Raw genomic sequence first — 72,089 nt, forward strand, 5'->3', positions numbered from 1 at the left:
ACACACACACACATACCCACATACACCCATACACTTTTACATAATTATGGCTATATGTATGATTATGAATACAGCAGAATTGGAGAGAATTTCCATGAGATATAAACACACAAAATCCAAGTGTTTACAGGAGAAAACAACTTGGGCTCACATTGTTGTATAACAAAGAACATGCAATACCATTCTGATATGGAGAGAATTTCCATATATATTTCTCATAAGCCTATTGCATGTACATAATGTATATCCTTGTTTTTAAAAGTATAAATGAAAAGTATATTATTGTATCCTTTCACAAAAGATCATTCTGTGTATATTGTCAGCTGATTGTAAAGGTTTGTAAAAATGATAAGAGGAGGGAATGAAGTTTTGTTTTTTGTTTGCTGTTGTTGTTTTATGGTAATTTGCAGGCATATGAGGTTGTTTGAGAGAAAGAGATGTGGGACGATCTTATCTTCATTTTGAACAAGAAATGCGATTATCGTGATTATGTCAGTATTACTGTTTGTGAAAACAATGCAAACCCTTAATCCGATAATTGTGTTCGTCTTGGAAGCAAAGTCGGCTGAGATAGTTGTCATCAACTTTCCAATTGGTTGGTAGGCTTCAAATATCTATCAATATTTGATAATCTATATTGATAGTTCTATCAATAGTTAGTAAGTGTGTCATTACAGTGATTTATACACAGTTAATTCATACGTTCATTTTTTTCTTGAATAATTCACTTCGTCTATGCCGATTTAAGTATATGTTAGTCTAGTATCTTTTTAAGCGTGTATAGTTTTGTGTATGGTTTGTGTGTGTGTGTGCGTGTGCTTTTTTTTTTTTTTTGGTATGTGATTTTCATGAAGTCTGTTGAACTCCAGTGTTTTATCATGTATTTGTACACATGGCTCCTCTGGAAAGCAGTTGAGAAACTGAGGGGACTACCCTGTTTAAATATGATGGAATAGATAGATAGACAAATAAGTAAATAAATAAATAAATAAATAAATAAATAAATAAATAAATAAATCAATAAATAAATAAACAGAGAAATAAAGAAATAATCATCGTAAAATCCTGTTGTGCCTTAAAACTTTGGGCAGCCCATGCTTCAGTATAACATATTTCTTATATTCAAGATTGCTGTGATTCACTGAAACATAAACAAAACTTTAATGGGGAGTTTATTTCTTTTTTAATTGACATTGATCTAAGATTTGACCGGAGCTCAATGAAAGACATGTGGATGTGATCATCATTTCATATATTATCAATTCATCTATGAAGCAATGTGGTTGCTCGCAAAATAATTATTTCTCAAACTCTAGTCACTTGTGAAGCTAAAAAAAAATGACCAATGTCGATGAAACTTTTATCATTAATCTTACTTAGCCTATTACTTCACAGAAAAAAAAGAGAAATTGTTGGTGACGTGTAATTTCTTTACTTTGATATAATGAATCGTATAATTTCCTTCATTTTGCATCTGCTATCATTATCATCACAATTATTCATGTTATTCAAACATTACTGTTTTTATCTCGCACAGTTGTTGCAATCTCTCTTCAGACCAAGGAGTGTTTGACTTCAAGGAGGCTGTGTAAATCCATTAATTTCCCTGGTATCAATAAACTGACTCGAAGAAATGACACTGATGTTGTCACTTTCACACCGAAGTTCGTCTCGGATAGAAAAGATCGCATCATGCGAACGTTATTTTCAACAGCAGGTTCTTCCCCTGTGAACATCGAGTGCACCTGGCCAGGTATGTCCAATGTTCGTGCAATTAAACTATTAAAAGTTACACTGAGAGTAACACGAATGGTTATACTAATAAACAACCACACAGAGCTACACGAATGGTTACACTAATAGTTACACTAATATTTTCACTAATAGTTGCAGTCATAAACATAAAAGCATTATATTATAGCCATATAGTAGTAGTGGTAGTAGTGGTGGTGGTGGTAGACTGTAGTATGAATAGTAGTTGTACTACTACTACTACTACTACTACTACTATAGTAGTAGTAGTAGTAGTATAGTAGTAGTAGTATAAACTAGCAGTAGTAATATCATTCTTATAGTCATATCAATGCTGTCACCGACATCATCACAGAAGTGATAAAAGCAAATCAGGATTTTATCATTATGCCTGGAATCTTCATCACCATTAGTTATGCGTGAACTCACTATTATGTACACTTTACAGTATCATGAAAAGTTTTGTCACAAAACGAGCTAACTCCATTCTTGTTACGTTGAGATCCTGACGATTGAAGCTGCTAAAACTCCAAAGAAAACGATGAGAAAATTTATAATGCATGCATGGTGCCTAACCGATTTTGCGAGAAAGCCCTTTGTATACCTGTAGTGCCTATAGCATGTACATGAGTACATGAGTACATTCTTTTTGTACAAAATACGCAACGCTGATATAAATGTGGAGGAACACAATAATCAATATGTATCATATTATATGCGAATAATTATGAACTCTTTTGTGTTTAGCTTGTTTATCCGAGCCGTGCATGAACGGAGGGAAATGCGTTGAAGATTTGTCGGGTTACAGATGCGAATGCACTGAACCATACACTGGCACTCACTGCCACTACAAAGGTGAGATTACACCCTCGATATTCCTACCCAACCCCCTTTATACTGTTCCCTTATTTGTCAATAATGTTCCAAGTAAGAGCTTAACATTTTCTGAATAATAATGAAGATATTTCAGAGCTCACATGTTTTGTCCGAATTCATTCTCTTACAGGACACGTTCACCTTCATGGACATGTGGGTTGAGTGAATGCTGCAATATAAGTAGAACACATCAGTGAGAGTTTGAGGAAAATCGGACAATCCGTTCAAAAGTTATGTATTTTTGAAGTTTCTGCTCAGCCACGGCTGGATGACAAGACTACCATAGCTTATGATGTCACATGTGTACAACGATATAAAGAAAGAATAAAGAAAATTCAACATATTTTCATTTTTCTCGCATAACAAAAGAACATTCCACTTCTCTCTTTCAGAAGGGGGAATAATATCACCCTTAACATAATTATGTCAGTAACAAGTCGAAGAAAATGTGCACTTTATTCAAAAAGTAAAGTTTTGTGAAATTCTCTTTTTATTTTCCTTATGTCGTTGTACGCAAGTGACATCATAATGGTGTAGTAGTCTTCTCATCCAGCAGTGACTGCGCAGATACTTTAAAAATTCATAACTTTTGAACGAATTGTCTGATTTTCCTCAAACTTTCACTGATGTGTTCTACGAATATTACTGCATTCTCTCAATCCTTATGTATATGAAGGTGGACTTGTCCTTTAATATGAGCAAGCGCTCTGATAATGTTATTTATATATAGTAAAGTCATTTGCCCTGTTCCACACAGCGCGGGGCTGTTCAAATTCTACGCATGTCAGTAATTAGCAGCAATGTTCACCTGAAAAATATGAAAATACTCCAACCCAAGTACCGGAATTATAAACGATAGAATTCTCCCGCCTTGACGCCTTATAGCTAAGACTCCGATTCTGTGGGTTTAACTTTCATTTCAGTCTTCATTTATCTATTTTCGGATGTACTAATTACCATTACTGCTGGTACAATATCAAAGAATCAATATCTAAAATTGTCAACACAATCATCATCATAATTCATCATTATAATCACCACCTTTATCATTATTTGGCTTGTTGTACTTTCGAAAAACTGAAAGTGCCACCAACATGTGCCTCTGTGATGTGTCAAAACGGAGGCACCTGCTTCAACCACTCTACCATCGGATTCTACTGCCGCTGCGTCGGCTGCCACGTAGGGGAATACTGCCAGGCAGGTAAGAACGTTTGTGAGGATTCCAAAAGATACTTTTCTAACTACGTTTACCCCACGGTTTTACGTCCTAGAGTAACTAAAAACAAACAAACAAACAAACAAAACAAATAAATAAATAAACAAACAAACATACATACATACAAACAAACAAACAAACAAACAAACAAACAAACAAAGAATAACATTAACAAAGTGTAGTACAGTAACGTACAACGTATATACACCAGTAATATTCGTGGGCTCACTTTGAAGTAAGTATATGGAAAAAAGAGCTGAGAACAATACACGTATATGTGCTCATAATATAAAGTGTTCTCTTTCTTTATGATGTTAAAATATTTTGGGAAAACTTTGTTTAAAAAAAAATTATATTCGAATTGTACATTTTAGCAGTTTTAACCCATATACTGAACAGGTGTTGGCGAGAAGCTCGCCCTCATTTACAAAACACTATACACGATGCATAATTATGAGATACACACCGATCTTGTCGACTTGTGAACATTATATCAAGTACTTCATACTGTTGACAAACCTGAGAAAAATTGTGCGGTGGTGACATCTCTACTTCATCTAAATTGCATAATCAGTGGCGGATCCAGAGGGAGGAACGCACCGGGCGCGCGCCCCTTAACTTTTTGGAAAATAAAAGATATATTAAAAAAAAAATAATAAGGGGGCGCCCCCTTTAATCTTTATTGCGGTGAAGCTTCTTGTTGTTGTTGTTTTTGCTTGTCAGCCGATGAAACCCGGAAGTGGCACCAGAAATAATTTTTGCGCCCCCACCTTTACGGAATTCCTGAATCCACCACTGATAATGTGATTGTCATGGATATTATTCATGTATTCCGAGCACACTTCCAGCCAATGTAGCTAAAGGTACTGTTTACCATTAGGAGCGGTGAATTAAAAGATGTTCTGAGTTATCACAAAAGTGATGCATATGCGTAGGTCAGTTGTATCATAAAACATCCTACCATGTGACATTTTGCAATTATAGTCTAAAATATAAGGAGATGATCACTATTTTTCTCAATAAACCATAACTGCAGACGAGTTATTCTATAAACAGTTTCATTATGGACTATTTTTCACATTTTGTATATTTTAACAATACTTATAACATTGATCATACTGATTATCATTTTGACATTTCTTGTTTCTATCACTAACTATTTTGAAGCACTAAAGCTGAATGGGGTTGTTTCATCTGCACATGGTTAATAATGCCTTTACACTGTCCTGTAAGACGAATCGAAAGGGGCAGGAAAAAATCCATCGACTTAAGTGAATTTCGACTTACACACTGAAAAAAAAATTATCCCAACCCTGGAAGAAATTCATTGTCTCCATTACAATTTAGACAATTTATGCGAGGTCGACTTAGGCGAGATTGACTTTTGCTTTTCGTATAACGTTCTTGTTATTGTTCGATTTCACTAAAACTTCTACAAGCCTTTGTTTCATTTTACTCTAGTAATTTATTATCATCACTGATGAGTAGAGCTGCTTTTCATCCCCCCCCCCCAAAAAAAAAAAAAAAAAACAGTTATCGGGAACTTCAACTTAGAAGATGCCCTTGGGACCGAGACATCGTTTTCTGAAAACGAGGGGTTTTACGAATTGCTGGACATCGAGGTGAACTTGAATCAGCATTACGTCATTTACCCCATCCTGACCCACGAGACTACGTGTAGCCGCCGTGCGACTCTGAACACGAAGTGGAAGATCACGGCACCTGACGACACCATCCTCGCCATCACCATCTACGAGTTCGACATCGCTGAACCTGGTGAGAAAATCCCGCACATATTCCTCATCATCAGGGGACACGAGTTTCCGAAGGAAGAGCTAATGGACGCCCTTGTGCCCTGGTTGTCTCGACCCGAACACGCCCATCTGCTGGGACTGAAGATAGCACCCACTGACGGCGATCCACCCGGTGAGGCATGGCCAGCCGATGTCTTGTTCGTCGGCACCGGGGATCTCGAGGGTGACATGCCACTCACCGTCGTGGTACCTTCCAATTTAGCCACGTGCATGGCTTTGGGCGGGACAGATTGGCATTTCATTAAACTGTCGGCGAAGGTCCATGCCCTCAAAAATTAAGAGAGTGGATTGTATCACAGGACGCTCTGAATTCCGTACTCAAAGGATGAAATTTCGACCAAAAATTACACCAGTTATCCACAAAGTCATGAAAATTACGAATTCTGCAAAATTATGAAAATTATTCGCTCCGATTTTTGGAAAATAGAATTCAAGTTAACCCCTCTTCAAAAGGTCTTTTTTACCCTGTGCACTATAATTATGGAAACGATTTTCGTAACGGAACAATCGACGTCTTTCACATAATGTCCCTGCACGAGAATCACAATTCATACCCACGATTCACCGTACACACTCGTACCGAGCGGACTACGAAAAGAAAGTCGGCAAATGAGGCTCAAATTTCGTATTATACGGTAAAAGGTCTAACATAAACATTTCGAAGAATTCACGCGATGAAATCGACATAAATATATGAAATGATAAAATAAAATAAAATAATAAATTGACATTTCTCAGGTGAAATTTGAGTTTCTATAGGGTTTCTACATTTTGTGTCGCTGTTTTTGGCGATTTCGGCCCATAAAACGCTCTGTGAGGATAGCCTATGAGGTCCCGCACGTATTGAATGAATTTATACTCAGAAATTTGCGCGTCCAGAATCATCATGCTGTACAGTCCGGTAATACCATACCTATTATATAAAGTACTTTTTCAGAGCACAACACTCCATAAAAAATATTTCTGCATTCCATATATGTAAATAAAAAAAAAAGAAAATATCACAATGTTCATATCTCCCGCGCACAATTCATTTATTTTATTGGCACTATGAAAAAAAAGAAACTTGATTGGTCACTTCATTTACGTGTCTATTCATCAGTTTATATCGTGATGGATCTAGGCTAAAGCTTCCGTTGCTGTAAGTACTTTCTCCGAGGTAGTACCACACAATGAATATCATTACACTCTTATACCGGTTTTTCCTATTTTGAAAATTGGATTGTATCAAGTCGTCTTAAATAGATTTCAATTTCAATATAAACTGTTTTTCACGAGGGATGAGGAAGTCAATGAATGCGATATGATACCAAGTGACCGACCGTGGTTAAAAGACCCTTCTGAAGGACCAAGCAATGAGGATAATAATCTGATAACAGAGAACCAAATTGTACCGTCACAGGTCTTCAACGACATGGAAACAGGTTCTAAGCACCACTTGCATACATAGTGTGATAATAGTACGTAATACATTAGTATTATAATATAATATATGAGTATCTGAATATAAGAACGACCCAAGTCCATGGAAGACCATTTCGAGTAAACTTAGAAAAACTTCATTCTTTTTTTTAATTTGTCCAATAATATTCTATTTAACTGTGATGGGAAGGCAACATTGTATATACAAATTAGATCATACATTATTATGGCATTTTGTGTGATAGACTTGGGTCGTTCTTTGTATCATATACATGATATTCTGCTATAGGAGATTGAGAGAGAGAGAGAGAGAGAGAGAGAGAGAGAGAGAATGGATGAGAGAGGGCGCTATAATATGAATGTAAGAATGACCCGAGTCCTTCATTCTTCCATTCATATAAGATTTCACTCATTCATTTCAGGCACTTCCGGGGGTAATTAGGATTTATCATTTATACACAAGATAAGTCCATGCATAAGCTACAATTTCCCATGTCAAACTGAATTTGGCTAAAAATTGGACTTGGGTCATTCTTATATTCAGGTCTTCATATAATTAGGATACAGCTGTTGCAAACCATACCCATGCCATTTCCAACCAGAAAGAAGCTGTGTGTAAGGATATCTTTGTTTTGAACTAGCATTAAAGGGATCTGTGCATCTTACTGACATACATGTTGACTTGTGTTGATTTATAATACAGCACCCTAGTTATTGTGTGACCTTATGCATGGCTCGACACTAACTTTTTTGTGGGCCACCAAAATCCTAAATTTCAAATTTTTGGTGGCCTGAGAGAAAAATTTTGGTGTCCCGAAAAAAACAATAAAAAACATTAAAAGTCCTTTTTTTTTCAATGAGTCAAATATGTAAGTTTTATGATGGTAAGAATTGGAAGTTGGACATATCTACTCATAAATAAACTTCAACAAACTTGCAACACTCACTCTCAGGCACTCATTCAGTCCTTTTCATCCATCCTTTGAACAAATTTAACCGCTAATTTCCGGCGCAAAAAGTTACGAATTTATTGACATACTTTTCAAAAAATTTTGGTGGCCCGAGGCGGGCCACCAAATTTGCCCTTTTTTGAAATTTGGTGGCCCGACTTTCATTTTTGGTGGCCCCGGGCCACCGTTAGTGTCGAGCCCTGCTTTATGTGAGTCATAATGCTGCACTGTTTCATGTCTGACACTTTTTGATTATACTGTGGAATAATGATAATCATCATCATCATCATAAAGAGATTGAAGAGCTATGTACTTCAAAGGATTAGATAGAGAAAATAATGTGATAGAACAATATGGATTGGGTATTAAAGTCGTATATGATCGATCTCTTGTGTACAGACGCTTAACCTAGAAACAGGTACTTGATATAAAAGTGCTTTCCAATTTCTAAAATATTCATGAAATAGGCGTGTGAGTCAGTCGGTCAGTAGATTCTAGAACGTGATCTGTTTCAAGTTATGGAAAGATCAAGCAAAATGAAGACGAGAACTTCACGTGCGAATAGTGCAGAAAATAAAGAGAATGCTGTCTTCGGTGGAGGTATAGCAGAGGCATGAATTATAAATAGATGATTGAAGACCCCCCCCCCCCCACGTCCTATTTCAATAACGTCATTGTCAAATTCCAAATTCCTATAGATTACCACTGACCATTGGTATCTCCAATTGCCATAGGCTACCATTGACCCCTGACCCCCACCCCCCCCCCCCCCCACACACACACACACAAACAAAAAAGGTTCTGCAGCCCCTGAACTGTATCCTCAGAGGAATACCCAAAAGTAAATACAATATATTTATTACTAGTCAACTCCATGCAGGTCGACAGCGCATAGATGTCGAATAATCAATAATCTGCAAAGTGAATGACATAAATTTGGAAATTCCATGGCTGTACGTGCATTTTTCCTCTTTTTCAAAATTAGTACCATGCATGTATTAGTTGACTCAGTGATCTTTTTTTTTTTTTTTGGTCAAATTTTGTCAAAACAATCAAGATAAATATGTTTGTGTGTATAGTACATGTAATTACAACATATGTATGCATGTACAATATGTACTAAATCTGTACACATCTTTATGATATTCATGGATATGTTTTGTTGCTACTCAAACTCGATAAAATGAAATACTGCCTTAAAAGCTGATGCCTTTTCTTCAGTGCCATTGAGATTTCACTTACACGGAGCTAGCTGTGAAGTATATACACGTGTATGTAGATTACAAGGGCACATGTGTTGTATCAATAGCAAAAAGAGGAAATAAAACTTTCACTAGAGGACTGCAAATCCATTTTCTTGTATTTATTTCTTTCAGTGTATGAAGTGTAATGGTTGGTTCTCCATTTAGTGTACCACGAGGCAAAACAAATGTGGACACAAAACCTTTGGCCACAAAGAAACTGGTGAAACCAAAAGTCTATGTTCAAATTACAAATACACTGTATCATGTGGGGAGTCAAAAATACTGTATATGTGACCCTGCATCACCAAACCAACAAAAAGTCGCCAGACATTGATTTTTAGTTAAGGACAGATTCTGAAAGAGCAGACCCTAAGCTTTAAAATGATGTATAACTGAATTCAAATGGACTCCCCTAACCTACCTAAATACTGGAAAGAAAGCACACACTCTGGAGAAGTGTGAACTGAGAAAAGAGGCTCTGAAGTACAGAGTCTATTCAAGCGCTTAATCTTTACAAGGCTGTGCTAGCTGTGGGATGAAAAGGACAAAACAGAGGATGTAAACCACCGGAGCAACAATGAAGGGATTTCCAGATTAAGCTGAAATTGAGCATGATCTATTGGTACATTCTGTCCATGATTACTGCCAAATTTCAAAGCAGTAGCGTTATCCTTTGAAAAGTTGTTAGACTTGAAAGTGAGGAGTGTACAAAGGATTTCAAGAAATGAAAAGGGGCCTCTATTACATGTACCTGATCATTCTACAGGTGTACTCTCCCCCAAACAGGGGTTGTAGAAAAACTGCGGAAACCACACTTTCCCATTCGTGTTATGATCCCAAACTAAAGAATAATGTAGAAGAAAGATAGCTCTTTCAGAAAATATGAAAAACTCAAGATTGACTTAGTTGACCCATTTCACCTGTTTTGAGTCCTCACGTAAAATCAAGGGGTGCGACTTTTTGTTTGTTTTGTGATGCACGGTCACATATGCTCAAAAAGGTAAACCGCTCAAATATGTTGCCCAATAAATCAATATTTTGTTAACATCTTTAATGGGATGGTTCAGTATTGGTGGAGATGAGAATTGGGCTTTTAACTTTTTGCGAGAAACCAAGAAAACACTTATGAAATAGTACAGAACATACCATTTTACGAGGAATTCAAAGTTTATTTGATGAAAATGGGGTGTGGAATGACTGAAACATCCACACACACAAAAAAAGTAGAACAAAGCAATCGTTATAAAGGGTGTGTCCCACACTTTATTAAAATCGCTCTTTTTTGGATATCTCAGCCATTTCAAAACCATTTTTCATCAAATAAACATTGAATTCCTCATGGAATTACATGCTCTTTCATATTTCATAAGAGGTTTCTCATTATCTCACCAAAATTTTAGAAACCTGAAATTAGGTCTCAACCAAAACTATGCAATCTCTTTAATGTTCATGAAGGTAAACCGCTCAAATATGTTGCCCAACAAATCAATATTTTGTGAACATCTTAAAGCAGTACACTGCCTGCAGCAAAAATTAATACAGTTTTTGATTTCATAATCAACGCAAAACCACTCAACACAACCCAACAATATGTTCGCCATTTGACTAAATTGACCCTGATGTACTTGATACACAGCTTACAACACCACTGAATACAAACAAACACAAGCACACACACAAGTCAAAAACATGCTGTACTACTGTGTATCATTACATGATTTTCATTATTCAAGAGAACAGTCTGCATACCATCACCACACACAATGACATCATTTTTATCTCATCATTCATTAACTCCCACTAATATTACTGCATATATACGCCACATATTTCGCGTGGTTTTCATTTTTCATGAATTTCTCAAGTCTGGTGGTATTCGCAAATTTAGCAGCAGGCCTACATGTACGCAAAAATTCTAACTCTGATCTCGACATGAATGCGACATGCACACGTACAGTGGACTCCTGTTACAACAAAGTCCTCGGGACCGGCAAAGTTTCTTTCGTTGTACAATGTATCAAACGTTCGTTATCACCGAACAAATAAACTATAAAGAACAAAGAGTGGATAATTTTGCAGGCCCGAATTTTTACTTCGTTGTAGCCGCAATTTCGTTACAGCCGTGTTCATTACAATGGAAGTGCACTGTACATTTTTTCGTTCATTACTGTACTCCCCTATCGCGAAATTGTCGGGAATTCCTGATTTGCAAAAAATTAGACTCACTTAATATATGGCGTATACAGTAGTTTGAATCAACTCGCAACACACTGGCACAGAAAATGCCTTCCTCGCATCATATAATCACTTGAAGCAAAAGACTGGAAAGAAGACTAAGTACAAAGTGAACTTGCTTTACCAGTGGAGCTTCTGGTTTATTTGTACATTGCCATAACCTAAAGAGGCGACATCATCCCACTTCATGCCAGCAGGGCAGCTGCGTTCGATGATTCGCTGTGAATGTGAGAGAAAAGATCAGGGGAAAATAGAAATCCCAATGAGTGTCCACTTAAATGTATTGTCAATGACATCTCCTACTGAGTTCACAATTTACATAACAGAGCTAAAATTACTACAACCATGAACATTACAACAGTGATTGAAAAACAGCTGGAAGCAAGCATTAAAGGCATAATTTACCATTTGAAGTTAAGTATTGTTAAATACACAAATGTGAACAATAGTTCTAATAAAAATGCTTCTAGACTAAACCATCTATAGTTATGGTTTGAGAAAAATACTGATATCTCCTTACATTTTAGGCTTTATTGCAAAAATTTTACATGGCAGGATGTTTTGTGATACCACGTACCACAGACCTACACATATGCATCAAATGTGATATCTTGAAATTTTTTAAAATCACTGCTCCCAAAAGGTAAACATGACCTTTAACCCATGGAAGCCTCATCCCCAGTACCCTCTGGCAGGTGTCTATGGGAAATGTGTGTTAAATAGCAAAGTCAGCTGGTTCTCAATGGCTTAAGATGGATGAACATGCAGCAGTGCTTCCACTTTCAATGCTATGTTTATTTTTTCTTTAAACGTTATGAATACATTACAGCATAAGGACACCTCATGGTTCTTGTAATTGCACAAATAATTGGCAGAAGATTACACCAATTATACTGGACCAGGTAATTATTTTCCTTCTCGAAATTGAATAGCAATTTTAGTTGAACAAAATGGTTTACAAGTCTATAAGTGATAAAACTGCTGGGTAAATGACACTTTGTATAGTAATCATACCAAAAAGCATAGCAAATTGCTATGCGATACCAGGAAAATCATTTCCTGCTTGACTTATCAAATGCAGAGATAATCATAGACACATGTAGTGTAAGCAGTGAAGGCGTATTTCTCATGTACAAGTTTGTCAAGTTGTCTATGCCTTCAGGAGAGGAGAGAGCAAACTAACATGACTTCAAGGGATCCTTTTATTTCTCTCTTCCTTGCGAGGTGGGGTATACTTTTTCTTTCTTATGTGTCTTGTTTCTATTTTCAAAGGTGTAAAATTGGAGAAAAAAAAAACAGAAAAAAAAAATTGAACAGAGAAAGCAATGCCAGAGCAGATACACCTTGCAAGTTCACAAGATTGAGGACAATCTTCCATATATATTCTATGCGTTATAGTAAATCTTGCGTAAGTAAACATTGCACAAGTTAACAAATCACTTACTGTAGGTTGAGAAAGAAAGCCCAAAATTTCCCTGTTCTAGTTCTATTCTTTTGTTATATTGTCGAGTTCTGTGTAACTCTGCATTCGCCATAGTCAACAGATTTTCTCTGGTCCTGTTCACATTGATTTCACAAGGTGTACAGTATCTCTTTATTAAAGGCAGTGGAACCACATAATGTGGTGTTTGCTTACTATTTCCAGTTGGGTGGTAGGATCCTCTTGGTCTTGTAGTAGCGGGCCAAGCGGTGTATCCTGCTCTCGATCAGGATGAGGCGGAACTTGGAGTCCTTGTCCTGGGGGGCCAGAGAAGGGAGAAGAGTGTGAGAGACAGAAAAAGGCAGGAGTGGCTTTTTCTTCTTCTTTTGTTCATTCTGGTAATATTTTTTTACCATGCATCCCCATTGTAACAAACATGATTATAATAATATTCTTATCACAAAGAAGTAAAAATTGAATTCACAAAATTATTCATATCTCTTTTCAGACTCCAATGCTTGGTTAAAAAGAGATTTAGACATAACAGAAGAAAACTGCTGGTCCCAAGAAGTTCTTTCTAACAGGAGTCATCTACATTTCACTTCATTCCTTAGGGAAAATCTTTAAAACCACACTTATCATGCAGGGAAGAAAACATAATAGAGGTCATATTCACAAGCCACAATCTGTTCTTGTAGTTACTGCCCTCATTCAAAGGGAGGAAAAACATGAACTTCAACATCTACATAGAAAACATAAGAATGAAGCAATAAGGTTGGCATACTTGTTTTTGATATCTTTACTGCATAAATGGGGGTGACTAGTGGGGAGAATTGCATTACAAGAGTTCTAAATTTTGCAAGTGATTAAAAAAGACCTTTCAATCTTTCCAAATGGAGCCAAAAATTCCATTTTTCTGTCTTTCTCTTTCCTACCCATCAAATTCTATTCTAATCTATGCAGTGCGTATATAAAAAAAGGGTAATCCAACTTGGAAGGGCTACAATTTTATAATTGTCAGCTATGGAGAGCGCAATGTTGGTTGTGAGGAAAGGGGAACTCTTCCTCTTTCCATTGATATCTAATTATGTTGACAAATGCCATGTATGACTGAACTCTAAAGACAACAATGACAAATAGCAATTTCCAAATTTTGCATGCACAATTTCCAAATTTGCATGTCATTAATTTGCATGTTATTGTAAAGGATCAGTGCATGTCTCATTGCGTGGATGAGATCTGTCAATGAAAGTGGCAATTTCGGCAGATGATAGACGATACATTAGACTACAAAATTATGCCAAGAACAGGAAATAATCCTTCTGACCGATTTTTATGATCTGACTTCAAACTCGATTTCCTCGACTCAGCCGTCAGCGACTTTAGGATCCTTTTGTTGTGGTGGGTCACATATGTACTGTATATGAAACTTCCTCATTTGCCTATGAAGCAAATATCAAAATCCAACCAAATAAAAAGCTATCAGAATATGCAATTTGTGAGCAGGTGGGGCTCGCTTTAACACTAAATTTTGTGCAAAATACTTGGAGAAATTATGCTGTCCAACAGATATCTTTTTGGTGATCCGAATGGGCTACCAAAAGATATTATTTCTCATGAAGTGGTAGACTTAAATCAATTTCTAGTAGCCCTGGGTCATAGGGCCAGACTGCCGATGTCGAGCCTTGGCTAAACCAAGACCAACATCTCACCTTGCGGTTCCTCTCCAGATGCTTGCGGACAGCGACGGCCTTCTTGATGAGGGAGTAGAGGTCCTCTGGAAGGGTGGGGGCCAGACCTTTGGCCTTGAGGATGCGCAGGATCTTGTTCCCTGTGACGAAGCGAACCTGGGCAACACCGTAGGAGTCACGCAGCATCACGCCTAGTTCATGCAAGAGGAGAGTTCAAAGTCAGTGATCGATCAAGCATTGTTTCTTTTGACTACTCTTATGCTGTTATTTTCGCAAATTTCGCAAATGACTAGTGGACTGCGAATTTAACACAACACGAAAATGTCGCCATGCGCTATGCTAATAGTGCATTTACAATAGCCTCAGTGTCACTTCGCGAAAACAACATCTCGTGAAAGTGTCTGTGACCTGCTCATCCGCGAAAATATCTGTACGCAAAAATAACAGTTTATACAGTAATCAGTCTCCAATGCCTGTATGTAAATCATCTGAGGTATTTGTAAACTATCTATTCACATTTGAAGAAAAACGTGAGAGATTCTGAGCTCTTGGCCCAAATGTGCAAAACAGTTTGTTGGTATTGACAGGGGAAAGGGGTTTGGGAATATTGACACTCAACATTACCAGTAAACTTGGGTCAAACTTGACTCAGTGTCTAATTTTTTCAAAAAACCAACCAACTTTTTATCTTACTTTTTTTTTTTTTTTGCTGCCTTTGAAATACCCCTACATAACAATTGACCTAACAATTCACAGCCTGTGTGTACAGTCGTCACATGACATTGTGTTCTACTGAAGAAGTATCCAAAATAAATCACAATGGCCCTGGTACATTAAGGTGGGACAGAGCAGCATGTTCTATAAAACTGCTGAACTATAATTGCTCTTGTGTAGGGAAATAATAATTGCATCAGAAACACCACTGTGGCTCAGTGGTTCAGACCAAGGACTCTCAATCATGAGGTCCCAGGTTCGAGTCCTCTGGCAGCAGCAGTTTGCCCTTCTAGAGGCAAAGAACTCTTTTGTCATTGCCAGGGTAGGGAGTGTACACATGTTGTTGGTCCCCTGGTAGCTTTGTTACTGCAAGCACTTCAGTGCTTCCCTTGTGACCATGTAAGATAGCTGTTCCAATAACACCATGTAATCGTATTAGGCATTTCGGTCACATCGCTATTACATGTTATTCGAGCAATGAGCTGAAGCACTCACCAATCTGTGATGGAGTCAGGCCCTTCTTGGCCATTTTGTAGATGTGCTCTTTCACGTCATCGGAGGACAGTTTCAGCCACTAGAATGAACAGACAGAGCAGGGAGATGTTATACATATTATGCTATACAAATCTGTAATGTGTTCCACAAATCACATTTTATACCTTGCATTACCCCGAGGTTGGTCAAAACAACATTTCTCTAATTGTTGCATCATTAAGGATGCCAAAACTCAACAAGACCCCCCATGTGCCTTCAGTAAGCAGAAATAGAACTTATGGACAAGCCAAGGACAGCCAAACAAAAGCAACAAATGAGTAAAAATTATCAGAACATGCCCATTCAGAAGATCAGAAATATGAAACTTCATGATGGTGTGGGTGTTGGTATATTTGTATACCACTGTAATACAGCATTTAATTACCACATTGTACATGATCACAACATTCCCTATACAGGTACTCATGCATCTCATTTGGCTCAATTGCTATTTGCAATTCTATTCATTTCATCAATTTTGTTTACTTAAAGGACAAGTTCACCTTCATAAACATAAGGATTGAGAGAATATGGCAATATTAGTAGAACACATCATTGACAGTTTGAGGAAAATCGGACAATCCGTTCAAAAGTTATGAATTTTTGAAGTTTTTGTGCAGTAACCACTGGATGAGAAGACTACTGCAGTGTATGAATAACTTAGATGTCACATGCGTACAACAATATAAGGAAATATAGAGAGAATTTCACAAAATGTCATCTTTTGAAAAAAGTACACATTCCCTCGACTCGTTACCGACATATGTTATGTTATTTAGAAAGAGGCAAGTCAAGTGTTCTTTTATTATGCGAAAAAAGTGAAAATGTGTTGAATTTTCTTTACATTTTCTTTATACTGTTGTACGCATATAAAACCACAAGCTGTAGTAGTCTCCTCATCCAGCGGTTCCAACACACAAATTTTAAAAATTCATAACTTTTGCATTGATTGTCCAATTTTCCTCAAACTTTCACTGATGTGTTCTACTAATATTGCTGCATTCTCTCAATCCCTATGTTTATAAAGGTGAACTTGTCCTTTAAAAGTTAACTGCGCATGTGGCATGCCTGTCACAAATCCTAGGGCTCAACATAAACCATAGCCCAGGGCCACCAAAAGTTGTTGTTGGGCCACCAGATTTCTAAAATGGTTATCATTTGGTGACCTCGGGCAAATAGGGTTCAAAAGCTACATGTCTACAATGTTTCCCCAATCTATTGAGCACTCTATCTTGGATGCATCTTGTTACAAGCAGAATACCAACCACAAAGGTACAGTGTATTTATGACATGTAATAATTCCTAGGACCATAAACCAAAGCCTGCTTTAAATCCTAATGCAGATAAATAGTGTTTCATATTATCTGTGGATACTCTTTTGAAAGTGCATGTATACCTCTGTCATTGCATGTAACAATATCACAAAATACTGAAAGTACTTACTGTTGGCACACTTCGCCTGTATGGCAGAGCTGACTGGGAAATACCCTTTCTGTGTGGCAAAAGCGAAAGATAAACAAACTTGTTGAAAATCAAGGAATGTAAAAGGGAATATAGGGGAAAACCTTCCTAAATATCAATCTTCACTCGACATATGGTCACCTAAATCTGCAACACAATGAAATCTTATGGCTACAACCATCAACAGGAAGGTTCTTGAGGGAAAAAGGTTTGCAGTAACACCATGCGTATGTAGTCCTTATTCGGATCGTAGTTTGGCAGAAGAGCCTAGAAGGAGGCGAATTGTGGAGGGAAGCAACATATGGAGGTTGTACGCAGGGGTAAAAAGTGAAGAGCGGGGGACAGGAAGGTCCTTCAAATTCATGATTTTCTTCCGTCGAGATGTTTTCATTGCAACTGATTGACAAATTGCCCTACATCGACGTAAATAAGCACTGAATTGATCAGTGTCTTAGTAGTAGCCATGATAAAAAAAAAAAATCATGGTCGTACATACTCGAGCAGGATTCGAACAGGTTCAAATCCTGCTCGAGTATGTACGCCCATGATTTTTTTATCATGGCTACTACTAAGACACTGATCAATTCAGTGCTTATTTACGTCGATGTAGGGCAATTTGTCAATCAGTTGCAAGGAAGGTTCTTTTTTTCCTCTCAAGGAAAGAAAAACAGACCAGCACTAAATGTGCGGCAAGATAAGTGACAATTCTGACATTTCATGATCAGTCATATCTCAAATGAATGTTTTCTGATTTTCCAAATGTGTTTACAAAGAAATCATAATTTTCATGGTTCTACTAGTCAACAAGAAGCTGTCATGTGTATGCACAGTAGTAGGTCTGTATTTCCTTGGTCTTCACAACATGCATTTCAAGATATGGAGTTATCAAGGAGAAAGATGCAAACATTCCATGACTCTTAAATACTATGATCTGCCATGTTTTATCCTTCCATAAAGTTCCCCATATTTCCCGTGCTTCAATTATTTCAACCTCTATCTATAAAGGTAAATGAAATACATGTAGTTTGGCCATTTTGTTTCTTGAACTTTACATACTAATCTACCATTGCGCATTAAAATGTGTGGGTGTCCAACACATCGACACCCTAAATGTTTTTCTATGTTTTTTTTTTTAATGTTGACTTGCACTTTGTATAACTCTTCCCTCCTTTTTATTGAAATACTCAGATCTGGTTGAAACTCAGTGAGAATTAATAGCAGTGGCAGTGCGCATGTCATATCCAGTGGCGGATCGGGGGGGGGGGGGGGGGGGGGGAGGAGCACACCAGGTGCATGTTTTGCTAAAACAAAGGAAATAACAAGAAAAAAAATGGGGTCTAATTTGAAAAAAAAAAAAAAAGGAAAAAATGTTCTTCAGCACGTCAACATAAATAACAATAGATTCTTGAGCAGTCTACGTCACAAATGAGATCGTGTCTAAATTCATCTTTGCAGGTATTGCTAGGGCTGCCAACACTGGAAACTAGTTCGTAGTTGAGAGTGAGACTCCCATAGGCCAATCGCAATAGTATAATTTAGGAGTCAAAATGAGAGCGAGATCAATAGAAATGCATGCAAATGAAATAAAGTTTTAGAGGTGAGAAAGGACCAAAATGCTAGGAGAGTTGGCAGCCCTGGTATTGCCTACATTGGTATTTTTGGATGGCAGATGAGTGCTAACGTTGAGCTTGCCCCCTCTCCCCTTCACACACACACACACACACACTTTTTCTAGCAACAGGGGAGGGGAAAAAAGTGATTTGCTGTTGGACTTTTGGTTTTGGAGCACACCACTGCACTCGCTACTCTCAGTGTACGCTGCTGCGATCTTTGATTTAAATTTACACTAGGATTGTAGTAGGAACATTTCTGTTCTACACTAATTCATTCATTTTTCAGTCACTGAGTCGGATCTTCATGAAACACACACTCAACGTAAGATCTACACAATCACAACCGTAACCTAACTGGCATCGACACCCGTGTAGCACTTTAGAACGTGTGCGGTACGCATCACAGTACACACACACAGGAAGCGTGTAGTTGTCTACCGAGTACTGCACTGCGATCCAATGGAGAGTAGCACATGCATAATTATCCACATCATAGTCTGTTACAATGATAATGTACCGGTACTGTCTGCCCATTTTCTCTCGGATTCATGATTTTACATTCGTTAAACGCCCAAAACATGATTTCTTGTTACGAATATTTTTTAATCATGGACATGAAAGTGATGATTCGTGAAGAGAAGATCAAATGTTACAGCATTTTTGCTCACTAACCCGGGAGCGTGCATGCGACCCTATGATGGCGAACTTGGTGAAAAGGTCGAGACGGCATTGGCAAACTTCGAACGCAGATGGCGGGTATATCCTCAAAGTTGGATGGAACCACCGAAATGATGGAACCAAAGAGATTTTCCCAGTGGTGGGGAGGAGAAAAATCTCTTTGGATGGAGGACATTGTAGCTAAGCGCATCGGGCGGATATGATCGTCCAGGGGCCTGTCTTATAAAGACTTGTGATAGAAATCAATCACAAGTTTCATGTGAGCTTCAATGCAAGTTGCGATTGATTTGGGGACTTGTGATTGATTTGAAGGCTTTATAAGACGGGGCCCAGTACTGTGATTGCAGTGCTGTATCTAGTAGTAAACCAGGCCTATGATTGAAGTTTAGTATTTATCGTACCTTTTCTTTGTGTTTGTTTATGTGTTTTGTTTTTCCTTTTTGCTACATCATTGACCAATCCGCGGACCGCCCACGCATGTGATTTTGCCTATTTCAGATAATAGAAATAGAGCTTGTTGGCTAAACCTTTTTCTTATTTAAATTTGAAATATTTGGGATCAAACATGCTAAAAACACACACACACACAAAGCAAACAAAATAAATAAATGACAAAAAAGTATGGGATGTCATTATTAAAACATAGCTTCAAGAACATCCCTCTGCTATACATCAAAACCACTAGTACAACTGAAAAGAACTGTATTTGCTTTCAGAATGAACTATAGCTTTAAAATGTTTGACAATTGTGCTTAAGCCAGTTTGGCATTCGAACAAACTCTTCATAATAGGCCCTACCTATGGTACGGTACCCCTAAAGTCGACATTTCCAATACAATGTAATAGATTCATCAGTGTGAACGATGTACTGTTCAAGACATTTGTGTATCCAAAGAATACTGACTTTCAGTACCGGTAATCATAATTTTTTTTGTTTTAAGTTTTTAACATACATCATACATGTACCCAATTAAGATTCCTGTCTATAAACAGAAGGTTACCAGGTACTTTAAATTCCTTGGTTTAACGCATTCATAAACAATTTAAAATTTTCATTGCTATGATCAGACTGTGATATTACTTAGGCCCTGTGTGTTAAATTTTAAGTTTAGTATGTATATCGCATCTTTCCTAGTTTTTTGTTTTTGTTTTATTTTGTATTTTTATTTATTTATTTATTCATTTATTTATTTCATTTTTTTTTTTTGGGGGGGGGGGGAGGGGGACTATTCTAGGTTAAAATCCAAATAAGACATTATATCGTGCAGGTTGCCCCCCCCCCCCCCCCCCCCATTTGAGACTCCTAGATAGTGTCTATTGTATGTGTAGGCCCTAATTCTCACTTGCATGTTAATTCATCTATACATCTACTCATGAAAATCTACAAGTTTTACTGTGATAATATTGTTATTTCTATTGTGTTTCTGCACGTCTTCTGTTTTATATGAACGTCAATAAAGTGATGATGTAGTACTACTTTTCTTCCATCCTTGGTTCTGCACTATAGGCCTATAGCTGCCGCCCCAGCGCAGCACACTCTCGTCGCTAAGTAGACGGCATACCATCACAATCATCGCTAGTTTCCTTATTAACAGTCAAATTGTTATAATCATACTACTGTTATCAAGACTAATCATGATAATGCTAATGATGATTATAATGACAACAATAATGATAACACTGAGAACAAGCCAGGAGGAAGAGGAGAAGAAGAAAAAAAGAAGGAAAATCTTGTTCCATTGCATGGACCGAGACTCAGTCACTTCTGTATCATAAAACACCTTTGATGTCAACAGGCATGGTCTAAGCCAAGGCCTATTCAATATTTTGCTATCATTTTTTCCCAATTATTGGAAGAGTCCTTTAAAGGGTAGCTAACAATTTATTTCAAGGGGTTTATATTGGAAGAGTTTGATCGCAAAATGTGTCAACTCCATTCTTGCCAAGTTGAGATATTTGCGAGTAAACCTGCGAAAAGCGCTGAAAATATGGGATACTTCCAATCATTACTAAAAAATAAATGCAACAAGTTAAAGATCAATGGGAAGCAAGGTTTAATTTTGCAATCATCTGATGATAGTCTTACTTCTATGTTTGAAAATGGCACTTAAACCATTTTGCATGCGCATTTTTCATGACAACCATGCATGGTGCTACAATTTGAGTTTAATTATATATGTACCTGATAGGTAACATAATCACAGGACTACATGTATTATCCAAAACTTTTATTTGTGAAGTTTTCATTTGAAGGGTTTGTTTGCAAAAACCGATAAGTCCATTTTTGAAGATTTTGAAAGTACGATCTCTATCATAAAGTACAAAATCAAACCTTTTAAATGATATATTGGTCACTACATAAAAAGGTATATTTCTTAAGTTATGGTCAAAAGAAGCAAACATTTTCTTATTATTCTCTTTATTTTTCTTGACCTTTAATCGCAAATATCTCCATTTGGCAAATATGGACTTATCGGTTTTTGCAAACAAACTCTTCATTTACATATCACAAGACATGTGTCATCTACTTTTCTTACATTTCCCCAAAAGTTTTAGTAATTGAACTGCTCCTAATTTGTACATTTAACTTTTGTTTATCTCTCTGCGTACCTGTGCCACTCCAATCTCTTGTCCATAGCTTTGTGAGTAAAAAATGTGCACATTTGACTCATTGGCACAAAAAGGAGTGAATGACATTCTTTGGCTGCAGTGGAAAGGGATGACTGAATAAAATACAGGCATAATTACCTGTATTCGTATTATTGTAATTGGTATGATTGTTGTCAATATCATTCCCATCTTGTAAATCAAGAATACGTACCTATTAAAGGACAAGTCCACCTTCATATACATGTGGATTGAGAGAATGCAGCAATATTTGTAGAACGCATCAGTGAAAGTCTGGGAAAAATTGGACAATCCGTTCTAAAGTTATGAATTTTTAAAGTATATTCACAGTCACTGCTGGATGAGAAGACTACTAGAGTGTATGATGTCACATGCGTACAACATTTATAAGGAAAATACAAAGAGTTCTATTTCACAAAATGTTACTTTCTGAAAAAAGTGCAAATATCCTTGACTCGTCACTGACGTATGTTAAGGGTAATATTATTCCCCTTGCCTTCTGAAAGAGGGAAGTCAAGTGTTCTTTTATTATGGGAGAAAAGTGAATATATCTTGAATTTTCCTTCTACTTTCTTTATATAGCTGTACACATGTGACATCACAAGCTGTAGTAGTCTTCTCATCCAGCAGTGACTAAGCAGAAACTTCAAAAATTCATAACTTTTAAACAGATTGTTCAATTTTCCTCAAACTTCAATCCACATATCTATGAAGGTGAACTTGTCCTTTAAAGCTCTCTAATCCCTGTTGTGTTGCTGTTGCCTTCCTATTGCTCTGAGGCACATTCATTGTGCACACCATAGGGCACCTGGCTCACAATCATTAAGTCAAGATTGGAGAACATTCATCTGAATTATGACGAAAAGCAAAGCAAGTTCCAGCAAAGTGTCCATGGGATATTAAAGAATTACAGTGAATTAACAAAAATACCATACTGCACATAAAGAACGCACACACAATCACTTTACATTTTAAAAAATCTGTACAGAGCAGAATGTATTTATTTCACAAGTTGCCTCTACAAAGATGGCAAAATAAAAAACAGAAAAGAAAAGGTCATCATGTAATTACTGATTCAGTATATTCTATCAGCAAAAGAAAACATGTGACTACGAACTCTGATGACAATGATGTGGTGTGTACAAGGATTTCCTGGCTGATCTATGCAAAGTAGTTCAATGGGACTCTTGAACAAGAAGAAAAAAAAATACAAATAGCTTGTAAAGTAGCATTTCAGGCTTAAAGTCGTAGTCAATCTTGAAGTCAGCACAGTAATATAATAAGTAGAAGAGACCAGACTAAAAATCCTCATTAACAGACAGACTTACAACAGAAAGAGCTTTCAATATTTTCAACCAGTTTAGCAACTCCCACTGTGTGAATGTCTGTTGTTTAGCTGTCGCCCGACTCTCGCTACAGTAATGCAATTAACCAGAAGTGTACGATACTATTTTTGCTTTTTGAGGTACATTGCTAAAGTAGGCATCAACCCCACTGTCTAATTAACACATTTCCTACCAGATTTAGATATTCCAGCAGATTTTATATAGGCTCTACCACATTACCACAGGTTTAGGGTTAAAGTGCACCAATAGCCTGGAAATTAAATTTGTGTACAGCTAGAATACACAAAAAACACCCATTATTCACCTGTAATAACCCCTGGAAGTATAGGTATTTCGATAAATCAGATCATGTCTAAGTTCTGCTCTGTGAGTGCTGGTACTGATGTGTGCCCTTTCTAGCTATATGGGTACGTTTTTACGAATAATATCGAGATTCCCTGTCGATCGGTTTAGCAAGGTATCGATCTATACATGCACGCATAGCATATCACTATCATTCAAGATGTATTTGGAATAAAATGTCGATAGCATAATAATTCAATTGAAAGAATTAGGTGATCGACTAGTCTATTTCAAATCATTTTTGTTTTTGTATACTCTTCAAAATTTACATGTAAACCACATTAAATAAAAACTGGAGGGACAAAAAGTTCTAATATTTTGCAGAGGGCCTGGGCATGTCCCAAGTATATTCTAGAAATATACCAAACATAATACTCAGGGTATTGGTACACTTGAAAAGCTTTGCCCATTTGTGTCTGAGAAATGTCTAGATTTTTTTTTGCACAGGCAGCCTTGAATAAAACCTATTTCCTCTCAATCCACCCAACCTGTCAATTTCTCATAAGATCATCTTCTCACCATGATGGACAAAAAGAATGGAAATGGTAAAGAACATGTCAGCAGAAAAACAACAGAAAGGCTGAAAATAAGACTATTGAATACTGCTGAACTTTAAAAAATAAAAATCATACTAAACAGATCTTAAAACACCTATGCGATAAAAGCCCTTTTTTGCCAACATCTGTCTGTCAAGTGAACACGTAGAATTATATATTATGATCTTGGCAAACTACCATGTGGTATGTTCTCTTGAAATGGCAACTAAGAACTAATTTTTACTCAAGATTCTATCATTTACAAACACATACAAACAAATCATTGGAACTTGTATCACACCTAAGCACACACACATTACACACACACAAACTGCACATGCACTATACAGCATGCAGCTGTATGCACAGGCATTTTAGACTGTTCATGAGAGGTGATAAGGTTCTAAACCAACCATTTTTTGTTTGTTTGTTTTTTTAAGTAAAACTTCACTGCCAGAAAGAAAATGCCAGGCTGCTGAAAGTAACAACACAATTCTCATTCCCACATTTTGTAAGTAAGGGCACCCCCCTACATTTTGTATCAGATATGCCATACAATTTTCAAAGTGAATATAATGGGTACTCATACAAACTACAAAGGATAATTTTTTATTCTGGATTATTTCTACGGTAAAAAAGTCCTGTGCTCTTGAGTAATTTCTTCTTTTTTTCTAAATAACAGCTTGATTGAAAAGCAAAGAAAATATAATCACAGCATGAACTTTTTGTAAATTGGAGCTAATGGCCTTTTTTGCCGCTTTAAATTTCCGCAAATTGCCACCGATATTCAATGCATTTAGTGTAGACAAGAACTTTCCCCACGCACTTTAATTTCACAAATCTCTTGAAATTCTAGAAATTAAAATGCATGCGAGCAATCCTGGTTTTACACTATCCAAGGGCTCAGGGCTCATTAGTATTAAAAGATTTTACCAAACATACACAATTTGGTAGTGACTATGATATGGCCATGTACATTTGCACTGAAACACTGCAAGACTTAGAGGCACAAAAGCAGCATGGAGCTTGGACAGAGGATCGAATTCTTGCCAGCTTCAATTTGACAGGATTTTCGTAAGGGAATTACCCTTGTTGTTAGCATTCACTCCATGTATACAACTTAATACATCAGATATGTCAACGTGTATTCATTCTTCTGTGTGGTCTAGTTGCGAAGAAGTAAGTACTGTATACACCGAATATTTTGCATGGTTTTTATTTTCACGAATTTTGCGCGTCAGGTGCTATTCGCAAAATTAAAGACGCGCAGAAATATTCACTCTGCTCCCGATGTGAATGTGACATAATATGTGTGTACATTTCTCCATTCAGTACAGGACTCCACGATCGCGAATTTAACCACTCGTGAAATCATTGGGAATTCATGATTCGCAAAAATTTAGACTCACAAAATATATGGTGTACACAGTAACAGTCCATTTGCTTCAAGGATGATTGGCCCAGGGAGGCATTTTTGATTCACCCAGCAAGAAAAGAAGTGGGTGAGCACAAACACAAGCTTAATCTGACAAGTTTCCTATAACTAGTACACCGCCTGGCGTCCAGTCAAAAAACACTGCATTCGGTGGATATCACAAACAAAGAGTCACTTTACACCACAGAGCTGTGCAATTGACTGCATAGTTCTCCACATTTTAATAGCAAAACGTGATAAAATTCCCAAATTTCTACAATTACTTATAGTTTTCTCTGCACTCTATGGGAAACTTTGCAGATTTACAGGATACAAAAGCCTTTATGCATTTCTATCAGACTCTTAATGCCCAGATATACAATACAGAAGCAGCATTTTCCAAGACTTGCAACATCCACTTGTCCATAAATGCATTACTTCAGTACTACCATTATCTCAGTGTAATATTTTGTTTTATTTTGTTTTGTTTGTTTGTTTGTTGTTGTTGTTGTTTTCTTTTTTTTTTTTTGGGGGGGGGGGGGTAAAATGAATTCTCAAAGGGCTGTTGTGGTCTAAAGAGTTGGACAGGCATGATATTCATGCATATGTTGTTCATGCTGTGTTTACATCAGATTGTGTGTTACTGCCTTCTTCAATTGACATTTGTGTGCTAGAGCACTATCTCCAGCAAATCAACTGGACTACATAATCATAATCATTGGAAAAAGTTCTGTTCGATCCTAAGCTACCTTCATGAATATTGTAGATAGTCCCATATATTCATATCTCTGTTAGGATTAAATATGGGTACTTGGTCCTGCAGCTTACTGTAACACAGTTTCGTTTATGCTGTTCAACAGAAGCTTGAACAACATAGGCCCTGATCCTCCATTATAACCACATTTGTTAGATGTGATCATAAATAGCAAGTTGTAGGCAATATCTCTTGGCCACATTTTTTGTTTTGCACACATGCCTCTAGGCATTTGTGCCAAGTTCAACACCTGTGCCAGTTCCAAGCAGATGTATGTAGTTGCTAGCTGGAAGCTGCTAGGTCAGCAGTACACATGGTAAGCAGAACCATTGTCGAATGGTTCACATCTAGACAACCCTGCCATAAATGCAGTGGTTACAACAGACTGCCAGCTTAAAAAACAAATAAACAAAGCAAAAAAACAACTTAAAAAAATATCTAAGGATGGACAAACAACTTTACCACAGCTTTCTTACATATTATCTCAAGTAAGTTTAGTCATGGCAGACCACTTTGGATAACCGAGTAATACCAGAAATTTGACACATATCAAGGTTGCAGTATCAGCATATTACTACACCATGGCAACTTAGGGAATATGAGAGGAAAACACATATTTTCATTGCAACAAATGCATATCACAATAATTTACACTCTTACGCCTCGTTGCTAATGGCCCTCTGGTTGCCGTTCTTGCCCCCTTTTGCACCACCCACATTCACTGCTCTACTCTGGTATAGGACGAAAGTAACAACGTGACGTTATTCCCTCCCCCCCCCCCCCCCCCCCCCCCCCCCACCCATAAGCATAAATGTATCATTCATGAATGTATGTCAAACACATGTTGCTAGGTATCTGCACAAAATACAGACTTCTATGTCACAGACATCTCACATTTCAATGAGCATTTCAGTTGAACACTTTGCATGCATACATGTACAACACGGTAGGTCCAAATTAATACTTCAGAATTAGCTAAATTGTTACTTTCTTCCTTTTACCACAGTAGGGCAGTGATTCTTTCTTTTTTCTCTCTCTCACTCTTTCTAGCAATCTCTATCTATCTCTCTTTCTGTGGCCCTGAGGTGTCCAATCTTGTCCAAGTGACAACCACGGCAATACTAGGGTGCAGTCTTTCCGTTCAGTTCAAACTTGGTCCTCTTTCTCCCTGGCCAACGAGGGCGCCGTCTCCCAGTAGGGCAAAAAAAAAAAAGAGTCATACTATCAGCACCATTGGCTTTCCTTTAGTACCGCCTGCCCCTGCCACGCCCCCTGTTGCGATTCCAGCCCCCACGACTCCTCTGGTTCCTTGGATTGCCTCCTACGCACCACACATAAAATAACGAAAAACAATGGAAAACTTTCACTTTCTGTAACACAGGTTGATTTTATATCCACATTTTTTCCCCATGAAAATCATACATAATTTGCAGGTCATGCACAGTGTATTTTGAACAGAAATGTGCATTATAAATTCAATAACAACTCTTTTTTGGGGGGTTTACTGTATTTTAATACAGTGAAATCAAAGAAATAAAAAAAATGGAGGAGTCTGCCATTTTAAGCAGTTCCTGCTGTTCTTATTTTCATGAATTATCAAGAGTTGACTGATTAAAGTGCTAATATCTTGCCTTCTGTCCTGGAACACAAAAATGCAATGTTTATCAGCTGCAAGCAAGGAATAGTGAACTTGTTATCTTTTTTCTTTTTTTTAAAAGCAGGATTGTACTTTTTTCCTGTATGGTTCATAGACTACACCTTGCCACACTATATGCAAATTTGCAAAACATCTTGCCTTTGCAAGGTGCTCACACGAGTGCTCTCAACACATCCAACGCAATTCCTATTGAAATTCTGCTTTACTCACCGTACGCATTGCCGTAATTTGCCTCGCCACCAGAGGGCGCACTACCAGCCTTCTGGCTGTACTTGCCACCGGGAGGGGTGTACATCGTCCTGTTGCCCCTCTTCTGACCCCCGCCGCCGCCGCCCCTGTTCTGGTTCTTCTTGGCTGGAGGGGAACCGTCTGAGAAGGTGATGGGTGTGATGTTGCCCCTCTTTTGACTGTACACCAAGAGACAAAGACAGAGAGATAAAGACAAAAAACAAACAAACAAACAAACACACAAAGACAGGTAAAGAGAGAAAGAAGCAGAAAGAGAGAGATGGAGAGAAAGAGGGAGAGATAGAAAAAGAGAGAGATGACGACAGAGAGTAGAGGAAAGACAAAAAGTAAGTAAAACTACAGAAGCACATTATCGTCATTGCAATACATGAACCCCCTCCCACTCCTCCGTCCTTTCTTTCCTTTCCTTATTTTCTTCTTCTCTTCTTTTCTTGCAGTGTGCAAGAAACCTCCTGGGTTACATAATATTGCACCTTTACGGTGGGCTCTGGAAAGCAGTGAATGTAGGCATTTCGTCAGTAAAGAATTTGTCAGATTAGTCCCTGTTCATTCTCACGTACGAACCAAAACATGGTTAATCACGCCCCAGTGACTACCTGAGAGATTCAACGCCTGGCCATAATTTGAAGATTTAGAAGTCTGAAGGGTTCTAGGACAATTACCCCCTGGACAATTACCCCAGATCCTTCCCCTGACCCTAACCCTAATCTTAATCCTGAACCTAATCCTGACTCTAACCCAAACTCTAACCCTAAACCTCAACTAAATCCTAATCTTTACTCTAACCATATCACTAAATAGTATTTAGTCGGGGAGTAATTGTCCTCAGGGGCTAATTGCCCTGATATGGTCATAAGATGATGAGTTTTCTGCATCTTGCTATTTCACAGAAAGCGTGGATTACGAATTAGTCCTTAATTTTTTGATTTCCCATTAAAAAATGCAGTCTTAGTATATCAAAGTACATGCATATCTCTATTGTGCCTGCACAGGAGTAGTTACAAGCACGAGTAACACAGAAACATTACATTCACTGCATGCAGCAATCGTATTCAAGAACTACGATGGGTAAGGTACTACACAATTATTCAAAAATTACTAGTATACACAACCATTTTTGCTACTGAAGTGTTGTACCCGAGTGCAATGTACGGGCACACACCCCTCACTACCCCCCCCCCCCCCAAAAAAAAAAAAAAAATTACCTAGTAATACGTATGCCACCACAGGTATTCCAATGCTATGTTGCATGTCACTTTGAGCATGAATACAGATTATTATCTAGTCATCTAAAGGGATGATAATGAAGCTAATTGATGGAGACAGATCATTTAGACAGTTTATAGTAACTCACGCGGCCTGGTCTTTAGATGGCGGTGGCTGCTTGTTGACTGGTCTCCAGGACAAGATGATGGTGCTCTTGTAGGAGGGTGGATTGTGGAATAGGTCCTAAGAGAGAAGGGCAGGATTACACGATATATTACTAAGTATACAATTTTGCCTACATCATTCAAACTGAAAAGTTTGACGTGAAATGGAAATAAAATGTGAGCAAGCGGTACAGTCAGGACCCTCTGTCACTTCTCTGTAGTAGTTAATGTTATCAATCCACGTATCTACAATCCCAGTCAGACTTTGCAAAACCGTGCGTACTTTACTTCTCGATAACTTCCTGCAGTTCGTATGCGCAATCACTCTACGAACAAAATTTGCGGAATGTTTAAGCAATGTGAAACTACCTTTAGTTTTGTTCCTCGGCACACATTTTTCACGGGGGGTAATTTGATTGTGTGTCAAGCACGCAATCAAAGAAGGAGTTAAGATGTTTGTTTCTTCCCATAAGTGAACACTATTTGTTTTCTTTTATGAATAGTAGTTTCATTGTCTTATGGTATCATTTATTCTAACCTTACTGTAAACAATTTTTTATTGGTATAAAGGTCACAAATAAGACTGCTGAATATTGCTTATCAAATGGTGGCGAGCTAGTGGAGTAAAATGCAATCAAAAGACAATTGACTCCAATTTTGAGTATATAAAACATGAATGTCAATACAAAGTGTCAGAAACAGGTGTGGGGGGGGGGAGGGGTGTGAAGGAGTTACCTTTGTGAGGATGTCGATGTTGGATGTGATCCTGAGGGCAACGACCTTCAGTTTGTTCTCCTCTGTCTTCAGCTCTTCACCAGACTTCCCCTGGAGGGCCAGACGCAGCTGGCGCTTGTACATCTGAACGCCCCGGGCAAAGTACTGCAGCCTGCATTGACACATGACGCATTGAACGAGGAGGTGTTTCACACTTACCAACATGAATGCAATTCACACTCAACAACATGGATAAACTGTGATGTCATTGTAGGAACACCCAAATGAAGGCATAAAGAACTTGACATTGAGAAGTTTCAGACTAACAAAACAAGCCTGTTAGTAAACTTGTCTACATATATGTCTCATGATAATCTAGTTAGTATTTTTATAAGTCTGTAATCAGACTTCAATCAAATTTCTCCCCCAAACATATCACAGTTGGCATATATACAGTACTCCAAGCAAGGAAGTATGTTGCAAGACCAAAATGAAGACAAGAAACTAATATTTATCTTATCTCTGTTTCATAACCACACTGTGCGATACACTACTCCCATCCTTTTTAAATGGCTTTTACAGCACTTGGACTTCAAAGACTATGTGTTTTATTGGCTCCACACAAAATGGTCATCCATTGCGGCATCCACTGACCTGATTCGAAAGTCCTTCAGCCGCTCGGCGTGCTCCTCTCCAGTGAGAAACTCTGGTGTCCTCCTGGCCAGCTGGTGGAAGGCGAACATCAAGCACTCCACGTAGGAGAACTGGAGCTGGGGGCCCTCAGGGGTCTCTTTGTTCTCATTTTCCTCACCCTCAGCCGGAGGCAGGGGCATGTAGTCCTGCAGGGGTGGGGGGGGGGGGGGGCATGGAAGAAAATTACAGTGAGTGAGAAATACTGTAAAAGCAGAAATGTTTGCATACATGACTCTTTGAAGTGCAATCATGAAGTCAAGATATGCAAAAGTGAAATACATGTGAAAGTTCTTGCACACACAATGCACTGAATGCAAGCGGCAATTCATGAAAGTTTCATGCTGCCATAAAAGGCCGTCGGCTCCAATTCGCAAAAGTTTAATGCTGCAAATGCTTCAGATTTTACAGCATATAAAGCCCGCCCGCACACTATACGATCGGACCAGTCGTACGACCTTAAGACCGGAAGTGTGACGTCGCCAGCCTTGCCAGTTTCCAGTTGTACGACTGTAGTGCCAGTCATAGAGATTTGACATGTTGAATTTCCACAACTGGTGGTGGGCTTTCAGCCAATCATGATACAGTGTTATGCAAACAGTATAGAAGTGCACACAATGCGTACTGCGTGTGCTTCCATACTTCACCATGATCAATGGTAATATGTACAGAAGCCAGAATGGTCGTAAGCCTAGTTGTGTAGTCTCGACTGTATATTGTGCATTGCCAGGTCGTACGACCTGGTCTCAAGGTCGTATAGTCGTGAGTCGTATAGTGTGCAGCCTGGTTAAGTCTCCAAGTCTTGGTGGCAGAATGCTTTTTGACTGCTTCACTCACCACCAGAACATTGAAAAGGCGCTCCAGGTGGGGCTCTGCGGGTAGGTCGCCGCAGTTTGGCGCCATCTCCGCCACCAGCTTCAGCATCTCCAGCTTGGTGCTGTCCTTTTCCGTGTCCTTCTCCTTGTCTCCCTTCTCCTCCCCCTCCTTCTCACCCTCCGCCTCCGGCTGCGAGACGAGCTGGCTGAAGTTTGGCAGGACGTGCTCGCAGATGTAGGACACGAATTGTGTGGAGGGAACGTTTTTCTGCAGGACACACACATACACACACACACAAGTGCACACAAAATAAAATATATGAAAGTGAAGGAAAGGCTGTTTAGTTCAAAAGAACAAGGAATGTACTTCTCATTCTAGATTCATATATCCAAACACAAAGCAGCATTCATTTTTGGCAACTTCAACCACAATACGACAACATAAGTTCCTCTATCCTTCAATCGGTAGAGTGTGTGATCTCGCATAATATCATAATATCATAATATCAACCAAGATATGTGTACTCTACAAAGTAGAGAAGGGAAACGAACCAGTAATAAAGCACACAAAACATTTCTCCATTTCAGAAAACATTTCCTCAAACTCACACCGGCTCCCAGAGTTCAGTTTAGATTTAAATTATCATAACTCTGCTATATTGACAAAAACAAACAAACAAACTAACAAACAAACAAACAAACAAACAAATGAAATTAACAGTTGCATGAGCTCAAAGTTGAAGTACTTACCGAGAAGAAGGGCATGGCTTGCCGCACACACTGCATTAGTCTGTCAACACAGTCTGGGTCAGAATGCTGTGGATGTAAGAAAAATTGACTCAGTCAGAGTTGTCATGGTCTGCTATTAAAGCAATGCAGCTTTTCACTTTTCATCTGGGCAAATACAACTTATTGCTATTCATTGAGGCAAATGCAAGGCAGATTTTTTTCGTTCTTTTCTTTTTTACTAAAATAGAGGAGTAGTTGTTGGGAACCCCCATAATCATCATGATAATCATGATAAAATAGTAGGGGCAATGATGATGAAAATGATAGTGATGTCACAGAAGACTGCAGTGAACGTGAATCTGATGATGACATCGAGAATACAATTATGATCATGAGCATGATGATGATATTGATGAAGGTGATGGTGAGCAGTGTGATATTCATGATAATCATCATCATCACTTCAACCACGATGATGATGATGATGATGATAAATGATGATGATGATGATGATGATGATATCGACACAGATAATAGCGAGTATTGTGATGATACATGATTGAGGCAACAGGGAAGACTGCCGCGAACATGAATCAGATGATATTAAGAACACCGGTTTATGATCGAAGTACACCTGTATGATAATGATGATATTGATGAAGGCCATGGTGAGCAGTGTGATATTCATTATAATGATCATCACTCCAATCATGATTTTGATAATGATGATGATGATGATGATGATGATGATGACGATGATGATGACGATGATGGCAATATTGACAAAGAAAACAGTGAGTATCGTGATGTTAATGATAGTGATATCATCACGGTTAATACAATGATGATGTTTATACCTGGAATTCTGAAGTCAGGTCAGCCTGTTCTGTGACCAGCTCGAGGAGCTGCTTCCGTCCCTGGAGGGTCTGCATGCTGGTCAGTCCGGTCAGCAGCTTCATGAAGAGGACAAACTCTTCACCAGTCACATCTGCCAGGACCTGTGGAAAGAAGGTGACAACAACAGCACGCGGCACATGCCAGGATTACAGGGGCAATTTTCAGCTCGAACAAGAAACCTCTACTCTCAGCTGAAGTGTCGGTGTATTAACAGTTACCATGTAGCTCTGCAAGGAGTCATAATTTGCAATTTTCCCCCTGTCCTCTGCAGGTCGTTTCACAATAAAAATTACACATAAACATATTGGACGATGGTACTCAAGTTGAAGAGCAATCTATCAAAAATGAACACGGTACACAGAGAATCTGGAGCTGTCTGGTTTTTCCTTTCTTTAACAATCAATGGATTTCCTTGTTCAAACAGCAGCTAACGCTATTTGATTCCTCAAAGATACCCATCGGATCAAGCATACAGTACACAATGTTACACTGCAGCCTAGAGGCTTACATGTATTGTACGAGATGATAAAATGGATTTAAAGTCCCCAATGATAATACATGCAACCTCTAACTTCCTTGAATTGATAACTGTCTATAATTCTTTCCCTGTCGGTGATATATTCTCTCAAAAGATGTGAATTATCTGGTAACTCAGTAATACATACACTTGGCTACAATGAGTCAACCACAGTATCTACTGGCTAGCGGGCAAGTCAGTTTGTGGCATCCAGGCAGATTGAACGTTTCCATCACATGAATGATGATAACCATAGTCTTTCCTTCTGGTCACTATACTGTTGGGTTTGCAAATGAAGACTACAATCAAGACACCCACAGTGTTATACTTACTATCAGCCTCAAATTGATCGTAGAGTGAGACGTACTGGTCACTGAGTGCTATACAAAGCATGCAAGATAAAGTGTGTGGAAACCACTCGTGATATGTAGAATACAGAGTAAGGAAAGCCTCGTGTGAGAAAATATCAAACACTAACCTCTTTTGATTTCTCGACCAGGAAGTCTTCCACTTCCTTGGGGATGCGCTCCGCCGGCAACCCTTGAATCTTGTTGCCAAGGAACTTGATGGCCCTGTCTCTGACTTTGTCTTCTCCCGACAGGATCTGGTTGAAGATTCCCCCAAGGGTGCCTGGCATAGGTATAAACAAAAAAAGTGAAACAATATGACACAGATGAGGAAAGCAACAATCACATAAGCTGGTAATTTGTGAACAAATCAAGCCAGTCAGAACGATATAATTTGCAACCACAATTGTTGCTGAATCAAAACATTACTTTCCACCAAAATGCAAAAAAACCCAACAAAAACAATCAAACAAGCTAACTTACACACATCAAACAAGCTAACTTACACACATCAAACTTAAAAAACAAACACACACACCACACTTACACAAACATTTTGCAGAAAAAACAAACAAACACAAACAAACATACAGGGCATTGCACTAGATATTTCTCCTGCGTGCCCTTAATGGGCATTAAGGCATGGTTCACAAACTTTGAACACACCAAATCCCCATTTCCTGTGAGTTAAGTCGCCCTGGGCAAGGAGGCAGCTGAGGTTTGTAGCAACCCATCATACAAACCACTCCACCCCCAAAATGTAAAGTACCTTTGGCGTCTATGTTGTACAGTGACATGAGGGCTGTCCTGACGATATTTAGCTCTGGGAGGTCGTCCGACTGCAGCAGCTGCGTCAGGACATCGGCGATGCGTAGCAGGTGGTCGGCAGAGTCACGACAGAGATTGGGTAGCTCCTTGATGGCTTGTCTCCGGATCTGTCGCAAAATGCAGGGATAAAAGGCGGGTTACTGCTCACTCAAGATTTTATGTTAGAGACTTAAGCCCCATTTTAACAAAACCTTTCAAACTAGAGTTATGACAACAAAATCCGGGTAGTATCCGGTTAATCACATGAATGTACCAGTTTTGTCTGTCCATCTTACAAATACATACATGTACGTTACCCACTAGGTCCAGAAATGGTACATAAAACACAGTGTTTAATAGAATTTAAGTGCTGCTATTACCTTTTGTAATCAATATTTGGCCATTCAGATGAAAAACAACAAATTTTCAATGAGCATTCATTATTTGACCTCCATATGTTATTAAATAGATTTCAGTCCAGTATTTCCTATGTTACACCAAAAATGTTCATTTTGGCAAAAATTCTATGAGACTGAGCACTTCTTTGAAGTATTTCGGGGACAAAGTTATCTCTCATTAATATGTGTTCTGATCATATTGTATTGGGGGTGATGAACATTAGAATCAGAAAATAACCCAACATCCTTAAACTGTACCCTTTTACTGTGGAAATATCCAACTACAAATTGTAAAACCCACCATCGAGACGTCATCTTCACAGAGATCCAGCTGGGCATTGATGGCCTGCTCCGCCATGCTGGGGAAGTGCTTGAAGAACTTGGGGATGAACTGAGCAGCCAGCTGCTTCTGGGGTGCTTCTGCTCCCACCGCACTCAGGATGGACTTGTACTCCTTCTCATGCTGTGTGGGAGTGGAGTGCCAAATTCAATAGAAGCAAAATTAGACCCTACATCTCATTAGAATCTGATGGATGTGGTTGACAGAAGTGATTTCACCATATTCCATATCCAGTACGCAACCTGCTAGAATCTACCACTAGATGCTCTAAATACAATGTATGGGTGATCTGTGTCATAGCTACCGTAAAACATAATATTTTCGCGAATGGGAGGCGACGGCCTTATACGCAGCATGAAATGTTAGCGAGTTGCCCAGAACATTTAATGCATATAGTGTAGACAAGATCTTTAGTGGGCATTTTAATTTCACGAAACTTGGCTCTCGCGAAATTAAAATGCACGCGAACATTCCTCTTTTTACAGTACCCGTATTCAAAACATGGGGTACATTTGTACCGAATCTTCAGGAGTACATTTCAGATACAGGTAGACTGGGGGTCCCAGGTGATGGAGCAGCATTCATTAAGTGCAGATGTACAAGGGATTTATGGGCAGCCTCTCTAAATGATTGTGGAAGGGTTTTCTAGTTGTAAGGGTATTGTATACTTCAAGCTTGATTTGAGAGAGTTGTAGCAGGGATTTTGTTTTAAGCAATGGCCCAATGGCATGAATGTCGACATCGATATTGACAATGCTTCCTGTGACCGATTTTGGATTTGGTTCAAATTTAAATCAAATTTAAATCTAAGTAGATAATTTTGGGGTGCTAGTGTACTTTTGCACCTGTTTGTCACATGATCTCCAAACATGCACAAACTGACTCTAAATATCCAACGGCCTCGAATATTTGCACCCGAGTGAGATTCAAGTCCAGTAGAAAAGGAATTTGTCACCATTTTGACACTTATACACTTGTTGGAATATGTCGATCGCAGCTAGTTCACTCGGCGATAACTGCGTTGCACAGGAGCAGACAGTGCAGCACGGTGTACAAAACATATTCACGGCAGCACAGCAGCGAGCACCGTGATTGATCTGAATGTAGCTATATCACAGCGATCAGAGCAAGTTCTTCTATGGTATCTTTAAAAAGATAATAATTTTTCCGCCTTTCTCTCAGCTTGTACCGAGTCGCAATATGTAGCGATTGATTGGGGATTGGGGTTGTTCGCGTTGTGTGTGTGTGTATGTGTGTGCACACGTGCGTATGTGAGAGGGTGTGTGTGCATGAAAGAAGATTGTGAAAAATGTGGTTATACAGCTGTAATACAACTTAATACAAGGGTGAAAGAATATAATGCTTTTAAAAAAGGCTAGGAAAAGGGAGAAAAGGAAATGAAAGAAAGATCTATGTATGAAAATAAAAACCCTGGAAAAAATGAAACAAAAGGTTTACAAAATAGAGAGTTCACTAAAAGATAATGGAAGGAAAAAAAAAGAAGAGAAACTAGCATTATAAGGAAAGCATAAGGGAGAGATGGATATGTTTGAAAAGAAATGAGGAAAGCAAAGAGAAAATATAGGGCTTAGGGGGTCTAGATTAAAAACAGAATTTACTAAAGCACTAACGTTAGGTAGAATAATAGAATCACAATGAGAGATGAATCAAAACTGGATGAAAGCAAAGATGATTTAGGAAGGAAAGAAAGAATTATAGAGGTCTACAGGTTGAAAAGGAAATGAAGAAAAGGATTCATTAGAACGACACATATGTCATAAGAAAAAGATATTGGAAAGGATAGAAAGGAAAAACCCTTGCAGTTGGAGGGAAAAACAACCCATGAAGAAAACAAAGAACAATTACTGAATTAGGCAGAAAGTACAGTTAAATAGAAAATTGAAAAAGTTACACAAGAGGAAAACCACAAAGAAATTTAGGTATAGAGACAGAGCAGAGTCTACCTGAGATAGCCTGAAAATGAAAGAAGAAAAGATAGAAAAGAAAGAGAAAGTCAAGTGGCAGCACACACTCGCACATGCGCTCAACCGCTTTCTCAACAGCTTTTTAATGACACCCGTAGATCTAACGTTAGAAAAAAAAGTCGCTGTGTCGCTACATCAGAGACTCCAACCCCAAGCACCTTCTGATCTTGAGATTCTCCCGCCCGAAACCCCTAGCAAACGGGAGACTCCAAGTTGATGTGTGCGAGGCGCGAAGTTCCTAGGGTTCTAGGTGTTCTCTGGTGTTATCTAAGGCTTATTTTTTCAACATACGATAGAAATAAGTAAGAAATCCTTTCCACCGGGAGACACAGAGCCAGGGCGGGAGAAATCAAATCTCAAACGGGAGAACGGGAGATTTTGCAAAAATGGGCTTTCGGCGGGAGATCTCCCGTCGAAAACGGGAGAGTTGGAGTCTCTGCTACATTCAGACCAAATTATCGACCCTGCCGTGTACTGTACTGTGCTGTGCCGTGGCATGCGCTGAACGTACAATGATTGTGTACAGTCAGCATTTCAAGACTGAAGAGATTGAGATTTTCCAACGATTTTCTGACACTTGTAGAAAGTGTTAAAACTTAACGTAACGTCTATTCGACTTTGGAGACTCAGATGCAAGTATTTTTAGGTTACTGAATAACAAGGCACAAGCAAGCAAGCAAGCAAGGGTTTGTTCATGTTTGGTCTTTTGGAGATCATTTTGACAAACACTAAACAGGTGCGAAAAAAGTACACTAACCTTATTAACGTTAGGGTCTAACTGTTAGTCACTAGCGCCAATTTTGGTGCATTTTGCCATTTTGGTTGAGTGGAATTCGAGTTATCTACATGGAAACGAAAGAATATTGGTACTATTTTGCCAAAGTGGCAGTGTCCAGGGTACTTATGTTACATCACATCACAAAGGGTGGTACTGGTATGCCAGGACCTGCTCTGCTGTCAGTGGCCAGCTGCACGCAAGGCAATGCCAATGAATACAATTGACCGGGTAAACCCTTTAAGAAATACCTCATAGGCTTACTACGCGATCATGACTGTGGCTTATGGAGCGGCGTGAAGACGAAGAAACTTTGATAAAATGAAACAAATCTGTACCTGGTTAGCATTTTCTCCAGCCTCTGCTAGGATTTCATAGTCCTTGTACAGCTGTTCCACTGTTACCATGGCGAAAGATGTGAAGCTAATTGCTATAAATGTTGGTAATTGCTGTCAGTTCTGTGTCAAATTAGACAAGATGCGGCACACGCCAACACGACTCTTTTTTTTTCTCCTTCAGCAGTCTGTAAAATGCAAACAGCGCCATCGACGTTGAAGATTTTTTTTATTACAGATTACGACTACGACTACAAACAAACGGTGCCTATTTATGTAGGGCCTAGGCCTATATAAAACGAATTTTTCCTGAATAAAAAAGATGCAAAAACAAAGTAGAATATCAATTCTATTTGTAGGAAATCAAGGGACTAGAAAGATCGTTGGTGTATGATGGGTCGCGCCGCCGTTGTGGGAACACGTATCGTGGGAGTGCTCTCTTTTAATTTTGTAATTTTGTAATTTTTGGTTATTTTTCGCGGCAGTTTTTTCATCGAATCATTGTTATTCTTCAATATGAGCAATATTGGTATTTAATTGAACACTGTTTATCTGGATTAAACGGAATTTGAAACAAGAATTTCAGATACATTTTCGCGCGTCAAGCAGCCGTTTTGGAAACTTGATACAGTGTAGTCCCATCTATATTTCTTGGTGTTGGACATCTTCACATTAGTCGCGGTCCAAGCAGCCATCTTGGAAATTTGGCACAGTTTAGTCCCAGCTATGCTTTTTGGTGTGTGGTCTCTTCACTTACTTGTGCATCTGAATCATCATCGCTGCACAGCCCACAGGGATTTCAAGCTTCTCTACTACTAGCTAGCCTACTACTAGACTAGTTCTGAGCAAGATTCTCCTGGTTCTGTAAAACAGGTTTTTCATCCTTAACAGACAACAATGGCCAACGCTGTGTATATTTCAGTTCCTGATCCGAGGTCAGTAGATTAACTTTTCAATCCTCACGAATATTACAGCCTACACTGCACATGAGCGAACATCATGTTTAATGCACAAATCTATGCCAGTATTTTCTTCTTATCAATACTGGCCACAAACCTCCTTCTGACTATATCATATTCCTGCCCTTTTTCATCGCGGTACACACCCCATCGGAATACGAAGCCAGAGGCGTACAAATGTTTCCTTGTCACCTTTCTCAGCCAAGACCTTGCCAATAACAGTACCAATGATGTGCGCCTATCCAACTTCAGGCACCTTCAAGCCTCTTGGATCACCTCCACCCAGAGCCTCTCCTTATCGCACACCAGCTCTAAACCTGTGCCAAAGAAGGATTCTGTTTTTATGTACATTGCTATTCTTATGATAATACATGCTCATGACACTGAAATCAATCCAGGCCCGTACACGCCCAAGTACCCTTGTGGAGTTTGCGGCAAAGCTGTCCGTTGGTCCAAAACCAGAACTGCAGTGGCTTGCGACACCTGTGATACCTGGTTTCACACAGACTGTATGGGAATGTCCAATGAATCGTATGAACGTGTAAATAAGTCCAATGTCACTTGGATATGTAACAAATGCAATTCTCCTAACCACAGTCTTTCTCTCCTGGACTCATACACAACCTCAACTGACAACAGTTTCTCTCCTCTTGTGGATGCATGTTCAGCCACAGTCCCAGCTCCACCAACAGACTCAGTTTCAACCCCAAATTCTTCCAGTACCTGTACCCGTACTCCATCTGATTCTGGATCAGAACCAAACCCTGGATCTCCTATCCATCAGTCATCGCCGATTAAGACCAATGCACGTCAAAAGAAGAACCAACCTAAACCTCTCAAAATACTGTCTGTCAACTTGCAGAGTCTTTGTGCTAAACGTGAAGCTTTCTGGGAAGCGGTCAATAGTTGCCAACCTGACATCATCATCGCAAATGAAACCTGGCTGAAACCGACTATTCTCAATACAGAATTATTGCCCCCAGGCTATAACACCCCCATAAGGAAAGATCGTGCAGATGGCTATGGAGGGGTCCTACTAGCCACAAAGAAGGATCTCATTGACTGTGAGATAAAGATTGACTCTACATGCGAGCTCATAGCAACCAAGATACAAGTCTATGGCCAACAACCAGTAATCGCTGTATCAGCCTACCGCCCACCCAAGAACGACCCAGACCTTGCTCAAGGCATGTGCAAAGCTATTATGGACATCATTTCTAGCAATTCATCTGCTGTGGTCTGGATTAGTGGGGACTTTAATCTTCCCGACATTAACTGGACCAGTGGTGCCATTGAGGGTCATCAGTACTCCACTGCAGTCAACAACCACTTCCTCTCCACTTTCGCTGATGCTGGACTCACACAAGTAGTAAGCCAACCCACGAGAGGTGACAGAACACTGGATATCTTTCTGACCAACAGGCCATCCCTTATCTCTCGCTGCATTACTACACCTGGAGTGAGCGATCATGACATGGTGCTCACCTTGTCGGACACCCGTGCCAGGAAACTCAAACCTGTTCAAAGAAAAATTTTCTTATGGAAGAAAGCTGACTGGGCTGTCATTAAGTCGGAAATCCTCACTTTCAGGGAGCATTTTCTTCAGGCAAACTCGATCTCCACTGAAGTCAACACCATATGGCATCAAATTACATCTGAACTTCATCAGGTTTTGGATAAGCATGTTTCATCCAAGTTCACTTCTACTCGCTATAGTCAGCCTTGGGTCAACACTCACATCAAAGCTCTTTCTAGGAGGAAGAAAAGAGCCTTCATACGAGCACGCAGAAGTGGTAAATCTGAAGACTGGGACAAGTACAAAACTGTTAAAAAGGATATGCAGAGGGAGTGCAGGTCAACATACCATTCATTTATCAGTGACATGCTCAGCGATGAGGAGGGAAAGCCCAAGAGATTCTGGTCGTACATTAAAAGCCTACGATGTGACAACAGTGGTGTTGCACCATTACTGAAAGATGGCATTCTACAGTGTGAATCGTCAACTAAGGCTAACTTGTTGAACGAACAATTTGCTTCAGTTTTCACACATGAAAATACATCGGAGCTCCCAGACCTTGGCTACAGTCCTCATCCTTCTATCATTGACTTCTCTATCAGCCCTGAAGGAGTAAGAAGGCTTCTCTCTAACATCAAACCACATACAGCATGCGGTCCAGACAACTTACCAGCACGATTGTTAAAAGAAGCCGCAGATGAACTCGCGCCCATTCTCTGCCTTCTATTTAATGCCACCCTCCATCAAGGCAAAATCCCTCTTGAGTGGAAGTCTGCAAATATCACCCCCATCTTCAAGAGGGGGGACAAGCATAGACCGGAAAACTACAGACCAATTTCCCTCACTTCAATCATCTGTAAGTCTGTTGAGCATATCATTCACAGCCAGATAATGCATCACCTTGACACCCTCAATCTTCTCACAGACTGCCAATTTGGTTTCAGACGTAGACGCTCTTGTGAATCACAACTGCTGGTCACTGTCCAAGATCTTGCCACAGGTCTACGAGATAAGCAACAGATTGATGCAATCCTTCTTGACTTGTCTCGGGCATTTGATCGTGTACCACATGAGCGCCTTCTTCTCAAACTCCACTACTATGGTATCAGAGGCAAGCCCCTGGAATGGATAAGGGATTTCCTTCAAGGACGCACCCAACAAGTTACACTGGAAGGATCAAAGAGTGGCACTGTCAGCGTCACCTCAGGAGTACCACAAGGCACTGTCCTGGGACCGTTATTATTTCTGGTCTTCATTAACGACCTTCCCGAGTGCGTTTCTTCATCCATTCGACTTTATGCTGACGATGCACTCCTTTACCGATCCATTAACACTATCACTGACACAGAAACCCTTCACCAAGACCTTCGTAACATCCAGAATTGGGAACAAAAGTGGCTCATGTCTCTCAACGCTGACAAATGTGAGGTGCTGAGAATCACCAACAAGCGAAACAACATCAATGCTACAACTCCATATTCAATTCATGGAAAAGCACTTCGCATTGTGGATGAGGCTAAATATTTGGGTGTCACTATCCATCGCAATCTGACCTGGAAACCCCACATCAATAACATGTGCAAGAGAAGCAACAGCACTCTTGGTTTCCTCAGACGCAACCTAAGGAAATGCCCACCACACATAAAGACGTTGGCTTATAAGACCTATGTAAGACCTACTCTTGAATACTCCTCCACAGTCTGGGACCCTCACACCAAGGAACTCATCAACCAAATCGAGATGGTACAACGACGCGCAGCCCGTTTTGTTACCGCAAACTACGCACAACAAAGCAGTGTTGCCCTCATGCTTCAACAACTGCAGTGGAGATCCCTCTTTGAACGACGAGCCCAAAACAAAGTTCTGATGCTCTACAAGATCATGAACGGTTTTGTAGCCATTCCAGCTGCACCTCCTTACATGTATCCTGCATCGGGTACCAGAGGTCATGATCTCCAACTGAGACAGCACCACTGCCGAATCCAAACCTACCAGCATAGCTTTTTCCCAAGTGTGGTCCCGCTATGGAACAGCCTACCAGCTGCAGCAGTAACGGCTCCTTCTGTTGAAGCCTTCAAGAGCTGCCTCACTTCCATCAATTTACGATAGTCCACCAGAATATTGGTTTTTACTTGCACGTTAGTTTCATGTTAATTTCTGCACCTCCACATGCGTGTTTCTATGACGGCACTACCCTTTTTGTACTCAAGTGCGACAATACTCTGCAAGAGGGATGCACTTACTTGGAAGAAGAAGAAGAAGGATTAAAACAGAACAATGGCTCGGGCTGTCACCAAGAAGGCAACTCCGATCAGAGGCGACTTCCGAGACTACGATTGAACTTGAACTTTGTTACCTTCCTTAATAAATTCTCTATTGCACATATCAATCAGAGATAATGTTAAGTACAATAAAAGACAAGGGAAGGCCTTTGGGAAGTATGACTTGTTTAATAAGGTCCCTCAAAAAGAAAAAAACAAACAAACAAACTTATGAGCAAAAATAGTATTTAGGGCCTACCGCTTACGAAGCTAACAGGTATCTTTGAAATTGGTAACTTTGTATAGTGAAACACACTCAAGCAAATTAACAACAAACCCCCCCCCCCAAAAAAAAAACAAAAAAAACAAAAAAAAACAAGTACCTATGTGTAGAGGTGAACTAAAAGAAGTGCGAGAGACTCCTTATGAGATGGAAGGGGGGTAGAATGGATGTTATGTGGTAGAATTTTGGTTGACATTGGGCTTGGTTTCCAACTTTTTGTGAGATAATGAGAAACCTCTTGTAGGCAATATAGGAAAGTGCATACAATTCTAAGAGGAAATTTAAGTTTATTTGATGAAAATAGTAAATTGGCTTTGAAATGGCTGAGATCCTAAGACCAAAGGTGCCCTTTTATTAAGACTTTGTTTAGCTATGTTTTTGGATATCTCAGCCATTTCAAACCGAATTTCATCAAATAATTCCTCTCAGAATTCGATGCTCTTTAATATATGAGTAGGCTAGTTTCTAGTTTATCTTGCAGTACAAAAAAAAAAAATCTGAATCGCATCTTAACCATACCTAGCTTATACCACCTCTTTAACATAAATTAGATATTATGGAAAAAAATATAGGCTTCAGGAGGACTAGTCAGAGTGCAACGAAAATATTCTGAGAATCCCACATGAATAATCAGAAAATAATTAGGTCTCACAAATATAAGACAATCTCACTGATGAGTCCTACAAAAAAATATAACTTTATCATTGATCCGTTCACCTACTTGTGCACAAGAAAACTTTTCAATTTGCGCTTAAAGACAGAAATACTAACATCAAAACAGATATGATATGAAAAACAGAGTCAAGTGGATTCCAAATTCGTGGTCCTCTGTAGGCCTATTTAAGTAAATTGATCCCTTGCATGGGGTAGGCCTAAATGATCGAAGAACATTCGCACTTAGTATTCTGGTGTTCTAGCTACATGTATTAGTCTATTTTTGGTAAACATTTTTGCAAGCAACACATGCAAATCTCCTGAAGGGCCTACTTTCAAGTCACAGCAGCGTCGCCCCGACGTCTCCTGAGATGTATTCTAAGTTGTTGAGACGTCTCTAGAACGTCTCCATATCGTCGCTGGGAGGTCATCATGGATCCCAGCAAGGTCCCCGCGGAGAAGTGTCCGAGACGTCGCGGACAAAATTAGTCCCGGCGACCTGGCCGCCACAAGGAGACGTCACGGAGACGTCTCCGAGACCAGCTGGAGACTGGAAAAAGTCTCCGAAAAAAAAAAAAAAATCAAACATGGTTGATTCTTTTGCGACTCCTCGAAGACAAGGTTAGTCTACACATCGACTCCAGGAGACATCGCGCGCAGACGTAGCGGAAGTTCGACCTATGTGGGGTTCGGTTTTGTGGCCGTTCATTTCCCTTTCTGAGCCTATAGCAAATTGTACCATTTTTATTTCGGGGGGGGGGGGGGGGGCATTTTCCACTTTAATATGGGCAGTGATGCCGGTCACCAAGGGCCATATATTATCTAGATTAAGAACGATTTAAGTTGAACTTCTACTTAAGTCCATCTTGGTGAAACATCCGCTTGGCTGATATGTTATTGTTAACATGGTCATGATGATCTTTTGGTGATGCTATGAAGATTTAGTGAAAGTCAAGGGATACCAAAGAGATGACAACATGCACATTTTCGAAATAAAGATATGAATAAAGGAATATGGAATTATGTTGGGCCTATATAGACACGTTCAGATTTCAGGTATCTGCTCCACAAAAAACAAACAAACCCAACAACAACAAAACCAAAAAAAAAAACAAAAACAAAAAAACAACAAAAAAAAACCTGGCAATGCCTTTTGGCTCATGAAGACAGTGTTATGTTTGACTCTTTCTGTGCGCCATATACTTGTACTTCATTGGCCAATCCTACTGAATAATATATGCGTGTATATAAAATGTTTAAACGCAAAATCAGACAAATGCCATTTTCACTATCTTGAAAGGAAGGTCATCACTACAGAGAGAGAGAAAAAAAAAATCTGTTCAATGATACTGCACACGTTATCACATATCTTAATAATTTTTCCCCAGATTAAATTAGATTAAATCTCAAATTGACAACCCAAAATTGCTATATCTGTTTTGCATTCAAACCTTGCATAACTCCGTATATATATATATTTCTTCATTTCTCCATGGAGCCAATACGTGAGATTTCACGTATTGGCTCCATGGAGAAAATGAAGAAACAAACTGGTAATGCATTTTTTGGCCAATAAAGCATGAGTTTATTCGACTCAATTTGTCAGCGTCCTACGCCTTCTTCAGGAGTCTTGACAACATAACACTCAGCAAAGAGAGAAAGTGAACACCGTTTTCAAATTCGTTTTTCTCATAGAATGTTTGGCTAATTAATGCATTATATATATGCCACGTTAAATGTAATTGAATTGGCTGTCACCATGGTAGGTCATAAAATAATGAAACTTTATGAATGAGTGAACACTTTCGTTTTTCTCTTACAAGTCACATAAGTAAAATTGCAATAATGAAAAAGTGTCAGTGCTCTCCCGTGATAACAATGAAAACAAAAGACGAATGTAACACAATAAAAAACATTAACTGATTTGTGATAACAAACCTATGACATCTATAATGTCTTTGTAACTCTATTCCGGTCGATTAAGAAAGCCTGAAAATTATGGAGGGAAATGGAGAATTTTTTGTTTAATCCAAATTCAAATGACATTAGGAAATAATCACTATTTACAAAAATGTAGAAATTTGAGTTATCATTTCAAATTTGCGAGATTAAAAACATTCATCTCATGAAATCTTAAATTCCTAAATCCAATGAATGAAATAAGAAATTCTGTTCATTTAATCACCTTTGTGGCTTTACTCCCATGACATCTCGAAAAAATTTTCCCTCTTTTGGTTCCCACTTTGTTTTTGTTAGAAACTTTAAAGAGATAAACGAGAAAGTTATTTTTGCTATTTCATTCATGTCTCTCATTGTGTTAATTGACCTTTTGTAATTGTTTTCTTGAAGGGCATTTGCAAATGAATGACAACTGTCAATTTTGGCAATTTTTACTTTTGTTCCTCGGAGGGCATGTATTCTCTCATGCGTATATCAATGTTTCCTATGGTTTTACCTACCAGGTTAATACCAATTAATGTGGTATATAATGCACTGGTTTTATTAAATTCTTCTGCGAAAAAAATATACTGAAAAAAAAACTTTTCACTTTCCCTCTTTTTTTTTTTTTGCTGAGTGTATATCCATAAATAATGTGAAGAGTTTGACTGCAAAAATTAGTTCACTTTATTCTTGTTAATGTGAGGTATTTTTTTTTATCAAAGCTCCTAAAATACAAGAAAACAATTAATCATACCATGAAAATATTCCATGTATTACAGCAAATGAGGTATCACTGAAATATTTGCTCCATGTGATGATGAGGTCACTTTTGAATGTTTTTTTTTTAATCAAATGATCAATTTTCCTCAAGTACATATGTCTGCATATGTAAACATGTGTACAATATACGACCTACATACATGACTGATTTTGAATGGTTGAGTTGGCAATGGAGCAAGCTAAAAATTGGCACAAAAATTCAAAGTCCAGTTTTCGAACAAGACATTTTCTCCATCCTGACACATTCACACATTTCAGTTCTCTCAGCTTGCATCTGAAACACCACAATGATGCACTCAAAGAAATGAACAAGACCCACATCCTTTTTTTTTTCTGTCACTACTTGTATTGCTGATGCCCTTCTCCAAGTTTGATACATACCTGAGCAAGATTTTGCTAGTCATACAGTCATATTAATAATACCTCCGTTTTATATAACACCTCTTTTGCATAGTATCAAGCTGTACAAAGCACTTTACAATGTATGTGTAGGCCTATATCAATATTGTAAGTTCTTTTTTCCCCCATAACAGCCACTTTCAGTAAAGTGCAAATGTTGTACACGTATACAAAATCCATAAATAATCTATAGATATTCCAAATTCATAATGCATACTATAACTGGCCAAAGAGGATCAAAATATAGGCAACATGCATACACATCAATCAATAGAAAGAGTGCAATATATCAACACTATTACAGTCAACCACAGAGAATGAAAGGCCACATGTTTTTCAGGACATAGGGAAGATTTAAAACCATCACTACCAACTTTATGACATGCAGTAGCAAAATGCAGCAGCAATGGTAGTGATACAGTATAGAGTTTTGGTTTATCAAACCCTCAGGGAAGAAGGTATATTTTTGATATGTTTAGATGTTGTTATACATGTTTAAGGGTTCCTTATTACAAGAGTCTGTCGTCATGGCAGGAGTTCTAGCGATACACGGTGGTTAGTAACAAATAAACCATTGCACATCGGCCATGATTATTTATCTTTAAAGATGTAGACTGCACAAAGATGAGTTACTGTTAAAACAGACTGGTGATTAGACCACTGATTTTGCCAAAAAGAAGGGACAAAATGACATCATAATGGCAATGCACTCTGTATTGATGCACCCAATCAGATTTGAAAAAAGAGAATTGTTAAAATTCTAGTTCATCAGTCATGATGTCCCATTTACAACAAAGTGAAGATTAAATAATACTATGTGATTGGCAGATGCTTCAAGAAATGAAAAGATGAGACTGCGCTTCCAAAACAAACTTGTAGTTCACATTATGACACCAGAACCAGTCTGATCATTGAGTTTGATCACCGACCCAATAACCAACATAATTTTGACCTTGAATACAATCTATTCCTTAACATTGATCAGAGAAAAACTGAAATTTTGTGCAAAAACAAAGCATAACAGCAGAGACTCCAACCCCAAGCACCTTCTGATCGGGAGATTCTCCCGCCTGTACCCCTATCAAACGGGAGACTCCAATTTGATGTGTGCGAAGCGTACATCACGAGCGCAAAGCGCGAAGTTCCTTGCGGCCAGGGTCCAGGGCCCGCTTAAGGGCCCTTGAAGCTCGGTTCTAGATGCTCTCTCATGCTATCTAAGGCTTATTTTTCAACAAACAATGATATTAAAGTAGGAAATCATTTCAAGCGGGAGACATAGGGCCAGGAGGGGAGAAATGAAATCTCAAGCGGGAGAACGGGAGATGTTGCAAAAGTGGGCTTTCGGCGGGAGATCTCCCGTCTAAAACGAGAGAGTTGGAGTCTCTGTAACAGATCAAATGTACAAACAGTCAGAGGAACACAGGTACATTTTGTATCTTCACAGTTGCCTCAATCCTTGACACCAGTATAGTTCTGACATTGTTCTATCTGTATACCTATCCCATGCACTTCATTGCACTTTGTTACCAAAGCTTTCTCATCAAAATTTCATTCATCCCTAAAACCTGTTTCAAATGAAAGGTTAGACATTGCGATCACTGAGAGCTGCTCAGTGTTCAGGAATAACAAAGCCACTTAATAAATCAAGTGATATTGTAATATGCTCATACACCTCTATTGAGGACGAAACCATCTTATACGCAGATGTGGTTGATGCTTCAGAATCTCTTTGAGCTAGTCTGCTCTAATACAATCAAACCAGCATGCAATAAACTCTCAAGGGATACACAAACTGTGGTTACTCTCGACAGGTGGTAATTGTTGGATAAGTTCGATAAGGTCGCCACTGTAATAAATATTGTTAATATCCCAAATGATGATATGTACACCACGTCATTATACTACACAAGTATAAACCTATATGACTTATGGTCCTGCCCTTCAAATGATCACCAGTTGCCTTGAAAGTTGTAGACAAGTCTCATTCGCATTTGTTTGATGCAACAGCTGCCAAAGCTACTACTGTATACGCCATATATTTTGCGAGTCTAAATTTTTGCGTATCGGGAATTCCCAATATCGGTTAAATTCACGATTGTGGATTCATGAAGGAACTTGTCGGATAAAATAACGATTTATCCGACAAGTTTTGGTTAGTCTGATTGGCTGATTTCTCACGATTGTGACATTTTATCCGACAAGTTCCTTCATCCTGAACTGAATGGAGAAGTGAACATATGTATACATCGCATTCACATCGGGATCAGAGTCAACATTTTTGCGTGTCTTTAAATTTTGAGAATAGCACCTGACTCGCGCAAATCGCGAAAATGAAAACCTCGCGAAATATTCGGCGTATACAGCTATCAGAAGCTGGCCCCTCTGCCACTGTGCACTTCTGGGCTGTCGATGAGCAAAACTTTTGGTCATCTAGTGGAAATGAAATCTGAGGTTGCTGGTTGTTTAAGTAGGTTTAGTGAAGTAGGGGTCACTATGCACAGGTCCTTTAATTTTTTTTTTTACTTAACTTTTACTTAACTTTTTCTTCACTTTTATTTTTTGTGGGGATTTCCATTTGGTTGCATTGGGCAGGTGATCATTATACACAGTTGGTTGCTGGAGCAGGTTTTAATTCACAACAGGATGATTACTGGCACAGAATTGGATCCTGCTGTCCTAATGTGGCTCAAACATTCATTCTCTATAGAAAAGAAAATGACTAAATCTGATGAATTCACTATTTTTTAGCATTGTACAATTTGGACCCTTTATTTCTTTGATGATTTGACTAACGACACACAGATGCCAAAATCATCTTTTTAATGATATTTGGTTACAAAAAATGGAAAAGCTGGCAAAATAAATGCACCGCAGTTCAAATGATTAGAAAGAGAAATTTTAATGGAGTCGGCTTTCGAAATGAGAGAGCCAGATGCCTCATAAATCAATCAGGGAGGAAAGGTCCCCAACAGAGTCCAGAAAGAAGTCTGGGACGTATTCCTGCTCCTCCGGCTCCGGCGACTCCCGGTAACGGGTCAGCTCCGCCTTGCTGAGCACACCTGTGAAAACAGCCATGGTCTTCATCCCACATCGTTTGCCAAAGAGGACGTCCGTGTTGTGCCGGTCACCCCACCATCAGTGTCCTCTCTGGGTTGATGTCGTATCTGGGAAGGTCAAAGGTCAGGATGAGAGTGAATTAGCCTTGACAAAGAAAATGAAATCAAATTAAACTACAATGGACTCCCATCATAATGAAGTCCTTGGGACCGGCGGTTTTCTTTCGTTATATCGAAATTTTGTTATGACCGAACAAATAAACAATAAAAATGTATAGAGTGGATAATATTGTGGCCTGAATTTTTACTTCGTTGTAACCGGAATTTCGTTATAAACGTGTTTGTGATAATGGGAGTGCACTGTAAATGGTACAAGATGGGCTAGACAGCTAATGTTAATGTTAAATCTGGCCGCGGAAAGGGGTGCAGTGCATCCCACAAAATTTCACTTTTCTAAAAAATACAAAAGTTCTCTGGAGTTGGGGGGGGGGGGGATACCCCCTCCCCTAGCTCACTGGCTATGCTCTTTTGCTTTCATGTTCTTCCCCAAATTTCACATATTCTTGCCCAAAAATGAAAGAACAAAAATCCTGCATATGGCCATGCTCTTCTGAGACTCTATCCCACTTAGTTCTATCATTCCATCAGAAAGAGCCACTATTTCCAATTTTGAAGCTGCATCCCCACCACTCTCAACCCCACTAAAAATCCTACTAACAACTCTGATAAAAGTTCAAAGATATTTGCACAACATCACTCACTTCTCTTTGATGCAGTCCAGAAGATAGCGAGACGGTTTTCCAATCGTGGTTGCCGAGCGACATGAAGCAATCTCTATCGCTCTGACAAATACACCAGTGCCTGTATGGGGCAGATATTTTAGAATCATTTAGACCAAACATACACTCATAAACAAAAGTATATCATGTAAAATTTATCCTCGCATGATTTCATTACAGACAAATATAAACAAAAAACTACAAGATGCAGACTTTAAAAAGACTAGCAATGAAAAGGTAAAAATAAACATAAAAAATGATACAATAAACAAACAATTTTTCTTACCCCATTGAAGATGAATCCCGAGTATACTCAGGCAAGTGTCTATAGGAACTGTGTGTTGTAGCAAAATCAGCCCATCCACAACGGGTTAAGAAAACCCCAACAACTCTAATCAGCATTTCAAGTGAAGTGGCGTAAAAATTTTACTGAAATTCATAGTTAATTTGAATGTCTATTTGAAAGTCAAATATCACCCCTTGTCTTTGACATTCCTATCTCTTTCCTTTGACCCATCCCCCTCTCCTCTTCCCAACAGGATAAAGAAGAAATATTCCGTATATGTGACATTTAGCTCAGAGGTAACTACGACATCTGTGAAACTGTATCACACTTTCTTGGAACTTTTTTATTTTCCAGGCATCATTTTGTATATTTTTATTCTTTTTTGATGAAAACTTATCTCTAGAAACAAAAATCATATAAAACTGCAAACACAACAACACAAAACAAAACAACCAAAATCCCAGCAAGTCTCATGGAGGATAAAGAATACATATATGCAGTCAAATCTACATCCACGTACAAAGAAGACAGAAAAATAACGACGGAGTCACTTGACTCCTTCTATGTAGTCAAATCTACATCCATGTACAAAGAAGACAGGAAAATGACGACAGAGTCACTTGACTCCTTCTACGTAGTCAAATCTACATCCACGTACAAAGAAGACAGAAAAATAATGTTGGAGTCACTTGACTCTTTCCTATGTAGTCAAATCTATGTCCACGTACAAAGAAGACAGAAAAATAATGACAGGGTCACTTGACTCCTTCTATGTAGTCAAATCTACATCCACATACAAAGAAGACAGAAAAATAATGACAGAGTCACCTGACTCCTTCTATGTAGTCAAATCTACATCCACGTACAAAGAAGACAGAAAAATAACGACGGAGTCACTTGACTCCTTCTATGTAGTCAAATCTACATCCACGTACAAAGAAGACAGAAAAATAACGACGGAGTCACTTGACTCCTTCTATGTAGTCAAATCTACATCCACGTACAAAGAAGACAGGAAAATGACGACAGAGTCACTTGACTCCTTCTATGTAGTCAAATCTACATCCACGTACAAAGAAGACAGGAAAATGACGACAGAGTCACTTGACTCCTTCTATGTAGTCAAATCTACATCCACGTACAAAGAAGACAGAAAAATAATGTTGGAGTCACTTGACTCCTTCCATGTAGTCAAATCTACATCCACGTACAAAGAAGACAGAAAAATAATGACGGAGTCACTTGACTCCTTTTTGCACCTGGTTTAGTTTTTCCCTTCTCTGGGATGGGGACGCTCTCATCCGTGTTGGTTCCAACAAAAGCCACATCACTGATGGATAGGTACGAAGCCGCCTTGAACACTTTCACATAGCTGAAATGCTTGTCGTAGCCAACAACAACGGCTTTTACCTGACAGAGACAGAAAGAATGTACGAAAACAAAGGCAATCAACCTACACTCAATTCATTCTGATACTTGATATATGATACTTTACTTTTCTTAAACATTTCTCAAAGATATGTGCATAAGTGAAGAATTATTCCATGTTGAAGATGGCTTTAATGAATAGATTCAACGAAAATGATAACAGTGGGGTCAGATACGAGAATCCGCTATCAACTAAGGAATTTGTCAGGTCCCAAACAGTTCTATGTGTTAACGTATGGCAATTTGAAGATTCTTCAATTCATATTTGTTGTGAGATACATTGCGGGTTAAGCAACAGAGAAACACAAAGAAGACTTTAGTGAGGATATAGCAAAGAAAAATCTTTCATGACAGACCAAACAGCGACTAAAATCATACATTGTGTAAAAAAAAAGCAAGCCAATCTCTACATTCATCTGCATTATCACTGTGTGCTTGCAATATGGGGTCTGCCAGAAAATTATTGTCAAATATAAAATTAGAATGTTAAAACAAGTGTTGAGACTAACAGATGTATTTCCCCCCAAAGAATACCCTTTAAAACTTTTCCTGTCTTATTTTCTGTTTTCCGATTTGTTGATTCTGCATTGTACTACTATTGAACCCTCTCATAGCAGAACATGTTTATAATTAGGTATAGGTTACAATATCCACTTATGGGTGTGTCCCATGTGTGCGGATATAAGGAGGGTCCAGAAATGAAGTACACCGGCCAACCTCAACGACCCTGTTGATCCCCTTGTACAATGTTTGATAGAAAAGACTACCACCAAGTTTGAAAAGAGAATTAACATTTTGGGAGGGTATATTGGAAAAGTTACAAATGTGGTCTTTAATGATGACACAAAGACATGTACTTACATCTCCATCTAATTCTTCTTCAAGCCATTTATGTTCCGCCTCCTCTCCCAGGTATGGGTCAGGCTGGCAACCAAAAAATAATGAAAATCATAAATTTTTTTTATAAACTCCACATAAGCACAATCAAATTGCTATGTGTTGCATAATAATGAGGGATCTCTATTGGCACATCAATCTCAGTAGGATCTTGCATAAAAGTTGTATGTTACTATACTCACTTTCCTGAATAGTGTTATACTAGTAATTGAAGCATAAAAATTGCTTACCATTTTGCACTACTTAAACCACAAATAATCAACATCTTGAAACGAAGACCATTTTTTGTTGTTGCTGTAAATGAAACACATGCATACATGATTTACTGTAGAGAACAAGATAACTACAGTACGTATCAAACCAAGTTTTGTTTATCACATTTGCCTTGAAAAAACAAAATTGCACACATATACTGAAATAAAATATCATTCATGCAAGCTATCAAATGAATTCCAGTGAAGCGAGTAGACACCTGCCACACAAAACACAAGCCAACAACACTATACAAGAATTTAGTCCAATTCTATCACAGGGATGTCTTTAGCTTTGATGAAATAGACCCAAATTGTGTGTTGGAATGCATGCATACAAATTAAAGCTTAATATAAAAACTGCTTCAATTGCTGAAATAGATTCAAGAATGTTGGAAGATAGCAGCACATGTCATTCATGTGCATTTGGCCAGATTCTTAATTCTCTCTTTTATAACTGGGAATATTCCAGAAGAGTGAAAAGGAAGCTAAGGTAAAGCTATGTGCATTTGACCAATTCCTTTAATCCCTCTCGTGAAACTGGGGATATTCTATTAACGAGTAGGAGGCCAGAGATATCTTGGTTCATAAGGGCAGGGACAAACATGACATAAACAATAATATTACCCAATCTTTTGTACTTGTGGGTTATAGTCTCAAAGATTTTCAGAAGTCGTAGAGTAGTCCACAATCAGCTGCATGACTATTTGACAAATAACCTCTTTTTTAAAGAACAGTCTGGACTCAGAATAAAATCACTCAACCGATAGAGCACTGCATACTTCAGTGGATTTTGAACAAACAAATGGACTGTAGGAAACTGTCAGGAGTGGTACATTTGGATCTACCAGAAGGCTTTTGATCTTTGCAGATGATAAACTCGTACTTTGACTGTTGTTCTTGTACATGGTAAATCTACTCATAAAACTTTACAGGTATGCTCATCAAAAAATTCAAGAAAATGTTTAGAGTGGCCTTTGAAGCGGACCATTCAGTGCCAACCAGCAAGGTGCTTGCAAAGGGGGGGGGGGGGGGGGGGGGCCTTTACTTAAGATTACTTCAGTTTTGGTTTTCTACTTTACTCAAAGTGACTTGAACTATTCATATAGAATAGACAAGCCTCTAATCAAGTAACCTTCACTCATTGAGTAATGCTCAAGGTTGGTGCTACTGGTTTCTATCAGGAATTGCCTCTGCTTTCCCTCACGAGAAGGTGGATAGAACCACCACAACAGAGATGATGTCTCTCTTACCCCAACCCCAATGCAGGGGACTCCACAGGCTTGCAGTTCTGCTTCAAGACCATCTGATCCAATCAGGTACACTTTGCCCTGCAGCTTAAGTACATCTTTAAGGTATATAGCTGTAGCATATCCCGCACTGAAGATCTCTTCCTATAAAAAAAAAAAAAAAGAAGAAAAAAGATGGTGATAACAATAATAGTAAAAGCCTTGGGACAAGACACAATCATTTCTGTCTTGTTTGCTCAGGTTTAGAATCCCATGCATTGGGCCAAATGTCCTTTAGAAATCAATTATCCAGGGTAATTCTAACATTTTCCAAGGATTCCCAGATCCTTTCATCTGAAGACAACTACTGTGACCCTGCATCACATGGGCAACAAAGAGTCGCCAGACATGGGATTTTAGTTGAGGGCAGATTTTGAAAGAGGAGACTCTAAGCTTTAAAATGATGTATAACTCAATCCAAATGGACTCCCCTATAAACCTACCTAAACATTGGAAAGAAAGCACACACTCTGGAAAAAAGTGTGTACTGAGAAAAAAGGCTCCAAAGTGTGGGGTATATTCAAGTGCTTAATCTTACCCTGCCGTGCTAGCTGTGTGATGAATGGGACAAAAAACAGGATGTAAAACACTGTAGTGCTCAGTAACATTGAAGGGATTATCAGATTAAGTTGAAATTGAATATGCTCTATTAACACATTCTATCCATGACTTGTGCAAAATTTCAAAGCATTTGCATTATCCTTTCAAAAGTTATCAGACTTGAAAGTGAGGAGTGGGTAAAGGATTTTTAAGAAATGAAAAGGGGACTCGAAGACATATCGAATCACACTATTCTACACAAAAAAAAAAATGTCCTAGAAAATTGCTAAAACCACAATTTCCCATTTGTTTTATGATCCTGAACTTTAGAATAATGTAGAAGCAGGATGATAATTGCTCTTTTAAGAAGTATGAAAAACTCAAGATTGACTCGGTTGACCCATTTCACATATTTTGAGTCCTTGTGTAAAATCAGAGCGCTCAACTTTTTGTGTTTGTTTTGTGATGCACGGTTACAATTGATGGTAGCAAGTAACATGCTACACACTGGTATGCAGTTATCTAGTAATACACTCTGTTTGTGCCTGATACTGTGCAACTTTGCAGTAATGTTGGTATGAAGCATGTGACAATGTTTCGTTCTTGTTGTATTTAACTCTATCCATTTTTTTTTACATGCTTGATAACCTGCTCACTTGAAAGCATCTAAAATGTCAACTTGATTATGGCTGAAATTCTTGTCTTTGAAGCTACTTGTAAAGCTGGTAAGATAAGGCAACTTCAATTTTTGCTTTTTTCAGTACAGTATTTATGCAACACATAATGTGAATTTTTGTTGCATGTCTCGTGCAATTGTCCACACATGTATTTCATAAGGTGGAACAGTGACAACACATGCTTCCAACAATGCTTGAATGGAATCTATTTTCTAAGTGCAGACTACCAGTACTCAATCAAGTATGCTTTCAGTAATACACAAAAAATGAAAAAAACAAACAAATACATTGTGCAATGACAACTACCAGATTATCTTGTGTCTGTCCAGATAGGGGTTCAATTTCATTGGTCAAGAGCTGTGTGTTGACATTTTCTGGCCGCATGTTGCCTCACTAACCACAACCACCATAAACAAGTTATCATTCCATAGGCCTACGCTTTACAAAATATGAGTTTGTGCACTGGGAAGAGATGCCTATATTTGCTAGCTAACCAAGCATCACATACATTTTGCTGGATGTACTTGATGTGCAGAATGTGTCTATATGGCAAGCCAAAAAGAAATGCATCCAGTAAATTTGCCTTCTGGTTACAGGACAAAAAAAAGAAGAAAAAAATCTCCCCTGTTCTATAAAACAGATGATAGACTAGTTTTTTCATGCATCAGCAGAAATAGTGTGCATGCAGTATGCAGTATAACTGTGGAATCTAGTCTCCATCCATTTGGTTTCGCCTCCTGGTCAAACATTCCAGTTACCTTAATGCACATCATTCCTAACGGTGCACTCAGAGCCATGCATCACTTTTACACTGTCACTGACCTTTGACACTTGATGTCCCTGTGACTGGAACTTCCTGAGAATTTGATCCCTGGACAGGAAGTTGTTGTTTGTCACAAACAGAACTTGTTTACCCTGTGCACATTGAGAAAAGAAAATGAGTAGGAGCGGAAGAAGAGGAGGAGGAGGAGGAGGGGGAGAGGAGGAGGAGGAGGAGGAGGAGGAGGAAGAAGAAGAGGATGGAGAGGTAGAGGAGGAGGAGGAGGAGGAGGAGGAGGAGGAGGAGGAGGAAGGGAAGGAGGAGGAGGAGGAGAGGAGGAGGAAGGGAGAGGTGGAGGAGGAGAGGAGGAGGGGAAGTAGAGGAGGAGGAGGGGAGGAGGAGGAAGGGGGAGGGGGAGGAGGGGGAGGAGGAGGTGGAGGAGGAGGAGGAAGGGGAGGAGGGAGGAATTGGAGGAGGAGGAGGTGGAGTAAGATGAGGAGGAAGAGAAGGAGGGAGGAAGAGCAGGGGGAGGGGGAGGAGGAGGAGAAGAAGGAGGAGGGGGACAAGGAGTATGTAGAGTAAGAAGAATGGGAAGAGAAGGAGGAAGAGGTTGAGAAGAAATAAAATTATAGGGAGTAGGGAAGGAGGAGAAGGAGAAGAGAATAATGTGGAGAAGAAAAGAAAATGATGAACAGGAGAAGAGGAGTGGGAGAAAAAAAAGATACCAAGACAGCATATCATGACTGCATGCCTAAATCAACTCCCTTATACAGATCCAGATTCTGAAATCCCCATTCTTTTATTTCTTTTTACAGGATCAACTCCTATCTGTTGGGTAATGAATAAAGTTATGTAGAATGAATGTGATACATGGATAATTCTAAGTGTCACTTGTTACAAGATAATATTCACCATGGAATGCATGTGGCATTGGGATTTCAAAGTCAAACAAATTTCCTACACAAACTCACATAAATTGCACACCTTATTCCAAACATCCAACCATATCCTTCATCCAGATGAGCACCAGTCCTGACATATCCGGATAGCAGAGGTCGGACATATTACATATCTGTTTCAGGTATTGTATATGTACCACATGTGTATTATATAGTCATATTTTTCTTGGTATATGATATGATAAATTAGTATACTTGTTTGATATAATTATACTTGCCAAACATCTGAGCTTCCTAATTGCCTCAGCAGCTCCTGGAACTGGTTTGTTCTGGTTCCAGATCACATCTGAGCACAGAGAGAAACATCAAGGTCAATCAACCATGTCATGGTAATTTAAGCTTCAAATAACAATAAACCAAAATCAAACATTGTTGGCTTTAGAATATAGAAGCTGATAGCCTGGAGTGAATGTATATAATTACAGAAATAATATCACTCTTTTTGCTTCATTCAATAAACATCAAGGGTGAAACAACTTTTTGCAGCAAAACGAAGATGACCCATATAGGTACCAACTGGGAACCCGCTGAGGACGAGTCCCGAGTATACTCGGGCAAGCGTCTATGGGAAATGCATGTTGTAGCAAAATCAAACCGTCCTCAACGGGTTAATGCCCCGGTTGTGCAGGGAGACATGGATGGTCTGATAGAATCAATCTTCAGTCACTACCCACTGAGGTACATGAATCTGAAACCATTCAATAGTGCCCATATCTGCGAATAATATTGTGCACTGATGGAAGTATAGTATGCTCAGTAACAGTAAACTCTCCAGCTGAAATTCTGTGGCTCTATGTGTACCTACGTACAGATTAGTGACTGATGAAAGCTGTGCACAAGTCATTATGGGCATTCTCACTATCTTTGAGATGCGTGCCAGCTTTTCCCCTCCATGGTTTTCATTACTGGTTCTTTCACTTATCAACCATCAGGTGACACAAAATCTGCTTTTGAGACAGTTGCTCCTGCCTCACTTTCTCTACCGGTTAGGGTGGTATAATAGGGTTTTGTGTTTTAAGATGAAGTGAGGATTAGGATTTGGATTATGGTTATAAATGCTTGTGGGTAAAATATGTTTGGCTCAGCGTGCAGATGTAAATATGGGAGCAATTGTCGAGGGAGCAAATGGCTCTAGCTATGGAACCCTATCAACTGATCATGATCAGCTCCAGTGGGCCTACATCGTTGTTAAAAGATCATCTGAACCAGTGCAATGATGGTAATAATCAATTAAGCCGTTGGAGATGAGTCCCAAGTATACTCGGGCACGTGTGTCTCTGGAAAATGCGTGTTGTAGCAAAATCATCAAATAGATCAAGGCAGACATCATTATGGAGGAAGGGGCGTGATATTGTTGACCCTTGATATGAACTGGCCCTTTGATGACGTATCAAAAGGCTTCTATTTTGGGAGAGTGGGCTATTTTCAGAATGCATGTATGAGTGCAAATCACTGATCTCTATGGAAGAACAAGATCAGTGGTGGAAAAACCTGTTTCCCAGTGTTTGGCGGAGGTCTGCACTCTCAAAGAGCTTTTCTATATTCTTCGTATTCTTCTTCTTCTTATCATTTAATATTATTATTAGTAGTATTATTAGTATTAGTATCATTATCATTATTATTATTATTATTATTATTATTATCATTATTATTATTATCATCATTATTATTATTATTATTATTACATTTATTTGACCAGATAAAGAACTATAGAAACATGAAACAAAAACCAGAATGTACATTACAAAATTGAACTGTATTTTAATATAATACTGTAACTGTACAGTATGTCCCAAAAATAATTACAACGGGGGCCTCCGCAATGATATCTTTAAAAATAGTGAATTAATCTAAATACAAATTCAGGGTATGAAACTATAACTCATTGCCCACATCTTACAGAAAACCCCACTCGATTTGCTTCAGTGGTCAAAGAGAAATACGGAATTTGTAGAAGATGTCGGGAATCTCTTCTGTCCAAGTTCTGTCTATTATTAACACACAAGATCATCAAAATGCTAAACTCGGAAGAATCCGATTCATGACATGCTTTACAACAATCCACATTTCTCTGTGACCGCTTAAGTAGCATTTAGAAATTTAATCATATTGGGCGTTATCAATGCGAAAATCTGATTGTAATTTTTTGGGGGGACATACTGCAGTAAGTCTCCCCAAAATTACAATCAGATTTTCGAATTGATAGCACCCAATATGATCAACCTGCCTAAGTGCTACTTCAGGGTCTTAAAATATAACATCTTAGCTCTGTTTTGCAGAAAACCCCAATCAATTTGGTTAAGCGGTCACAGAGAAATGTGGATTGTTCTAAAGCATGTCATGAGTCTCATTCTTCCAATTTTAGCAATGCAATGCTCTTGTGTGTGAATAATAGACAGAATTTGGACAGAAGAGATTTGCGACATCCTCTACAAAATTCCTCATTTCTCTTTGACCACTGAAGCAAATCGAATGGGATTTTCTGTAAGATGTGGGCAATGAGTTATAGTTTCATACCCTGAATTTGTATGTAGATTGATTCACTATTTTTGAAGATATCATTGCGGGTGGTCCCGTTGTAATTTTTTTTGGGACATACTGTATATCACAACAACCCGGCTAGAGACGAGAGTACACTCAGCACCTTGGTCAGGCCAACGTACGTATGCTATGACTATGTACACCCCAATTCAACTGCCGACCAGCAGACATGGATAAGACAGGTGCATAATTACCGGCTACGATCCACCTTAATACTTCCAGAATGCCTTTTTAGACTCTCTAGGAAAACTAAAACTTGTACACCTGTTGTGCAATATACATTACCATCACAGTCGAAGAGTACACAGTCAAAGGTATCCAGAAAGCTTTGTATGTTCCTCCTGTCCACTCCTACGCACGGGGCCATGTTACTCCTCCGATGACTACCACTTCCGTTCACCGCTGCGGCTGCGGCTGCGGCTGCTGGCCGTCGCTGCTGCGGCGGCGACGTATCGATTTGTGTGGTAATAGAGTTACCCTCTCCTTCAACGAACACCTCGTACTTGGGCTTGGACTTCGCGCCACTGCTCCGAGAGCCCTGCTTCTTGCGGATGCGGCGGCGCATTCTGGAGCTGTACCTCCGAAGCATCTTGGTGTGGTTTTTATGATAGATGTGCCAACACCGGACAGAGCGCAGTGCATTCAGAAGAAGAGGAGCTGATTGTTTTTTTTTCTTCAAACCTAAGATATTTTACGAATTCAAACGGTTGAAGATTATTTGTAGAAAAGTTAATGCTCGTTGAGCTCCTGTTTACTGCACCTCCCTGTATATTTACATCCAGCAGTAAACAGCTATAACCAATTTAAGGAATGCGACGCCAATAGAATAGACGGTGGTTAACAATTGTAACTGGTAGCTTAGCTATAAGCGGCTTCTTCTATACAGAAATGCGATTAGCCCCAAATTTGACAGCTAGTTTATGAACTGAGTCTGATATGGTTGGGTTGACGAGGCAAATAGGTGTTAGGCACAATACTCGACTATAATAGCTCTCCCTTCCATTTCTATTAATACCCCTTCTCTCTCTCTCCTCGCTCGATCTCTCTCGATCTCTGTATCCACGAGGCCATCTATCTACCTGTAGATTTCGATAACATAATAGGTAGGCCATCTACTACTTTGAATGTCTATTATATAATCTGCACAAGTGATTCTGTGATTTTCCGATCGAGGCACTCGATTGAAAAGCAGATAACAACAGAAGGGACTCTTTGTTGGAAATCGAGGAGAGGCGATCGAGATATAAGCCCATACTGGTAAACGATGAAAATCAAAACGCACCTGTATGGGACTGTATATAGGCCGAAGACCTCAAGAGTGTTGGAATGTTTCACAAGTGATCTAGTAAGAAAAAGAAAACATCAGCTAATCATTATTTTTCCAATCTTGGTGGATAATTATGATAGGCCGACGAATCAGGGACCCCGAAAAGTTCGTAGATCCCCGTATTGATTGCTAGGACATTTGTAAATGAAAAACCCTAACTTAAACTAGTTCGAGAATGTGGGTTAGGTATAAAAATAACCAACATAAACATTTTAATTCAGTATAATCTATCTTTATTCAAAATGCGAACAATATAGTTTTTATCAAAAAAAAAAACAAAACAAAACAAAAAACGTTTCCAAATAAACCGTGACGGTGATAAGTGAGATAAATAATTTTGTAATTCTTTAACTAATTACATCACTAAACTATATATGCATCGAGTGTGATAGATCGAACATCCTATATCTATTCACTGCTGCCAATGTAAAATACGGGTTTTTAAGGGTGGGGGTGGGGGGGGGGGGTGCTGAGATGGTCAAGGGTCATTGGTAACCCCCCCCCCTTAGACAGGAAGAATTTATAAGAACAGAATCTTGAATATGCTGAAAGTTACAGGTGTAATGGTGTAATTGTGATTTCTTTCACCCTATTTTCCCCATTTTTTGATGACCTCCCCCCCCAAAAAAAAAAAAAAAGAAAAAAAAAAAGAAGAAGAAAAGTATGTGTGGGATGGGGAGGGGACGGGAGGCAACTTCCCTGTAGGTCGACATGTAATACAATAAACCACGCGCACACGCGTGCACAAGTATTCCCAGTACATGATTGTATACGGATCTGTCTCATTATACACACCCTGAGACATGACACACAGGCTGGAAATAGCGGAGAAAACTCAAATATTCGACTGACATGGCGCCTAAAAGCTGCTCAATTTCAATCAGTGACGGAATTCCATCCTCCGATCTATATATCTGATAAGATCTGACTCCGCTCTGACGCGAGGGAGTGAAACAAACGACGCGGACTATTCTAGGTGAAGAAATTAATTCTGTCTTCGCCAACTAAATACTGCACAAGCTGCCTATACCGATATTTTATACAGATGCAGAGACCGTGAGCAGTTTAATTAAGCCTTTAATATGGTGGCTCAAATTCTTTCCTGACAGAATTGAACTGTGTACTCGACGTAATGCAAGACAAATGATATCCAGGCATGGAAAAAGTTTCCGAATGATGATGTCACTATCAGGTCTACTAACAAATGAAGAGTGTTTACGGGCCTAAATGCAATAAGAAATATATCATTTTGACACATTTAGGATTTAATCTACCCAAAAGCAAAGACAATGATTACACATACACTGGACTCCCGTTATAACGATCGACGTCCTCGGGATCGGCAGTTTTCTTTCGTTCTATCGAAATTTCGTTATAACCGAACAAATAAACAATAAAAATACGTATAGAGTTGATAATGTTGAATTTTGCCTGAATTTTTACTTCGTTGTAACCGGAATTTCGTTATAGCGGGAGTGCACTATAATAAATAAAGTAATAGTGGCTACTTGTGTAGCGCACAGGTCCACCTTTCGGTGCTCACGGCGCTACAGTGAACACGGCGCCACCAAAAAAAAAAAAAAAAAAAATGAAAAGATAGATATACATTACTCATGTTGGCACATGACAACAGAAAATGGCAAACAACAAACAAACGCATACCAGCGAAAGAATACAATATTGTAAAACGTACGTGAGGATTTTAAATGATAATAACCCTCTATCTTTTTATGTAACAATCAAGCTCAGTGTTACTGAAAAGATTTGATTTGTTTCTATTCGATAAAGACATGAAAATGGAGTTATCTGTCTTTGCCTTCAAACTCGTCAATTGAATATTATCACCGTACTTATAAACACACTGATAATTTTCTTCTAACACCGTAATATTTGGGAGAAAAGTTGGATCAGATGATTTTAATTCTGGTCATTCAATTGTTTTCTTTTCTTTTGTGAAGAATTTTGCATTTTTATTCAACCTTATCATTTTTTTCTTAAAAGCTTCGTATTTCCGCAATATCGGAGACTCTGGTATAGCATAATTAATGTTTGCATATAAATACAAAAGAAAATGTGGCGCGTACATTGCCGTACACGGGATTTTGAAAGAGAATGGAAGATGCGCAAGCCGCGCGGTGATGACGCGAAGAGACGGGGGGGGGGGGGGGAGATGATCTCATACCCCATGCTAAGGATTTAAGAAAAAAAGTCATGTTCAAAAGTCCCATTTTGAGAATTTTTTTTTTAAAGAGGAAAAACAGAAACTTAATAAAACAAACGCTGTAATTCAATGAACAAACAATTCAAATGAATTGAATTGAAATTGGATTGCATGGTTGTTTGAAAAAGATAGAAAAGGGAAATGAAATATATACATATACCGCTTATTTTTGAGTAACGGCAGAAATAATCTTTGAATTTGAATGATGAACTGAAACTAAAGGCGCGTCCTACCCGAGGTCTACTCCACAAAAATCCAAGCATGTCAAAGATGAACTTAAAATTAAGATCAACAAGCAAGTTATGGTTTGACGTGGGTGTCTTGGCTAACATTTCATTTACCAAACCAAATGCATTTGTTAAAGACTTTGTATTCAATTTTGCCCTAATCACAAATAGAATGAGCATCATCTCATTTTGTAAATTAACCAATAAATAAAAAAAGGCGAGTTTAAACTTAACATTAATTGAGATCATTCCTGAAACACGCCCTTTCCGCATAATTTATTCTTTAATCCAAACAGAACTTCATCACCATAATCATCACTGGCGCGCCCCCTCTGGATCCGCCACTGTGAAAGGCAATGTTACGGAATGTTCATGTGACCCGTGGAATGTGTACACAGGTATTTGCAAATGATGAAAAGAGAAAAATGAAAACCAAAATGGGTAAAGCAGCAAGACTGAATTCGGGACTAAAGAGGCCTAGGTTCAACACTTGAAGATCAGGTGGAAAGAAAAGACACATAGGAGCAAGCCAGTTCAAATTATAAAGTGTGATATCAATTTATTAGGGAAGTTATCGTGAATGTGAGATTCGATTGTGAAGAATCTCTGTCTTATCCTTGATATAATAAAATACTAAACAAAATGAGTTGCTTTAAAACTACGAACAACCCCTGACCAATATCCAACAAAGAAAAGAGAGAAAAAGGACCAAAATTAACTAACTAAACCAACACAGCACCGTCCGGTGCACGCCGTTAGGTGCACATGTGCTGTGGGCAATGAACAAAAGAAAACATGAATCAATATACATTATGTACAAAGGGCTCATACCAACTACAAATTAGTGTAATCTAATGCAACTAAAATCGTACGCGCGCTTTCTTACAATCTAACCATAGACAAACAATCTTCTAACAAAATATTACTTTACTCCATAAAATGTCGAAGAGTGCAACAATATGAGTTGAATCTACATATGGCATTATTTGCTTAACATTCCACCTCGTTCCAACGTGTTGATTGAATATTCATGACACTCTTATTTCATGAACTACTCCTACATATTGTGTTCGATTACTCCTGGGGTGATAACATAATTCCTTTTGTTGCTATCCCTGTTAACAATAACCAAAGAAATGAAACTGGGATTATAATAATGAATACCAAGAGCCTTACTAATACGCTCGCCCTTGACATTACAGCAATTTATGAGGAAATCATTTCTCTTCGTCAACATTCCTCTTAGTAAAATGTTTTAACTCAAAACCACACGTATCACATTAACTATATGTATTCTTCTAATCATTTCTCAGTAAACTTTAAGGGTCCGACCAAACCGGGTACACAACTTTTGCACCTTTGTGGTACACAATGAAAAACATGTATTTGGTTATCCTTAGAGATCACAGTGACTTATACCATGCATAAGCTATTTGAGATTAACATGAACATTGAAATATTATATACAAAAAAAGGGCAAGAAATGATGTAGACCAACTACAGGCAAGATTTACCTCCTTATTTGGACAGTACCCAGCAGTACCTCGCCTTTGAACTCAGACTACTCGATAAGAGTAGAAATTCAGCTATAGAGAGAACAAATCAGATTGTATAATGATTATGGTAAACCAAATGAGTGTAACAGGTTCATAAACACATATCTATGTACAAAATCCCCCAATGAATTATGGGCTCCAGTTGTCATGGCAACAGCAACATAAAAAACCCCAAATTAATGTGAACAAGGTCAAGGGAGTTAACAGACAACTAGTGATGAGGATCCCCCCTTTTGTCCAAAGCAACTGACCGTCACTGATGCAGCCTGCCTACACACAGGCTCATTGTTTACGTTAACCCTTCAGCCACCAGTGGCGACTGACCACACCGAGTGCACATTACATCTTGGCATCCCAGTTTTCTTCATACTAGTCTAAAATCTAGACCCTAAGCATATCTTTGGTACCAAACACATAATATGAGCCATGTACAAGACTTGTCCGTAAACAATATGAATGAACAAAGGAAACAAAGTTTACCATACCCAAGATCAACTCACTAATATCAACAGCAAAATAAATGAAGCAACAGCACACATGTGCGAATGTTTAATACATATAAGAATAAGAACCAGCCTTGGTTCACAACATGCCTAACCGACCAACACTTTCAGATGAACTGAAGTTGCTATCCACATCCAAACTTCGTGTGTTTAAATAAAGAGTGATCTAAAAATCTGGGTGATCCTTATCCTTATGTAAATCGAAAATACAACATGATATTAAAATCCGATTAATGCATGTACACCAACATATGTATAATGTATAGCATGGTTAAACTTACAATTAGTTGGCGACCAGCAGCATGATTCCACAAAATAAGTATGATAACCAGCTCTACGCAGGCTGAGACACCTCCTCCTCTTGTGAATGCAGAATGTGGAATGAATCCTACCTCTTCGATGGGGAAGAAGTGGTCCATTGTTTGTCATAATGTCTCGAGCAAAGCCTTACCACATTGTTTGTGTTATAGGGAAAGTCGGGGGAGTGGAGTTCCGGAGACCACCTATGATTTTGGTCAAGCTGACCTTGCTTCTTCATCCCCTCGATGTGTGCTAAGATGTATTATGTCTGTGGGAGTGCTACATGTACTCCTGGTCATTAAGTCAACACACATGGCACATAACATATAAATGGTACATATTTACAAAAAGAGCAAGAGAGGGGAGAGAGAGAGAGAGAGAGAGAGAAGGAGAACGAGGTGCATAGCGAAAGCATGGCATCTGAATAGACATACAATGTATTACAAAAAAAAATACAACAAAAATGTGTGGCTACAACACCGTTCATTTCCTAGCCTCACACTCAGATTAAAAAAAAAGAAGTTTAATAAAGAGATTGATTAATGGTGAGTATATCAGTTTATCTGCGGGGGTATATGGTATCAAAACCAATGACCTCAACCCCGCCGTAAAAAAACAAAAAAAAAACAAAACCAAAAAAACAAAAACAAAAACAAAAACAAACACACACACACACACACACACACACACACTTTTTTTTTTGTTTTTCAACGATGTTTATTCTGTTCCATTCAAAGTAATAGAAAAAAAAGATAACAATTTTCATTTGCTACAGTTGAAATGACGAAAATATACATTTGTGATCATAATAGCAAATTTGCTATTGCTGTACATAATGACATAACAAAAATCACATTTTCATGAACAATTATCAATTTACATACAGTCACTTCCCCTATGCTCTCAAAAAATTGCTTAAATTTAACAGTGATAATTCAATTCTTCTAGCATTAATCTTAATAATCATCCAAATGAATTATGCAGCAAAATTATAGTAATAAATAATGGAACCACATTATTTATCAACCAATACCCGCCCACCTACTAACTCATATCCCTTCCTGAGTCCCTATGACCACCCCCACCAGTTCCCTCCCTTCCTGTTTCCTCCCCCACCCCTATCTGTACACATGCAACACACAAACATACACAAACACACCCATACACACACACACATACACATGCACCTAATTTGGTTAACTGCTCTTGCCTACACATCACAATATAGTAAATATAGTTATATAATCAGCCCGCCAACAGGCTGACAGGAACGCATGGGAAAGGAGGGGGAGAAAATACAAAACAACACAAGAGGAAAAAAAAAAAGAAGAAGAAGAAGAAGAAGAGGAATGAAGGAAAGGAAAAAAAAATGAAGAAAAGAAAGAGTGGAATACTATGGAAGCATTACTATTTTCATAAAAGTCACAGACGTTGCACGTAGCTTCAGACTGGTTTATTCAACGAAGTCTCAAAATATTCCCATTTTTGTAAATGTACATGTAGCTTCCCAGCCTTGGTCGCAAGGATTTTTTCCTCATTTATTAATTCAACAATAATCTTTTGCATCTTTTCTCCAGTGGGTAACTTATTTCCCGTTCTAGATTTAAAAATAATCAAAGTATTTACACATTTTGATCTATTTGAATAACCCGAGATTCCCCCAAATATATCTCTCCAATCCATATTCCTTAACTCATTTATATCAAAATAATTAATTATGAATTCCCATAACGGTTTCACTTTAACACAGTGTAAAAATAAGTGCAGATAAGTTTCAGGCTCATGTTGGTAGAAGGAACAAAGGCTGTCTGTTACAAAACCAAACTTCATTAAACGCTCCTTAGTGTAAACTATGCCATGTAACATCATAAATTGAAATTCTCTATACACACACACACACACACACACACACACACACACACACACACACAAACATACTTTCCGCGGCCCGTCCGTATTGATTATAAGGGAGGAAAGTTAAAACGCAGCGTAACGCTTCTTCGTGTGTATCGACAACAAATCGCTCAAAGACTTCATCAATGTCTGGCGGGGGTATAAATTAAACAACTAATCTTAAGAGCAAGTGACTATATGAGGGCTTTGAGTCGAAGACAATGAGGTTCTATATACATGTACGTGGATCTGGACGACAGGTAAAGCAGAGCAATATCGATAATCTTCTACCGCGATACTCGTCAAGTGGGATTTGTTACTTCGTGTCTCACATTCTGTGCCACTCTTTGGGGTCCCAATAGAGGAAGGTTCAACTTAGGGGATGTACTTCTACTAACCACGGAATAATGCATTTTTTAACAAACCGAAATAACACACCCCAAACAAACACTTGCTTTCGTTATTGCTTACACCCTAACCTTAGTCCACATACGAAAGATAATGATGACGACGCCATCCTTCCCAACTCTCCTTATAGGCTTACTACCCTGCAGAAATGAATAAGATATATCCTTCCGATTTCTACAGGTCAAAAGTACAGCGTGACGTAAAAAAAAAAACAAAAAAAAAACACAACAACAACAACAACAAACAAACATTAAAAGTTCATGCTCTATCCTCGTGGTTCTCACTTTTTTTTTTCCTGAGGCCTGCTTTATCTCCTACATTTTTTTTTTTGAAGCCCAGTTAGATCGAATAGAAATCTCCTTTTTCAATCTTATTTTTGGAAGACGTCGCGGTCCACCTGCGAGAGCATCATGGGCCACCAAAGAGCCGCGTTGAGAAGCGTGACAACAGTTCTTGCCGATGCGATATCTATGTCTATTCTAGAGAATTACATGCAAAAATCATAACCAGTAGAGGGAGCTGTTGAAGAAATGAAAGTTTTCCAGCATTTCATGAAGCGTTCTGTCCAACAAATTTGTTGGACAAAGTTGCTCTCAGCCAATCAGATGCAAGGATTTCAGTAGCTCTTAACAGTTTGCCAGAAAAAAAAAGTACTGGACAAAATGCTTCATGAAATGCCTCAGATGCATTTCGTTCATAATTGCAATACATATCTTTACACTCCAGGGGGGATCCAGGAATTCCGTAAAGGGGAGGCGCCTTTTCAAAAGTAAGAGGGGGGCACAGCTGCCCCCATTTTTTTTCATATTTCTTTTTTTTAAACAAAAAAAAAAGGAGGGGGGGGGGGGGCCACCCGGTGCACCCCCTCTGGATCTGCTCCTGTATTCTCACCCATTGAGGTTTCATATAATCAGGCCTAGGCCCTACTGGACAGGACAGTACGGCGTACCTCTTTGCCTTAACCACTGCATATTATTGGGCCTCTAACTTGTAAGGAATTTTACTTTAGATAATTTAACATTGTCTCCGAGGAATACACATGACAGGCAATATCCATCATTGGGATCTGAAACTTTTAGCAAAACAGTAAGGTACACTTGCTACGTTTGACATGAAGGATTGTGTGTAGTTCATTTTATGTCTATTGTATCACCCTTAATTTCTAAAGCGAAAAACATAGCTACGACGGCAGTTGTTGGACTCTAGAATGTCAAAATTTTCAAGCTCGCTCGCTTCGCTCGCTCACATTGAATCGTTATGCCATTCTCCTAATGTTGCTGACAGTAATTGCCAGTAGTTGCGCCCGATGCCCCAACCCCTTAATTTCCAAAGCGAAAGATAAATATAGCTACAACGGGAGTTTGGGGACTGTAAAATGTCAACATTTTCAAGCTCGCTCGCTTCGCTCGCTCGCATTGAATCGTTATGCCACTCTCCTAATGTTGCTGCCAGTAATTGCCAGCAGTTGCGTCCGATGCCCCCCCCTTAATTTCCAAAGCGAAAGATATAGCTACAAACGGGAGTTTTGGGACTGTAAAATGTCAAAATTCTCAAGCTCGCTCGCTTTGCTCGCTTGCATTGAATCGTTATGCCATTCTCCTAATGTTGCTGCCAGTAATTGCCAGCAGTTGCGCCCGATGCGCCGCCCCATTTATTTCCAAAGTGAAAGATAAAGCTACAAACCCCAGTTTTGGGACTGTAGAATGTCAAAATTTTCAAGCTTGCTCGCTTCGCTCGCTCGCATTGAATCGTTATGCCATTCTCCAAGTGTTGCTGCCAATAATTGCCAGCAGTTGCGCCCGATGCGCCCCCATTTATTTCAAAGCGAAATATGTATATAGCTACAATTAAAACTCCAGTTTTGGAACTGTAGAATATCAAAATTTTCAAGCTCGCTCGCTTCGCTCGCTCGCATTTTATTGTTATGCCATTCACCTTATGTTGCTGACAGTATCTAATTTGTCGATCGTTTCACACCATCATTCCATAATCCATGTAAGGAAAACTTACAATGTTCCTCAATGACTGCGTTGTTGAATGTATCACATTCCGTAATGTATTGTAGTCCCATTATTGCTCACGCACACACGCACAAGCATACAGACCGTCAAAATTACTTTATGGTTCCCCCCA

At 38.8% G+C, this 72,089-nt stretch overlaps 2 protein-coding genes and 1 long non-coding RNA gene across 3 annotated transcripts; all 3 read right to left on the reverse strand.

Moving 5' to 3' along the window:
- Positions 1 to 11,624: 11,624 nt before the first annotated feature.
- On the reverse strand, positions 11,625 to 17,422 carry LOC139722859 (small ribosomal subunit protein uS15-like). Its single transcript, XM_071634142.1, has 5 exons — positions 17,312 to 17,422; positions 15,830 to 15,908; positions 14,642 to 14,811; positions 13,146 to 13,246; positions 11,625 to 11,728 (listed from the first exon to the last, which is right to left on the reverse strand). The coding sequence occupies exons 2-5, from the start codon at positions 15,861 to 15,863 to the stop codon at positions 11,695 to 11,697; spliced, it is 339 nt and encodes a 112-aa protein (XP_071490243.1). The 5' UTR covers positions 15,864 to 15,908; positions 17,312 to 17,422; the 3' UTR covers positions 11,625 to 11,694.
- A 10,419-nt stretch (positions 17,423 to 27,841) lies between these two features.
- On the reverse strand, positions 27,842 to 39,423 carry LOC139722860 (apoptosis inhibitor 5-like). Its single transcript, XM_071634143.1, has 12 exons — positions 39,269 to 39,423; positions 36,132 to 36,293; positions 35,395 to 35,560; positions 34,757 to 34,908; positions 33,722 to 33,862; positions 32,886 to 32,951; positions 32,158 to 32,403; positions 31,285 to 31,469; positions 30,652 to 30,802; positions 29,901 to 29,995; positions 28,508 to 28,704; positions 27,842 to 27,961 (listed from the first exon to the last, which is right to left on the reverse strand). The coding sequence occupies exons 1-12, from the start codon at positions 39,335 to 39,337 to the stop codon at positions 27,885 to 27,887; spliced, it is 1,707 nt and encodes a 568-aa protein (XP_071490244.1). The 5' UTR covers positions 39,338 to 39,423; the 3' UTR covers positions 27,842 to 27,884.
- Positions 39,424 to 53,459: 14,036 nt separating this feature from the next.
- LOC139722863 (uncharacterized) lies at positions 53,460 to 58,156 on the reverse strand. Its single transcript, XR_011710310.1, has 4 exons — positions 58,084 to 58,156; positions 56,009 to 56,149; positions 54,469 to 54,531; positions 53,460 to 53,589 (listed from the first exon to the last, which is right to left on the reverse strand). It is a non-coding gene; the product is annotated as an uncharacterized lncRNA (long non-coding RNA).
- Positions 58,157 to 72,089: the final 13,933 nt, after the last annotated feature.

The sequence above is a fragment of the Diadema antillarum genome, unplaced genomic scaffold (assembly GCF_040938485.1).
Source record: "Diadema antillarum isolate AM-2024a unplaced genomic scaffold, OU_Dant_1.0 scf00000174, whole genome shotgun sequence".
In the NCBI taxonomy this organism is placed as follows: Eukaryota; Metazoa; Echinodermata; class Echinoidea; order Diadematoida; family Diadematidae; genus Diadema; species Diadema antillarum.

What these genes read in the sequence shown, in the direction of transcription:
- LOC139722859 (XM_071634142.1), bottom strand. Translation starts at nt 15,863, where the DNA reads ATGGCCAAGAAGGGCCTGACTCCATCACAGATTG. An exon ending in CCTGACTCCATCACAGATTG is followed by an intron (nt 14,812 to 15,829) that starts GTGAGTGCTTCA and finishes TGCATGAACTAG; the next exon opens with GCGTGATGCTGCGTGACTCC. An exon ending in CTACCACCCAACTGGAAATA is followed by an intron (nt 11,729 to 13,145) that starts GTAAGCAAACAC and finishes TCACATTCACAG; the next exon opens with CGAATCATCGAACGCAGCTG.
- LOC139722860 (XM_071634143.1), bottom strand. Translation starts at nt 39,337, where the DNA reads ATGGTAACAGTGGAACAGCTGTACAAGGACTATGAAATCCTAGCAGAG. An exon ending in GTACAACATAGACGCCAAAG is followed by an intron (nt 34,909 to 35,394) that starts GTACTTTACATT and finishes TACCTATGCCAG; the next exon opens with GCACCCTTGGGGGAATCTTC. An exon ending in AAATTACGGCAATGCGTACG is followed by an intron (nt 27,962 to 28,507) that starts GTGAGTAAAGCA and finishes TGTGGTGCGTAG; the next exon opens with GAGGCAATCCAAGGAACCAG.